Source organism: Malania oleifera, chromosome 3, assembly GCF_029873635.1.
Source record: "Malania oleifera isolate guangnan ecotype guangnan chromosome 3, ASM2987363v1, whole genome shotgun sequence".
Classification (NCBI taxonomy): Eukaryota; Viridiplantae; Streptophyta; class Magnoliopsida; order Santalales; family Ximeniaceae; genus Malania; species Malania oleifera.
The window spans coordinates 108,542,174-108,614,262 of NC_080419.1; the positions used below are offsets into that span (position 1 = coordinate 108,542,174).

The 72,089-nt window shown below is 35.7% G+C and overlaps 2 protein-coding genes across 2 annotated transcripts; both read left to right on the plus strand.

Moving 5' to 3' along the window:
* Positions 1 to 25,942: 25,942 nt before the first annotated feature.
* Positions 25,943 to 40,636, plus strand: LOC131151829 (probable plastid-lipid-associated protein 8, chloroplastic). The gene is made up of 4 exons (XM_058103257.1): positions 25,943 to 26,216; positions 36,600 to 36,723; positions 37,938 to 38,117; positions 40,326 to 40,636. The coding sequence occupies exons 1-4, from the start codon at positions 25,989 to 25,991 to the stop codon at positions 40,520 to 40,522; spliced, it is 729 nt and encodes a 242-aa protein (XP_057959240.1). The 5' UTR covers positions 25,943 to 25,988; the 3' UTR covers positions 40,523 to 40,636.
* Positions 31,890 to 32,474, plus strand: LOC131150290 (glycine-rich RNA-binding protein-like). Its single transcript, XM_058100916.1, has one exon. The coding sequence runs from the start codon at positions 31,890 to 31,892 to the stop codon at positions 32,472 to 32,474; it is 585 nt and encodes a 194-aa protein (XP_057956899.1).
* Positions 40,637 to 72,089: the final 31,453 nt, after the last annotated feature.

The following is a 72,089-nucleotide window of genomic DNA, read 5'->3' on the forward strand; positions in this document are numbered from 1 at the left end:
GGGTTCCAAAAGGAATCACATGAATTCATTGAATTGCTTCCTTAGGACCTATGATTAGGAAATGAGATTTAGGTAGAAACCTAGGAGAAATGGAATAAGTGTTAAGAAAGTAAATTGTCTTTATGATAAAATAAAAACACTTATTTTTGGTTTGAGCTCAAAATGTGAAAATTCTAGTTCTTGCCTTTTAATTTGTTTAAACTATTTTTTCTGGAAATTTTAGGAATCGCCAATATTGATGAGTTCAATTGATTAAAACCAATAAAATGCTTTATTTGTTTTTATCTTGAAAATTGGTTTATTCCTTATTGAAGGTATTGGCTATTGTTTATGGGATGATATAACATGTATTCAAAACTTGTTCTCTAGGAATAAATTTTTGAGTGGCAAATGGAAAGACCTTGTTTTCCCTATAAGAATTACTAAGGTTTTGAATTTTTCAAAAGCATGCTATAATGTGTTTTGAAGATATTTGCTTAGTTTGTAGAATGTCTAAGCATAGCATATCATATCCCATTCTTGAAGTTGAGCTTTAATTAAAGCTAATCATAAAAAAAATTGAAAAATTGACTTGAATGTTTGATCTACATCATATGGTATAATTCTTCGAAATCATCATTCATGTGTTTCCAAGAAAGCCATTCTAGGCCTTCTGATGTTATGGTTTAGCAATTTTTTTGGTATATGTGTCTAGCACACACTCACCTCATCGCCATGGTAGCATATATTTAGTAGGGAGAATTTTTTAGTTAAAGAGTACCTCTCCTTTTGATGATGATCAAAGTGGGAGAAGATATTTGGTTTTCCATTTGTTAGGAACAAGATGTGTGGGGGAGAAATGGAAAATGCATGTGGGGTAGAATGCATGTGGTAAAGATAATATGAAAGTTCTAATTGCTTACTTGTTTTATTTTGAATGAACTTTCTATCTTATGCATTGCATGTTTAAAGCTCTAATGAATATGAAAAATATAGTTAAATATTTTTGTTCCTTATATGCATAAAGTAAGGGGGAGCATATTTTAAGTCTTATCTAAAAATATGCATATATTAAGGGGAAGCTTTAAATTATACCCAATAGGAGAACACCAATGATTTGTCATCATCTGAAAGGGGGAAAATGTTAGCCTTAGAGGCTACGTGAGCTTAATTGTCTTGTTTTGATGATAACAATCCATTAGTGATTCTAGGTTAGCTTATCTTTGCATATCAAGTCATAGCAAGTATAAATACGAATGCAAAGATTAAGTAAATTAGTAATAGGTTAGACATCATAAAAAATGGGGAGAATGTTAGCCTTGGTGGCTACACCACCGTTGTTTTAAGTGTTTTGATGATATTAACCTATATATTGTTTCTAGTGTTTTCTTATCTTTGCAGATCATGTTTAGTACAGGTACTCATACATGAAGTACTGGATCAAAGGCGAAGATCGAACTGAGTCAATGTGCGAATAGGAAGATCAAAAGAACACGTTCTCGGAAGGACCCAAGCACAACCAAAAGATTAATTGTTAATTTATATGTAATAAGGGTTGTGTGAGTTAGGAACGTTTTGTAACTCTTGTGGGTGTGTTTCTTGCATGATTTCTGAGCAAAAGTTGAGCCAATGCATGCATACTAGGACACTTGAGTTTATAGGATTGCACTAAAAGTCACAAACTCAATTCATAGTTTTCAAAGTTAAAATCAAAGAGTTTGTTAAAATAATCATAAACTCAAATATGTTTTTCAAATGGATAAGATCTAACCTGCGTGGTTGACTATATTTTCATTATCAACTTGCTGAATATTGAAACTTGTAGATCGTCTGATCTTGCTGAATATCATATTGTGCTGAAAATCTAAATCTTGCTGATTATTGAATAGTGTTGAATATCGAATCTTGGTAAATATTGAATCTTGTTGAATATTGAATAGTGGTGAATATTGAATCTTACTAAGTATAGAAACTTGTTGAATATCAGAGATTAATTAAATATCAACTTCAGTTGTGATAGAATCTATATCATTTTTTATTTAGTTGTTGGATAGAAAATTTAGAAAAGTATAAAGTTTTTTTGTCTTGTGTGATTAAGCTAAGGATAAAAAGGTTTTCTTAATTAAAGCATATATACAAAGATAAACCTACTTCACTACTAAAATTGGTTTTGAAAACATCATTAATATAGTTCGGTTACTGCATATATATATATTGGTTGTGAATATTTAAGTGTGAAATAATTAAGGGTTAAAGTAAATAATAATTTCGCAAATAATTTTTAAATAACCCAATTCACCCCCTCTTGGGAATACATCCTAAAATCAATCGTATGCAAAATCAGTACCGCCTAGTATACAATTTTAATATTTAAACTTTTTCTAACTTTTTGGTTAGAAATAAAGAAGTGGAATCCTATGATGATATAAGGGCAAAAACGTGAAAACTGGATGAATTTTGCTACATACCTTTAAACTGTCATCTGTCTCTCGGACAAATTCAGAAACTCCTGTACTTTAGCCTCTCTGATGGTGGCGAGAAAATATCTATCGAAGAATATCTCTTTGAACCGGCTCTAGGTCATTACCACCGGTATGGGTCTCTGCTCTTCCAATAATCTTCAAGTTGTCCACCACCTCTCGGTCTAGCTGGTCAATTTATGTGTAGCATATAGGACCCGATGCTTATTGGTGCACTGGAGCACCATCAGTATTTTCTCGATCTCCTGCATCCAGTTCTCAGTAACTGCAGGATCAGTTCCTCCAATAAATGCTAGAAGATTCATCTTCGTAAACTTTTTTATAGTACAACTTGGGCCTGTAGATGGGCCTCCTGCACTCTGGAGCTCCTAATGATCTCAGCCATAACCTCCTGAGCCATGTTGCACAAAACAGCGTCTGACTCATCTTCGTTTGCCCTCGAGGGCCCTGCGCTGTCATTACCACTAGTGTGGGCACAACTATTCTCCTAGTCCATCCTGAAAAGCCAATGAACATAGTTAAGGACCCTATCTCCATATATATATATATATATATATATATATATATATAAAATATTTCATCAATATGAAATCCCATTAACTTATCATCTTTGATCTTAATTCAAGATTCAATCCTGCAACCTAGACACACAACCCGACAGTTGTTTATTATGGTTTTCCTGAAATCGTTACCCCAGGAAAGACACAGAAATCTTGTACCCAGACTATAGAACAAAACGTCAAATCATTTTCTTATACTCTGGTATTATTTCCGATGTACTCTAAAGTTTACAGAACCTAACAACCTAAGCTCTGATACCAAATTTGTAACGACCTAATTTTTCATACAATTTTTTTATATAGATCATAAAATTATACTACTCTGATACCCTGAATAAAATCTATAACGTCATCCCGATCTAAGTGGGGACCAGGAAGCCTGAATGATTACGCGCCGAAACTGCGTAATTGGACGTTTAACTCGGGCTTTATGGTTTATATTTTTAATTAAATGTCTAAAATTGTCCAATATTTTAATAAAGTGCCAAAATCATCATTCTTGAACTTTATTGCACTATTTATGAAGTTTTGGTAATTTTTTGTCGTAGGAAAATTCCCGGAAATCAAAACCGACACCTGTTCGTATTTCATGCATAACTTTTCCTTCTGAGTTCTGATCGAGACGATTCAAATTTTTGAAGAAAGAGGAAAGGATTATCTACAACTTTTGTGTTTTGAGTTTTGTGAGATACAGGCTCCAAAAGAGTCATATTTGCGATGAACCGAGAATAAAAAAAATGAAAAAAAAAATATAACAATCTGGGTCGGGTCTCCCATCCGGGTCAATCCTCTCCATCCGGGTCTAGGGCAGCCCCTCCTATTTAAGCTCCCTTTTTCTCCTGTGTAGGGTGTGCCTTCGGCACCCTTCTCTCTCCCTCCAACTCTCCTCTCTTCTTCTCCTTTTCTTCTTCTTCTTCTCTTCTCTTTACTTTGATTTATTCTCGTCTTCTCGCTTTTTCCCTGTTTCTATTTGTTTTCTTTTTCTTCCCCTAAGCTCTGCAAACCCGAGACTCAGTCCTCCCTTCTCTTTCAGTCCTCTGCTTCTTCCTTTAGTCAACAATTCCAGCCGTGGTAGCCCCTGTTCCAGCACTTACGACTCCATCATAGCAGCCACGGTCGAACACAGCACCAGCAGCTCCTCTGCTCAACCTGCAGCAGACCACCACGACCCCCTACTGCTGCTATCAATAGCAACACCATAGTAGCAGCTTCTCCCCTTCTCCTCCTCGTCCAGCTCTCCACGCACTAGCCCAGCCTTCACTCCAGCTCTCCACCACACAGTAGTCCTAGCAGAGCATAGCAGCTCCAGCAGATCAGCAAATCTCCCACGGCCTAAAACTTTCATGGCTTTTCTTTTTCTCTCTCTCTCATCTTTTCTTTCTTTTTATATAATTTTTGGTTAGTTGAATAAGTGTTAAATGTTATCTTTTGAAGATTATTTAAAGTTTTGAATTTGAATATTGTGTTAGTTGGATAATTGTTAAGTATTAATTTTTTTTGGGTTATTTGAAATTTTGAATTGCGAATGTTATTTACAGTGCTTTTATTATGGTAGTATTCATTTATTTTCTTAGATAAAAATTAGTGGTATATTTAGCTAGCAGTAGTTAATTTTTGGTTCTTTTTGAAGCTCAGCTTAATTAGGGTCAGATTTATCAAAGTTTGCATTTTTATTGTGTTTCGATAGCATTTAAATTTAGGTTTTTGTTTGTGTTTTTTTTTTTTTTTATTTTGGTTCGAGTTCTTGATTTTTGTTAAAGTTTCGATTTTTAATGTGTGTGTGTGTGATTGAGTTTCCATTATGTGCTTTAATTCCATGATCAATGTTACCATTTTTAGTCAATGCGTGTCCCAATGTTTCCTTGCGTAGATTAGAGTTTCTGTTTTTGCTCTCAATTTCAGTGCATGCTAGGTTTAGAGTTTTGTTTGTTTCGTGTTTAAATTGTGATTATGGTTGCGTATTTTTAATTCCATGTTTAAAGTTTCCATTTTTAGTTAGTATGCTCTAGTGTTTCCTTAAGTAGATTAGGGTTTTCATTATTGTTATTTAATTCCGTGCGTGCTAGTTTTAGGACTTTAATTTGTGTTTTCATTTAAGTCTCCACAATCTTAAAAACCCGAATCTGAACTAAGTTCAGTGCAATTTAATTTTGATTGGGAGAACGTTAAATCTGAGATTAAACGCATCTCCAAAGGAGACGATCTAGCCCTTGGGCTTAATATTACATGACAGAACTCCTATACTTGGGATAGCTTCCGAGCTGCTCATTTTTCGAGTGAGTCACTGAACATCCATAAAATTTCCTATGTAGCGGTAAACAAAAAGGAATGCATCCACATTTGCAATACCAGAGTTTCAGTATTCCCAAAATATACATACAACATGAACACTCCAAAAAATCTTCCATCTAATTTCCTAGGGACCATTCAAAAATGCATCTTTCCCAAAAATACTCACCCTACAGACAGGGCAGTATTGTAGTTCCCCCTACATCCGAGCCTAATTTGCTCGTCTATCTAGTTCACCTGAAAAGTGATAAATTACTAGGATGAGACAACTCTAAATAAGACAAAATATGCTATTACCAGTGTGTGGCAGATGACTTTGCATAACTTTAGTATCTAATTTAAAAGAACTGTATGTTGTAAACAACTCAGTCTGCGAAAACACATAAATAAAAAATAGTATAACTCATACCTATGTTGCTTAACATAAACTGCTTTCTTGAATATTCTATTAAAAATACTTTTAATATTTATAGGTATGACTGCGGTTTCTGTAAATCTAGATATATAATAATATATGAGAAAACTTCCCTGAATGGATAACTAAAAGTCATGAATTAACCCCTCACGATAGGGTTGTGCGGTTCGTAGGCGGGACTAAACACTAGTTGGCCGACTAGGATAAGTCAACTGAACTTTGATAGTTAGATCGGCCACCTCAACCCTAACTGACGGGGAGCCTGTCCACAACAAAGGCACGATCGACTACTAAAAATCCACATACTATCTGAGTTATGTGGTTGCACTCTGAATTGAAATAACAATGGTACCATGCTCTGAAAACTAATCTGGTCCATCAGGGTCTAATACTATATATATATAACCGATATATTGCTGATTAACCATGATTCTATTTAACTGAAATAACCATAACGTTGTAGTAAACTGATATGAATAAACTGATATATCTGAATGTTATGGTTCTGTAATATGAATATCATGGTTTACTAATACTGAATTTCATATTTTTGTATAAGCTGTAAAAATCATAATCTGTATAAATCATAATTCTAGCTAATACTGCATATTGTGCTTTCTGTATAAACTGTATAATCATGGTACTGAGAAAACTGAATATTTTAATTATATAAAATTTCATAAATTCTGATAACATTAAAGCTGTATAAATTCTGTATTATACTAATAATTTCTCATACCACACAATTAATTAAACAAAACACATGTATTGAAATCTGTAGAACTGTATAATTTACTTACTTTGAAAACACCCATAATCATATATCATATTTTACTGGTAAGTGTTTCTAAATCAGCTGGCATAGCATATTTCCCTTATCTATCTGACTGGGTGGCTTGCCTCCAATTCAACCCTCACGCCCTCGGCGTACCAGCCTCAAAATCCAGTAATTACATATATACAAATTTCCCACTAAAACACTGAATTTCCCATAAAATCATCACACTCATATTTTTGAACCTGCCTACTCGTAATTTCCTAAACTATAATTTACCTGGGCTCCTAAAAAAATATCTTCTTGGGTCCTCAACCCATGCCTGCGGGGTCCTAAAAACACCATAACTCTAAAATCATAACACCCAAATTTTACTTCACAAAACACCAATATATTCTCATACAACAAAAAATCTAGGCTCAGATAAACTTGGTAATATTGGAAATACCTAAATAATTTACTTACAGTGATTTTGGGATGGTGCCCAGGTTGCCCCAATCAACAATCTGTTCGGCAGACTAGTAGAGAATCTCTCCATGATCAACATGGCGGCTTCTGATCATCGAAACGGGAGAAACGGGTCAAGAATTGTAGAGAGAAGGAGGGAGAATCAAATTGGAGAGAGAGAGAGAGAGCTGATAGATTTTGATTTTCCTCATTGAAATGTCATTTTTGGCTATTTATAGACCTCTGGCCACGTGGCCTCTTCGATGAGTGACGTGTACTCGTCGACGAGCTATAGAAGGTAGTTCATTGATGAAGGTGAGGAGCTCATCAAGGAGCCACGGGCTCTAAAATCACACTTGTTGGTAACTTTTCATCGACGAGACACATGTCCTCACCGACGTGCCCAAGAAGGCGACTCCGCTTTCGTCGACGAGACCCTACTGAGCCCTCTTGAAAAATAAAAGGAAAAAAAATCCTTTTCTCTCTCCTTTCTTTATTATTTAATTTCTATAATTATCTAGGTTACTACAGAATCATTGCTTCTCAAAAAACCAATTAAACCAAAAATCATCTTCATCTACATCTACTCTAGAGAGATTACGAGAGAGCTACCTTCTTCCTCTAGTATTGCTTGTGCTCATGATTGTTCTTTGATGGGGTCTAAATGAGGATGGGGACAGAGAAGAGGGGAAAAAAGGTAAAGAGAAACAATATGAAAGAGACCTAAGGTGGAGGATTGTGTACATAACGAGATTTGTGATTGCAACCTATGGGAATATGTTGTTTATGATGTGACTTTTATACTTTGGATTTCATAAACAAATAAGGAAGAAAAACATAAAAGGCCAGCACAACAAGGACTCATAGATGAGTGTCTTGTCCTCATTGACGAGTAGATCCCGAGAGTAACAAAAACTTAGAGATCCTGAGATACCGAGAGCAAAAAATGGGCTCGTCGACGAATGCCCTGTTCTCGTCGTCGACGAGTGTCATTCTCTAGATCATCGACGAATCTCCTATACTTGTTGACGAGTGCGCCTGGGCTACGAGTAGTTTTTTGAATTTTGAATTTGAACGTTGGGGTGGTTGGGTAATTGGAGGGAAACCTCCGAGGGACTGTTATATATGTCATTCTGGGCATGTATTGACAGTGAGTGTGATCATTTGAGAAGTGTATTATGTACTTTGAGATTTTCTTTGTGAAATTCTTGTTCCATTGCTTCCGTGGATGTAGGGTTTTCCGAACCACATAAATCTTGTTGTTGTTCTTGTTGTTTATCATTTTTTGGTTGTGTTTCATTTACTTGTTGTATTTATTCTGCTGTGCTTCGTATTTATCCAATCCATATCACATCAAATTGGTATCAGAGCGATTGTTGTTATGGCATCGGGATCATCTTTTGGCAAGACTTGACATCATCAAATTTGATGGAATCAGAAACTTTGGTTTATGTCAGAGGAGAGTGAAGGACATTCTTGTGCAACAAGGAATGAGAAAGACATTACTTGGTGTTCAACCGGATGGAATGGATGAGGCAACATAGGGAGAATTGCAAGCAAAGACCGCTTCTACAATATGCTTGTGTTTGGCCGATGAAGTACTCTATCGGGTGATGGAGGAGGATTCTCCAGTGGCTATATGAGGAAAGTTAGAGAGCCAGTACATGTCCAAATCTCTCAATAATAAACTTTTTCTTAAGCAACGTTTGTATTGGATTAAGATGGTTGAAGGATCAAACTTAGATCAATATATTAATGCCTTCAATCAAATTATTAGTGATTTGATGAGAGTTGATGTTAAGTTTGATGCGGATGACAAAGCTTTGATGTTGTTAAACTCTTTGCCCTCGACTCATACCTATGAAAATCTTGTGACCACTCTTACGAGGGGAAAAGAAACTCTTGATCTTGAAGAGGTAACAGGTGCTGTGCTAAATTTTTGTCAAAGATTGAAAATATGTGATGAAGGAGAAGGACTTGTGGTAAAGGGTAATAATGAGCAAGGCAAAGGAAAATCCAAACATGGATTAAGTCAAAAATCTCACAATCAATCCAAGAAGAAGAAAGAAAACCGGTGTTATAAATGTGGTGAAAAAGGGCATGTGAAACCAGAGTGTCCGGATTGGAAAAAGGGAAATTCTGAAACATGAGGGTACTTCAAAATTTATAAATGTTGTTCAAGAAAGAGGTTCAACGTGTAGTGATGGTGATGTTCTATTAGTTTCAGCGGGGTTGGATAATCTAACGGATTTTTGGATACTTGACTCGGTATGTTCTTATCACATGACTCCGAACAAGGAGTGATTTAGCATTTACAAGTTAGTGGATTTTGGATCAGTTCTTATGGGTAATGATGTTTCTTGCAAGATTATTGGCATAGGAAATGTAAAGATAAAAATTTTTGATGGAGTTGTAAGAACATTGTGTAATGTAAGAGATATACCAGAGTTGATGAAGAGTTTGATATCACTCAATACTTTGGATTGTAATGGATTTAATTAAAACTCCAAAGGTGGAGTTCTGATGGTATGGAAAAGTAATCTGATTGTAATGAAAGGGTAGAAACTGGATGAGAATATCTATAGATTGCAGGAAACTACCATTGTAGGTGGAGCTGCAGCCATAGATGCTGAATTAGATAAGACTGTCTTATGGCATATGCGCCTTGGGCATATGTGGGAACACAACATGAAGGGACTACACAATAGGAAACTCTTAAAGGGCTTGAAATCATGTTAGCTGGAATTTTGTAGGATTTCTGTTCTTGGAAAACAGAACAGCGCAAAGTTCAAATTAGCTATACACAAGACAAAGGGTATTCTTGATTATGTCCATTTAGATGATTGGGGCTCAGTTAGAGTTGCATCAAAGGGTGGACATGTGTATTATGTGAGTTTTATTGATGATTACTCATGGAAGGTCTGAGTTTACTTTATGCATCACAAATCAGATACTTTTTCCAGGTTTAAGATTGTTAGCTTTGGTGCAACCCTAAGAGGGGGGGGGGTGAATTGGGTATTTTAAATTTATCGCGGTTAATCGGTTTTATCAATAGTATAATACAATCTAGGGTCAGTTTATGCAATCAAAAAATAAACATACACGTGCAGTAAAGGTAAAGTGCGGAAATGTAAAAAACATGAACGATATGTTATCAAGGTTCGGCCAACTGTGCCTACATCCCCACCTTGGCCATACTAGCACAAGGATTACCACTATAATGCTCACTTAAACGGGTGGAGTGGCACCTATACAAATTAGGTCAATTCAAAGGGCTGACCTCAAACAACACGCCTTAACAGGATGGTGCACCTAACTTTCCTAACCAAGTCTAAGCCAATCCAGGACTATTCCACATTGCTAGTCTCCCTCTTTAGGCTTGCGCTTGGAATACAACCAATGTGTATAAAGTTTGTACACAGAAATATGCTTCTAGAAAAACAAATGTGTGCACCAATACAACACAGTCAATATTACAAGCACGATTGATATGTAAATATGCTCAGTGCTCTTATATGTGCTAAACACTCAATCAAGTACTATAATCAGTCTAGCTCTAGAGTATATATCCAAGCAAGATTTGAAACACAATATTTGAATAACACAAAATCAGATTAGGGTTTCAAATATGTTAAGTAAGTTAAATTAAACAAACTCAATAGGATATTTCAATATATAAAGCACAATGGAGTTATTTGAAAGACTAGCTTTTTGAAAAGGATTTTTGCACACCAAAATCTAGGTTTAGGTATCTCGCAATGGCAATGCAAGAATCACAACCCTCAAAGTCTGTTCACACTAGATTTATCAAATGAAATCGGTGGAAGAACTTTAATTTTAAACTCTCAAAGAAAATCAATCAAATAATAATACAAATGAGAGTTCTAGCTAAAGAGATTGAGCACAATAACCTTAGAGATACTCACAATGCTTAAAGAGATCAAGAATGAGGAGTATGTGAGTGTTTGGAAGTAGTATTGGCTATAAAATGACTTTTGGATTTGAGAGAGTTTTGACCTTAATGATCTTTTTAATCTCTTGCTAATAATTCCAAGTGAGGGGGTATATATAGACTTCCCCAAAAATATAATCGTTAAGGACATAAATGAAATAATTATAAAAGTTTTAATATTATTTAAATAAATTAACCCCGTTTAAAAAATATTAACTGTAGTAAAAATGAGGGGCAACCTGAGAGCACCGGTCGATCAGGACAAGTTCGATCGACCCAAGTTCTTGGGGTTCGGTCGACCGAGACTAAAATGAACTGTGAGCTCGGTTGACTAGACTTGTAAGTCCAAAGTCTTTTTGTGAAGTTTGGTCGATCAGGACTAAAATGAAATGCACATTCGGTCGACTGGACTTGTAAGTCCAAAGGCGGTCGACCTGACCATTGAGTTCCCACACGTGTGAACTTGGTCAACCAGAGCGTTGTAATGCAATTTGGGCTCGTTCGACCAAGTGGTCAAGATGTTGACTCCTAAGAAGTTCGGTCGATCAGGGTCAAATGAACTGTGTGAGTTTGGTCAATCGGGCTGTGGTCAACCTATTGACCCTGTCCTGGTTCGATCGACCGGGGGAATTTCATACTATGGAGTACGGTCGACCGAACATGCATATATTGTGCATATCGGTTCAATCTTATCATGCAAACATTATATTCACTTAGCCATACATATATGAGTGTCCTAAAGTCATTTTGAGGAATTTTTTCATTTCAAGGACACCGAAAAAGTCCGGTGTCGGTTGACCGAACCTAAGGTCTTTCTATGGTCTGTGTAGGTACCTAAAGTCCAAGTAGGGTCGATTTGAGCATACCTACCTACCATGCATGATGCCAAATATTACAGGTCATAGGGTGTATAGTCCATAATAAATATTACATCCCAGAATGAAGAAATGAAATAATAAATATAAATACACAACGCAATTCTTCATTCTTTGGCATGAACAATGCACGCCATTATGATATATCTTTAAACCTGAATACACGTGCACAGTGAACCTGCATGCAAGCCTTCGTACAATCATTAGTACCAAAAGTATTTGTCATAATCAAAACTGGCTGTGACCTATTAGGTCAACAATCTCCTCCTTTTTTATGATGACAAATGCTTTATGCAAAAGTGGGTATAGCCAAGAAAGGCTCCCCCTAACTTTATGCATAAAGATAATTAAAGTAAGGGGTAATAATAGATTAAGCATGATTAAGTTTAGTTTTACTCACTTTTTCCTCTTCTCCCCCTTTTGACAACAACAAAAAAGGTTAAGCAATAAAGCGCGAAGGCAAAAGAAGTCATTTAGTTACAAAATATATATTGGGAGGATTTTTGAAAAATTTGGCAGCATGCTGTTTGAAAATAGACCATTTCCAATTATAACTTTGTACCTAAGTGACCTGTGTTGAGTTTCAATCAATAGTATATAACACATATTCATTAATCAACTCAACTAGTACAATATGATCAAGAATTATAACTTTTAGCATCCAAAAAGATAATATAATCATGCAATGTACAATGAATGACAAAGTATGAAGTATAACAATTTGATCACACAAACTATATAACTGATCATTTAAATAATTTAAATGACATGAAAACAAGGTTAGACCATAAACATACACAAACCATTACAATTGAAACATATCATAAGACCCGTGGAAAATTTGACTTAAGAACACACGACATATGATCCCAAAAAGAAGGTTTGAGCATAAAAACAGTTTAACTAGTTCGTATGCATTTTCATATGAAGTTACTAAACTAGTTATGCAATTTTTGGAAAAAGAGTTTGTTTTGAAATTTAATCTTGCCATAAAGTATTACAATATATATATATATATATATATATATATATATATCCCCCTTTTGATATTTGCAAAAAGTACTAGGGAGTTGCTTACTGAAACAAAAGCTTTAATTTAAAACAAGCAAGCACAAATTTTCTAGTTTGTCAATTAAGCACATACAAGAATATAACTAGAAAACCACAACCATGATGATCCTAAGGATTTAATAATTCACATGCGAGATCATATGGCAAACACAAACAACTTGTGGCAAAACAATAAATATCAACTTGAGATTTTCACAAAGATCATTTCATTTAAGCACATGCCAAAAAACACCTTAAAGCACATCTAAGCTTAAAAGTGGGCGAGCGCAACAAGATTGTGATTTTAGCTTAAGGTCTCCCCTTATGAATTTGAATACTAGCTTCGATAAAATAAACTGCTTGTACTTAATATGAATTAATTTCGTTAAGCCTAATTGTATAAGCCATCATTTTAAAACTTTTAACATAACTACACTGGATATTAACTGATTTATTTCAAACATGGCAACTAATATAGTCTCCCTAGAATCTTCAAAATGCATCGGAGAATATATATTAAGGCATGAAATAAAGCATATAACAGAGAACAATCCATATCTAAATATATAGCTTTAAGAGTTGGATATGATGTTCAAGATCTTAAAAGAGCCTCATATTTAAAATTCAAAGCATGATGCAAATGAGTTCTTTATGCTCCTTTTCCAGGGATGAATCTTAGCCTTTTTAAATATTTGATGATTATGCTAGGATGAAGTTTAATTTGCTTAATTGATTTTCACTCATCCTTTCAAAATATTTTAACATTAATTTTATCATAATCATCTTTATCACATGGTTTTATATGGGAAAATCCTGACGAAAATTTCGACAACATGCTGTTTGTATATAGGACAATTTCCTATAAAAACCAGTACCTGATAGTGGGTTGTTTTCAACATATAAACCATGTAAAGCAAGCAATAGCCTAATATCCACAACTAGCATGCAAATTACATCAACTGCATCTGCCATGCAAGAGGCTTTCAACACAAGCATGCTTTCCAGTAGATCACTCAACAACTCATAAAAGAAATGAACTATCCAATGGATGATATGAGCAATAGCTAACAATGGATAGTTATGAGATTGGTGCAGAGTTGTTCTCACAAAGGCATATAAACATATAAGCATAAATAAAGATTGAGAGCATTTTAATGTATATAATCATGAAAGAATATATGGTCCCCCTGAGTTATGTGCTAATTCATTTTATGTCTTTTCTTATTTTTCAGGTTCTTTAGCCAAGTGTATTAAGATTTTCAATGATATATATATCTTGACTTTAAATGATTTCAGCTTAGAGGACCAAAAGGTCACAATAGATATTTCCTTAAGAGTTCTAAGCCAATTTTTGCCTCTTTTCGTATGATTTACAATACGTGAGAGGCCTAAATTCAAATGCCTTTGAATGTTAAGGTTCGTGCATGGGTTTCTTTGAATTTTGTTCTATCATCTAGATTGAAACCTATATTAATCATTTTAGCCATTTAACTTAATTCACAAAACTGAAGCTCTAAAGGATTTGATTTAATGTTTGAGAGCTTATAAAGGAAATTTTGAATTAATACTCTTGAAAAATTTGAATTTATGTTATGTTCAAAGAGTATTTATTATGAATGGACATGGTTCAAGATATTTGCATGGAAGAGGATATGTCCAAACAATTTAGATAAAGAGCAACTAGAAGAGTATTAATTTTGGAAACATTGCTCTTTGGTGATTGGAATGTATCCTTTAGATATGATCACAATTTTGGAGCAAGGATACGAACCAATGAGAGAGTGGATCTTTACCTGATGTGATCGTGGTATGGTAAAGATATCCTATGGAGGATATAAACCAAAATTAGAGGATTTATAATTTAAGCTCAAAGGAAATATTTTGATTAATCAGTGAAACTAGAATCCCTTAGTGGTTGCCTCTAATTTTGATTATGGAAGGATGTCTTTAAGTAAGCACTAGTTAGAATAGGGACTAATGATCATTAGTGCTTAAGCCTAGAGTGATGACTAAACTAAGGTTAAGGCTTTTGTATTCAAAAAATGAGTTTAGGTTTAATTGATATATATATCGAGATGGATTCCCTAAAACTCAAATATGTGCAACGGACATAATATGCTTAACTTAAGATTTGTATATTCAAGTATGAATTAAGCATTAAGTTCAGATTGGTTATATTACTTGAATTTTCGTATTGACTTGATTTTTCAAAATACTTAGTATGTAAGATTTTAAATAGTGGACATACACTAAGATTTTACATTTTTAGCTCAAACCACTTCCTAAGCCTTTAGTCAACACTACCCCCTATGGCTAAACCTAAATGCTAAGGAAGAATTATGTGATCATGTAATTCTTGTTTGAGCAAATTCTTCCTTGAATTTCAAGGGGTTTTCTTTCTTAACAACCCATATCATTTTTCTACCTTTTATTCTCGATGGGTTAGGAGTCGGTGATTCTTTAATTTTCCATACTAGTTTGGGTTTCACACCTTTTCTTTTAAATGGGCAATCAAATTTTGTGTGCCCCTTATTTTTACATAAGACGCATGTAGTGTGAGTGTATGGACTGGAAAAGATACTAGCATAGTGTTTCAATTCTTTTACAAAGTACCCAATGTATAGGTTCTTCCTTTTCTTGTTTTCAATTCCATTAAAACCTATACCTTCCTTATCTAAGGTCATCTTTTGTGAACCTAACAATTTATTAAAGTTTTCCTTGCCTCTAGTGAACGTGTAGATGATCTTAGAGTGGTCTTCTATTTTCTTCTCTAAATCTTGAATTTTTGAGCTTTTCAATTCTTTGCAAACATTCTGAAGTTTCATAAGTTCTTTAGACATATTGTTTGCTTTATTTTCAAGATCAAAGATATGAAGATCCTTTTCATTATTAACAAGAATTTGTGATTCAAGTTCTTTCAATGATGTCTCATTCTTGTTTTTCAAAACATTGTAGCATTCAAGTGTTTTAACAAGAGACTTATGAGTTCTAATATATTCAACTTGCAGTTCCTCATAAGTAGGCAAGCTTTCACTATCAGTACTATCACATGATTCAGTATTAGTTGCATCATTCAATTCATCACATGAATCATTACCAAATTTATCTACTAAAGCAGAAGAAACAAAGATAACCTTATTATCTGTTAAGGCAACAAGGCACTGGTTACCTCCTTCAGGATTAGTAGGGCTTGAGTCACACATAGTAGGGCTTGAGTCACACAGAGAGATCACATTGTTTTGTATGGGTGCTCCATATCTCCTCTCAAGTTCATCCTAGATCTGCTTAACATTACTACACGCCATAACCTCACATAAAACATTAGAATCTAAAGCATGCAGTAAGGTATTCATGGCATCAAAATTTACCTACACTAAGTTCCTATCATGATCATTCAATTCATACTCAAATTTAGGAACACTAGTACAACCAATGAATTTAACATGCACATTATCACCCTGATCAATGACATTCCAAAATTTCCAATTTAAAGCTTTCACATATACAATTATTCTGAATTTCCATACAACACAGTTATTACCATAGAATACTGGTAGGTGCGTGACCAATCTTCCCTCACATGAAGGGGATGCACTAACACGAGCCATCATTATCTTTTACTAAATGACGTTTAAGTCTAAATTACAAGACTTTGATACCAATTGTTAGCTTTGGTGGAACCCCAAGAGGGGGGGGGGGGGGTGAATTGGATATTTAAAATTTATCGCCTAGATTAACTGGTTTTATCAATAGTGTAATACAGTCTAGGTTCAGTCGACGCAATCAACAAATAAACATACACGTGCAGTAAAGGTAAAATGCGTAAATGTAAAGAATATGCACGATATATTATCCGGATTCGGCCAACTGTGCCTACGTCCCCGCCTTGGTCACACCAACACAAGGATTACCACTATAATGCTCACTTAAAAAGGTGGAGCGACACCTATACAAATCTAGTCAATTCAAGGGGCTGCCCTCAAACAACACGCCTTAACAGGATGGTGCACCTAGCTTTCCTAACCAGGTCTAAGCCAATCTGGGACTATTCCACAGGGTTAGTCTCCTTCTTTAGGCCCTTGCCGAGAATACAACCAATGTGCATAAAGTTTGTACACGAAAATACACTTCTAGACAAGAAAATGTGTGCACCAATACAGTTCGGTCAATATTACAAGCACGAATGATATGTAAATATGCTCAGTGCTCTAATGTGTGCTAAACACTCAATTAAGTATTATAATCAGTCCAGATCTAGAGTGTATATCCAAGTAAGATTTGAAACACAATATGTGAATAACACAAAAACAGATCAGGGTTTCAAATATGCTAAGCAAGTTAAATCAAACAAACTCAATAGGATATTTCAATATACAAAACACAATGGAGTTGTTTGAAAGACTAACTTTTTGAAAATGATTTTTGCACACCAAAATCTAGGTTTAGGTATCTTGCAATGACAATGCATGAACCACAACCCTCAAAGTCTGTCCACACTAGATTTATCAAATGAAATCGGTGGAAGAACTTTAATGCTAAAACTCTCAAATAAAATCAATCAATTAATAATACAAATGAGAGTTCTAGCTAAAGATATTGAGCACAATAGCCTCAGAGATACTTACAATGCTTAAAGAGGTAAAGAATGAGGAGTATGTGAGTGTTTGGAAGTAGTATTGACTATAAAATGATTTTTTGGATTTGAGAGAGTTTTGGCCTTAATGATCTTTTTAATCTCTTGCTAATAATTCCAAGTGAGGGGGTATATGTAAACTTCCCCAAAAATATAACCGTTAAGGACATAAATGGAATAATTATAAAAGTTTAATATTATTTAAATAAATTAAACCCGTTTAAAAAATATTAACTGTAGTAAAAATGAGGGGCAACCCGAGAGCACCGGTCGACTAGGATAAGTTCGGTCGACTCAAGTTTCTAGGGTTCGGTTGACTGGGACTAAAATGAACTTTGAGCTCGGTCGACTGGACTTGTAAGTCCAAAGCCTTTTTGCGAGGTTTGGTCGATCGGGACTAAAATGAACTACACAGTTGGTCGATCAGACTTGTAAGTCCAAAGGCGATTTTTCCTTTTTGCAAGTTTTGGTCGATCGGGAAGATTTTGAACTGATTCGGTCGGTCGACTAGACCGTTGAGTTCCCACACGTGGGAACTTGGTCGACCAGAGCATTGTAATGCAATGTTGGGGCTCGGTCGACCAGGTGGTCAAGATTTTTACTCTTGGGAAGTTTGGTCGACGGGGGGAATTTTGTACTATGGAGTATGGTCGACTGAACATGCACATATTGTGCATTTCGGTCCAATTTGATCATGTAAACACCCTATTCACTTAGTCATACATATGTGAGTGTCCTAGGGTCATTTCGAGGAATTTTTTCATTTTAAGGACACCGAAACAATCCGGTGTCGATCGACCAAACCTAAGGTCTTTCTATGGTTTGTGTAGGTACCTAAAGTCCAACTAGGGTTGATTTGAGCATACCTACTTACCATGCATAATGCAAAATATTACATGCCATAGGGTATACAGTCCATAATAAATATTACATCCCAGAATGAAGAAATGAAATGATGAATACAAATATACAATGCAATTCTTAATTCTTTGGCATGAACACTACACGCCATCATGATATGTCTTTCAGTCCGAATACACGTGCACAGTGAACCTGCATGCAAGTCTTAGTACAATCATCAATACCAAGAGTATTTTTCATAATCAAAACTGGGTGTGACCTATCAGGTCAACAAATATTTGGAAGGCTGAAGTGAAAAACTTGACAAGGAGGAGAATCAAATACTTAAGGTCAGATAATGGGACCAAGTACGTTGATCTCGGTTTATGAAGTTTTGTGTGGAGCAGGGCGTCAAGATACACTTTACAATTCGCTGTACACCTCAGCAAAATGGTGTGACGGAACGGATGAACTAGACTCTTTCTGAAAGGGTTCGGTGTCTCAAGCTTAATGCAAGGTTGTAACGGCCTGATTTTTCATGCCATTTTTTTCTATATATTGTTAAATTACACTGATCTGATACCTTGTAATATAATCCATATCATCATCACGGTCCAAGTGGGAACCGTGGAACCTGTGTATCTATAAACTACCTATGCAGCGGAAAACAAAATGCATATAACCATATTTTATATACAATACCAGAGTATCAATATTTTTCCAAGATATGCATACATAACCATTCCCAAAATACCCCCACCTGTTCACCTAGGGACCACTCAAAAAATGACTCTCCCAATATACTTACCCTTCAGATAAGGCAGTACAAGGTCCCTTCTATCTCTGTGCCTGATCTGCATGCCTACCTGGATCACCTGAAAAGTGATAAATTACTAGGATGAGATAACTCTCAATAAGACAAAATATGCTATTACTAGCGTGTGGTAGATGAGTTACATATATTATATACTGATAAAAATTCCGGAACTGAGTTAACTGATAAAACAATTTATATTGCAACGCACACCTATATAGTTTAAAATATAACTGTGTTAACTGAACTTCATACTTATTCATACTGCTAATACTATAATATGTCTGCTATTTACTGTAAATCTATATACATACAAGTAATTGTGATAATATCCTAGAAAATTATACGTCATGATTTAACCTCTCATGACAGGGTTGTGCGGTCCGTAGACAGGACTTAACACTAGTTGGCTGACCAGGATAAGTCAACTGAACTCCGAAAGTCAGATCGGCCTCCTCAACCCTAACTGACGGAGAGCCTGTCCACAACATAGGCACGATTGATTACTGAAAAATTTACATACTATCTGAGTTATGTAGTTGCACTCTGAACTGAAATAGCAACGGTACCGTGCTTTGCTGACTGAATCTGACTAAATAATTTATCAGGGTATGATACTATATAATACTTATATTTATAATTATCTTACTGTTTTTACGATGATTTTAAAATAACCATAATACTGTAAAACTGATCTGAATAATCTGAATATCTGTATAACTAACTGGATATCTAAATTTATGTATATATGAAAATCATGGTTCTGAACTCATAGTATTCTGAAAATATTATAAATCATATTTTTGAATATTCTGTAAAATATTTATCTGAAGGTATACTGGAATTTCATAATTCTGTTGAACATGTATAATTCATGATATTTTGAAAACTATTTATATCCTGTACTAAATAACACGAATCCATGCCACACACTAAATAGAACTCATATATAAAAAATCTATATAAATCTATATTTTGATATATTCAAAATCACACCTTGTACTCATATACAGATATTATAATTGATACTGATAAAAATTCTTGAATTTGTTAGCATAACATATTTCCCTTACCTAATTGGCCAGGAGGCTCGCCTCCAACTCTATTCTCACGCTCACGGTGTACTATCCCCAAAATCCTGCAATAATACAATTATACAAATTTCTCAATAGATCACTGAATTTTCCTAGAAAATTATCTCACTTATACTTCCTAAACTTGCCTATTCACAATTTCTTAAATTATAATATCCCTGAACTCCTGTAAAAATATTTTCTGGGGGTCCTCAACCCATGCTTGCAAGGTCCTAAAACACCCTAACCTTGAAAATATATAACACCTTAATTTTATTCCACAAAACACCAGTATCTACCTTTATAACACACAATCCAAGCTCAGATAAAATTGGTAATACTGGAAATACCTAAAAATCCACTTACCCTGATTTTGGGATGATTCCAAAACTTCCCAAATTGAATTTCTACTCTGCCTATGATGTGGAAAAATCTCCCTAGGATCACCGTGGTAGCTTCTGATCATCGAACCAAGGAGAATCGAAGCCGAAAATCTAGAGAGAATTGAGAGAAACTGTGTAGAGAGAGAGAAAGAGAGAAAGCGAGAGAGAGAGAGAGAGAGAGAGAGAGAGAGAGAGAGAGAGAGAGAGATAAAATGAATTTTTCTTCACTGAAATTGGTTTTGAGCTATAAATAGAGTGCTGTCCACGTGGCCTCGTCAACAAGTCATGACACCTCGTTGACGAGTCCAATAAGGGAGTTCGTCAACGAATTCCTAACCCTCGTCGATGAGTTTCAGACCTCAAAAATAGCCCCTCAGCAAATTCTCGTCGTCAAAACATGAGCCCACGTTGACGAGCCCAAGAAGGATGCTCGTCGATGAGCGCCCTGCGTTCGTCGACGAGACCCTGTAAGTCCCCTTTTAAAATTTTCCCGTTCCTCCCTCTTATTTTATTATTTAATTACTATAATTTTGTGGATCTTTACAAGGGCTACCAAAGAAATTTTGGGCCGAGACAGTGAGTATGACTTGTTTTCAGATAAACTGATCACTAAGGGCGTCATTAGAGGGTAGAGTGGTAGAAGATGTTTGGACGGGAAATGCAGTAGACTACTCTAGATTGAAGGTATTCGGGTGTCCAACCTATGTTCATGTATCTAGTGAAGAGAGGTTTAAGCTTGATCCAAAGCTTGCTATTGCATCTTTTTGGGATATCAAGAAGGTGTAAGGGTACAAGCTGTGGGACCCAGTGGCAAACGAGATGATGATCAGTAGGGATGTAGTCTTTGATAAGAAGGCCATGGTGAAACGTACTCAAGAGTGAGATGAACAAAAATAGGAGCCAGAAAGTAGGGCAGTGATGAACATGTTGTGCATATGGAGTTGGAAGCTCAAGGCAACGATAATGATCATGGTCCTATGGTTGCAGGGAGTTCTAGCTCAGGGAACCAGCAAGTTGATGATATTCCTATATGGAGATCCAGACGCACTATTAGATCTCCACCAAGGTATGGATTTGAAAAGTTAGTATCTTATGCTTTCTTTACTAGTTGCAATGATCCAACTACATTTCAAGAGGCAGTGCACAACTAGGAGAAAGATAAATGGATGGGTGCGATGATTGAGGAGATGAAATCTTTATATAAGAACCAATATTAGGATTTGGTGGAGCTTCTAGATGGTAAGGGACCGATAGGTTGCAAATGAGTATATAGGAAGAAGGAGGCAATTTTAGAAAAGGGATGAGAGAAATTCAAGGTACGGTTAGTGGCAAAATGATACTCACAAAAGAAGGGGATAGATTATGATGAGATCTTTTCTCTAGTGGTCTGACATACTTCTATCAGAATTGTGTTAGGGTTGGTAGCCCATTATGATTTTCATTTGGAACAAATGGATGTGAAGACAACGTTTCTTCATGGTGACTTGGAGGAAGAAATCTACATGGTAAAGTTGGAGGGATTCATTGAAGCGGGAAAATAAAATTTAGTTTGCAGGTTGAAGAAATCTCCTTATGAGCTGAAACATTCTCCAAGGAAATGGTATAAACGGTTTGATTCTTACATGATCAAGATTGGCTACAAAAGGTGTGAGTATGACTACTGCGTATATGTGAACAAGCTTAAGGGTAGCTCTCTTATTTTCTTGTTCTTTTACGTCGATGACATGTTGATAACTGCAAAAGATTTAACTACGGTGAATCAGTTAAAGAACCTGTTGTATAAGGAATTTGACATGAAGGATCTTGACTCGGCCAAGAAAATACTTGGGATGGAGATTTGTCGAGACAGAACTGCAGGGAGATTATGGCTATCTTAGGGCAGTTATGTGCATAAGGTGTTGGAGAGGTTTAACATGGTTGATGCAAAACCAGTGTGTACAACTTTAGCAAATCATTTTAAGTTGTCTGCTGCAGGTTGCCTAAGTACGGATGAGGAAATCCGAGACATGTCAAAGGTCCTCTATGCTAGTGCTGTGGGGAGTTTAATGTATGCTATGGTGTGCACGAGACCAAATTTGGCTCATGCTGTGAGTGTGGTAAGTAAGTTTCTCTCTAATTTAGGAAGGCAGCATTGGGAAGTTGGCAAATTGATACTTAGATACTTACGGGATATAACGGGATATGGCATCACGTTCGGTAAGCAACAAGGTTATTCTTCAGTTATGAGGGTATGTAGATGCTGATTATGTAGGAGATATGGATGACAGATGGTCTATAATGGGTTATGTCATTACCCTTGGAGGAGGATCTATATGTTGGAGATCCATGGTACAATTTCTAGTAGCATTGTCCACGACTGAGGTAGAGTATATGGCAGTTGCCAAAGCTGCAAAGGAAGCTTTATGGCTTACTGGTTTAGTTAGAGAGTTGGGATTACAACAAGATAGAGTGGTGTTACATTATGATATTTAGAGTGCCATTTACTTGGCAAAGAATCAGATATACCATGCTTGAACCAAGCACATTGATGTGAGGTTCCACATGGTTAGGGAATTGATTGCTTGGGTGAGCTTGTGTTGGAAAAAGTTCACACGCCTGAAAATGCAGCGGATATTATGACAAAATCGATTACTTCTGAAAAGTTCAAGAATTTCTTGGACTTACTCCATGTCTCCAATTGATAGAAAGGAGACAAACCCAACTGAGCGGTTCAAGTTCAAGGTGGAGCAGTTAGATATGTTTTTCGGGATTCTCCTAAGGGGCATATAATCGCCAAGGTGGAGATTGTTGTTTATGGTGTGGCTATTATACTTTGGATTTCATAAACGAAAAAGGAAGAAAAACATAAGGGGGGCAGCACAGCAGGGACTCATTGACGAGTGCCTTGTCCTCATCGACGAGTAGATCCTGAGTGCAACAAAAACTCAGAGATTTGAAGATACCAAAAACAGAAAATGGGCTTGTCTACAAATGCCCTGTTTTCGTTGACGAGTGTCCTTCTTTCGATCGTCGATGAATCCCTTGTACTCGTCGATGAGTGTGCCTGGGCTGCAATCAGTTTTTTGAATTTTGAATTTAAACGTTGGGGTGGTTGGGTAATTGGAGGGAAACCTCCAAGGGGCTGTTATATATGTTATTTTGGGCATGTATTGACAGTGAGTGTGATCATTTGAGAAGTGTATTGTGTACTTTGAGATTTCCTTAGTGAAATTCTTGTGCCATTTCTTCCGTGGATGTAGGCTTTGTCGAACCATGTAAATCTTGTTGGTGTTCTTGTTGTTTATCATTTTCTAATTTTGTTTCATTTACTTGTTGTATTTATTCCGCTTTTCTTCGTATTTATCTAATCCATATCACAACACAGTAGTTTGTCATCAACATTGGCTAGTTGTAGATGCGAGAGGAGAAGGAAAGAAATAAAGGAGAAGGATAGGATGTTACATTGTAGAGTTTACTCCATTACAACATTTTACACAAGTAGGAATGAATTGTCAACAATGCGTTAACAACAAATACTACTCACACTTCCTATAGTTTCCTTTTGTCCATGGTGCTACTTGTGGATCCTATCCTATGACATGGCGAGTTTCCATTAGCTAGTCCTGAATTTGGTGTGGAATAACAACTCCGTACAAGTTCTTCCCCATATATCACTTGCTCCCAAAGTCATGTGACAAATTCTATGGTTGATAATTAAAATGTGCTCCTTTGAAAGGGTCAAGATTGTACAAAGATTGATATTTTTTATGGATTTGTTATGGATTCCATCTCCTATCCTCTCCTCCCGTGCCTAAAAATTCCTCCAAATTGCTAGAAATGCTTTCCATGGTTTCCCTCCCATTCCTCTTTCCCCCCCCTCTCTCTCTCTCTCTCTCTCTCTCTCTCTCTATATATATATATATATATATATATATATATATATATGCAAGCCTAAGATGCCTTTATGTGACTGTAGTGGTGGCTTTATGTACTCCCTGACTCGGCTCCTTTTGTTTAAGTAGAGAAATCATGGTCGAGAGGATTCTAAAGTTGCACATAGGTTAATATCTTTTGTTTCTCTCTACCGTGTTTCTTTATTTAAAGAAATGAAATGGGTCATAATAAAACGATGCTTTGTGCAAAACTATTTTGCAATTGTGATTAAGTCTAGAAAGTAAAGTATTTTGCACCACATTTTTTTCCCTCACCATCTCATTGTTAAGATCTTATTTTGCCCTCTTATTTTTTATCATTCCAATACTATTTTCCTTCACATTTTCTATTGCAATGTAAAAGCACATGATAGTCACTTAATTGTTGTCCAAATGACTCCAATAAAAGTCATAATTTAGTTTTGAGACATGTTTATGCCATTTTAAGTTAGAGCATCTTCATGTTGTAACAATTGCCAATTTTAAGTGGCCCATGTTGACCACTCAAATTGGGTAAAGCCCCTTTTTATTTACTCATGAAAAAAATAAGTATTGGACACTCCACAACACGTACTTGTGTTAGATCCAATCAAACATCACTTATTGTTTATGAGTACTTATTATAATTGATTAACCGTATTTATTAATTTTAAGTGACTAAAAAAATTAAAATGTGGGCGTTCGTTCAGTATATTACAAAAAAAATTACTGAAATAGAAATACGAGTAAAAAAAAAAAAAAAAAAAACTAAAAAAAAAAATGAAAGCTAGCAACTTATTTGGTTAATATTTCTTAAACTAAACAAATTTAAAGCTAATTGAACATGTTTCATTTTTGTTGGAATAATGAAAAATATGATTAAAATAAGTGAAAATGGGAAAAAATACAAATAAAAAATGGTATAATAAAAATAAAAATAAATGGTAATTATAGTACTTAATTATTCTATTTTTAAATTCACTTTTCAGTTCCCCACAACAATACACATAAACAGTTTTATTTAATGCAGTTGAATTTTTTTTTTTTTTAAATTTAGAATGTTGAAACTTTTAGAAATTTATGATTATTTTCTGTTTTAATTTTTGGATTCAAAAAATCATTTTATTTTAATTTTTACTAAAAAATTATGCAGAGAGTGACTTCTTTCTTAAAATTTGCACTGTCATTTTATTTAAATTTTTTAACTAAAATTATGTGTAAAATAATTTAGGTCACTGGAGTAAATTTAAAATATTAAAATAAAAAATTTATTTTTTAGCCAAAGCACTTACATAAACAGAAAATCAATAATATCATCAGCAGCTGCCAGGTGGAGATTAGAGGCCAAAGATTAAAGGATGATCCTGCTTGACGTGGCAAACTATACACCAATAGCATATCGGCATGTGAGCCCCAAGCTGGATTCCACGCCTACGTGTCACTATCGAACCAACCGTATATAATATCGCGGAACGTGCCACAGAAGCGATAATTGTAACAGTCAGATATTTCTAATTATTAGCGAGGGGGCTCATGGCGACTGCTGCGTCTCCTTCTTCTTCTGCTCTGTTCTCTGTTTTCGAAGCCACTCGATTCTCCAAACTTCAAACCCTAACTTCTCGCCCAAACCCGCAGGTTTTCCGCACTGTTCTGCTTCGTAGCAATCGGCACCTGAAGTCTCAGAGAATCTGCGCTTCCGTTTCTGCAACGCCGGCGGTTCGAACCCGGCCGGATGATCTCGTCGCTTCCATTCTTTCCAAGGTTCGGTTCCTTCGACTTTTCGTCTCCCCTGTTTGGTTTCCGAGAAAATCTGGGAAAGGAAATGAACTCAAAACATTTTTTAAGAACTTTTTGGGACTTGACTGAGCTTAATTAGGAATAGAGGCCACAATCCTCGATGCCTGCATGACTGAATATTTCATTTCCTCAGTTTTCTCGGCGATCATGGCCCGTATGTGTATGTTGTTGAAAGCTATTAATTTTCTGTTTGATATTCTTTTCGTCGACTTACTTGTATTTGATTTCTTGAATTTGGAATTGTGTGGAGCTCAAACGCAACTTTGTATTCAATTTTGTCGAATTCTGGAAAATTCTTAAATTTATGGTCTGAGTTCCATGTTTTCGAACGCAATGTTGGAGTATATTTTATTTTTTGAATGCATTATAAAGTCCAAATTAACTGTTGAAGGTTAAAACTTAATAGTATGATTTTAAGATAGATAATCTAACTAATCCTATGTCTGTTGTGCCGAGGATCTTTAAATCTGTTAGTAAAGGTCTGCATATATAAGATTTGATATCATATCAATGATGAGTAGATGGCTAATGCTTCGCAGTAAATTCATTGTGCTGGTCCGCATAATTATGTAAATAAATAAAATTGAGAATTCGAAAATTTTCCCTAATTTTAAAGTGATCATCTATGATTTTGCTTTTTTACAAAGAAGCCAAATTTAAAATTTTTTATGCAAGGTTTTTCTATAAGCAATTTAAGGATATTTTATATTGTGTCTGGGAAGGTGAGAAAGAAGATCCCAACAGGATTGTTTGGGCATCCACTGGGTTGTGAAAAGGCCAATTCAAAGAGTCTCACTGCCACATGAGCAACCAAGTAACAGGTGATTGTGGCAGTACTGTTCCATTGGTAGTAACTTTGACATGGTGCTGCAACATTATTCTGCATCAATTGGTCAAAGTATGTCAGCCTTTTGTATTTTCATTTTCATTGTCGGCTTATGCTAAGTTTACATATGAGTAACAGGCCTAGGATTTTGTTCCAGGAGTGGCAAGATCAGAACATAAGTATACTTTCTTTGGTGAACAATAAAAATGAGTAAACAAAGAAATAATTCAATTTGAAATTTAATGGTCATAAAAGGCATAACATACTGTAATTTTATTTTTTAATTTATTTTTTGTGCCTAAATACTTTTGCACCAATAATCACATTGTGTAGCCAAAAAAAAAAAAAATACAATATATTATCAAAATAAATAACAAGGACTTTCAAGTTTCAGAAATGTAAGGTGGTAGTAGCAGTCTTGGTTGTCCAATCAAACAACCCATGTCGTGTGTGTGTGCATATGCTCCATTATGATTTACTGCATGCTATATGCGGGCTTAGATTTGAATTGTTCCAACTGCCCTTGACATTTGCCTCCCTTTCTCCCTGTTGGCCCTGCCTCAGTCTGCCTATGGAGCCAAGAATAAAGTTTAGTGGGGTCGAGTTTTATCTTCCTATAAATATATGCCACAAAATCATTTTAGGAACTTTTGAATTGTAAAAAATTACAGTTTGGCTCGGTTCTTTTTATTATAATTTGTTTGCCTGGTTCAACACTGATGAAGAGGCTTTTCCTCCAGTTCTAGTTGTGAAACTTTGGGACATTCGGTATCATCATAAAAAATTATGGAAATAAAAAGTAGAACAGAAATTAACTAAAATTGTGAAACTAGCCATCTTTTTGGTTAATATTTCCAAGACAAACAAATTAAAAACCTAATTGAATTTATCTTCATTTTTGTCCTTGAATTCAATAACAATTAAAAAATATGATTAAAATAATAAGAATGCAAAAGAATATAAATTTATAATATTATAATAGAAAATAATAATTTAATTTTAATTTTTATTTAATTATTATATTTTTAAACTCACTTTTTAGTGCTCCGAGGACAATCCTATTGTACATGACAATTTTAAAAGAAGGTAAAAATAAATTTTTTGAGCACTATTTTTCAATTTTATAATTAATTATTTTTATTGACATGTTCATTTTGTTTTAATTTTAATTAAAAATATTATATAAAATAAATCATTTAATCTATAGTTGTACTGTAACATCACAACTAAAAACCATGACATTTGATCCTTAGTTATTGCAAAAACTGACAATAGAAATAGAAAATGAACAAAAGAAATGAACAAAAGAAACAAATGCTTTGGCTTCACTTGTTTTATTGTATAAATAAGAAAATGGAAAACAGAAAACACATAAATAATACCAAACAGCCCCTTAGAGCATGCTTCATTTAGGTCCATTTATTATTAAGTACTAAATGTGAAGAAAAAAATGAAGTTTAGAAAAGTAAGATGCTATATCTTTAAAAGAAAGATATAAGGTATCACTGTATCATACGTTCTCTGGTATAACAAACTTCCTAAGGACAAAAAAAATCCACCCTAATATTTGTGAACAGTGATTGGCTTGTGGAAAAGATTGGATGGGATTGTATTAGCCACATGGTTAAGGCTTGCTCCCAGCTAGGGCAGTTGAAACTAGAATTTTGCAAAATGAAACTCTTTATCATTTTATTTGTTCATTGTACAATATATATATATTTTACGGATTTATAGAATAGTTGAAATTCATTATGCATAAGAAGTATAGAGAGGGCAGGAGAGTGAAGATAAGAAAATTATCTTCATCTCCACCCATCAAGTGAAAGGGGATGAGGAAGAAGCCTGAGATCGTCCCTGAAGAAGCAAGAACCAAGCTGTTGAGAGGGGCTTGGTGAGGATATCGTCTAGCTAGTTCTATACATAGATAAACTGAACATCCAGTCTTCACAACCTGGTCACGAACTATTTGTAAATAACTTTGACATGCTTGGTGTGAGACCTAAGGACGTGATTAGTTGATAAATAGTTAGCACCAAAATTATCACATTATAAAACCTAGGAAGAGGAAACACCAAAAGATAGAACCTAAGTTTATGCAATAAAGAGCACAGTCAAATGAGCTCTGTAGCTGTTTTGACTAAGGCTCAATCTCAGCTTTAGTGGAGGAGTGAGCAATAGTCATGTTGCTTGCGAGCATAACAGGAAATGGGATTGGAGCCAAGAAAGTGGATATAGTTAATGATGGAGCAATGATCATCCAGGTTACCAGCCTAGTCAATGATAAAGAAGGCTGACATGAAGAGGAGGATTGCTGATGAAGGAGACCGTTGGAGAGAATGTGCTGGATGCAATTGAGACAAGCTTGACTGAGCTTATTAACAGGGAACAATACATTTGGATGAGTGAGAGGCCTGCTACATTGCACCATCAATACTCTGATATAATTGCTAATCTGAGAAGGGAGAACCTTTGGTCTTGGATAAATTAAACATGAAGAAGAGGCCATAGGACTCTTGATCAGTTTGGCACCTTCCATATGAGACAGTGAAGAAGATCTAGTAGATATTTGTGCTGAGAAAGAATAATCTCATGAAATCAAGGAATCATTTCAACACCGATGAAAAATGAAGAGGACTAAGATCACTAGCAACAAACTCCATGCCAAAGATGCGAATGAGATGATCAAGAGTTGAGGAATCATTGCTAGTAATAATGATGTCATTTAGTTAAATTAAAACATATATGATGATAGGTAAAGCTAAACAAAGAAGAATTGATGTGAGAACCACGAAAACTCAAATGCTATAAATAAGGGTGTCATTGAGGAAATCTGGTGCAACGAGCTTGCTTGAGACCATATAAGGAGTGGTGGAGTTTGCAAACAGAATGAAGATACCTGGAATCAACAAAGCCTAGAGGTTGGGCCATATAAACATCCTTGGTAAGAAAGCCATGAAGAAATTCATTGTTGATACCTTGATAAAGGGACAAACCTTTAATGACAGTAATAACCAACATAGTGCGAACTGTGGTCTCCTTAATAACAGGAGGAAAGATAGCATGATAATAACACTAGTGTATAACCATTAGCAATAAGATGAGCCATTCGGTGGTTGCTTAATGAGATAAACCCATTTGTTACCATCAATATTGATATGTCAGGGTGGTGGTACAATAGTCCATGTACTATTTTTAGTGGGAGTAGAAATCTATGAGCCATAGCATGACACCAGAGTTATGATTTCTTGTAGGGAAACAAGTGGGCTCGAACTCTCTATCAACTTTAGCAAAGAATGCCTTAGTAAGGGATTCTTGGTAGAGAGGAAGTGGCATTGCATGGTGGAAGAATGCAAGACCATGTGATGTTGGCACGGGGGAGGAGCAGGAGGGTATGAGGAATGATCTGACGAAAAGGGCAAGTTAGAATTGATGTTGGAGATGAGGACTGATGAGAGAGGTTGAAGGTGAATGAATAACTAAAGGAGAGGATGAAGGAAAGAGGAGTATAAGAGTTTGAATTGGAGAGGGAATTAGCATAGTTTATATTTAATTGAGAAACAATAGGAAAAGGAGAAGGTAAGGGTAGAGGGGGATGGCTATGAGAGTGAGGTGGCAAGAGAGTGGGAAGCTAGAAAGTTTAAATTTAAAATAGAGACTAAAAGATAGGGGAGAGTAAAGGTGGATAGCTCGGGTTGGTGGGAATTCAGAGAGGCAAGTATAATATGTGGAACCATGAGCCATGGGGGCACTATGATTGTAGTGCCATGCTAGTTTAGCCATGCAAATTGGAAGATGACTAACATAGAAAAAGGAAAAAGAGCCTCATCAAATTGAACATGTTTGGTCTAGAGGATTTATCCACACACCAATAACCATGATGATGAGGGGAACAACAGAGAAAAATGAAAAGCGAGGTGTGAAGAGCAGACTGTTGATATGGATGAAGTGTTGGCGTGAGTTGTTTTAGAAAGATGGAGAGAGCCTTGATTGTAAATCCCTTGATACAAGGGATATCCTTAATTTTAGGCTTAAAAGTAGTGTAGTCCCAAATTAGAATTAATCTTGTATATAATTACCTACTTTTCCATGTAATTGGCATTGTGAAATAAACATATATATTTTTTCCTTGATTTTAACTTGGTATCAGAGCAAGGTTCTAATTCTGGACCTAGCTTTTTTCCCTAACCCTACCAGCTGTCGTCGTTGGCCGTCGTCTGTTGAGGGTCACAAATCCGAAACCCCTCTGTAGACTCCAACAACCTACCCTCTTCGGCGATGATGACACTCCTTCTTTGGCGACGACGACCTTTCTTCTTCTCCGACGACAACTTCAGGTTCCCGTTCCTTCTCATCATCCGAATCAATCAACGTGAGAAGTGGTGTTCTTTCTGATTTCCCGTATGATTTACTTGGATCCTTCGTTTTTTTTTGCTTCGGCAATTTCACCGTCGGCTCTTGTTTTCTGTCTTGCCTGGTATAGCTGTCATCTTTGGCTTCTTTTTCTGATTCCCCACTATAACAGGAAATCCTCACCCCTGGCCGGCTCACGACAATCGCGCAATACCCCGATCTTGGACCTCAACTGTAGATCATGGATGCTTATCACCACATCTTTAGACGTGGAATCACAAACCTCTTTTTGAATTGTTGAAGAAAGAAAGAGGTCGCAATACCCAACGGAAAATAAAACTCCGATCGACGAATTGATCTCCGTTAGGTGCTTAGTGTTGGTGTCGAATTAGGTTCATATTTTTCGTGGCTTTCAGGAATTCCGTTTTAATCAAATCACAGACTTCTATTCAGTCATTTGTATGGCGATGGTAGACGTAGAGTACAGATGCTTCGTTGGAGGGCTCGCATGGGCTACCGATGAGCAATCCCTGCATTTGGCGTTCAGTCCTTACGGGGAGATTATCGAATCGAAGATCATTAACGATTGGGACACTGGGAGGTTGAGGGGATTTGGATTTGTGACCTTCGGCAACGAGAAGGCAATGATAGACGCCATTGAAGCAATGAACGGCCAAGATCTTGTTGGCCGTAGAATTATTGTTAACGAGGCTCAGACCCGAGGCAGAGGTGGCGACAACAATTGTCGCGAGGGTAGTTATAACCTTGGTGTTGGTTATGGTGACAGCGGATACGGTGGCGAACGTGATTGCGGTTATGGTGATGGTGGATCCCGCTATTCTAGAAGTGATGGTGATAGAAGTCTGTATAGTTTGTCTCGGGATGGTGATAGAAGTCTTTGGATACTTGACTCGGGAGCCACCGATCACATGACATTCGATGAAAATGATTTTTCCAAAATATCTCAACCCCGGCGCACTTGCGTTTCTAATGCCAATGGGGTCCTTCCCCAATTTCTACAATATCTGGTTTCCGCTGGCTTGTGATATTTGTAGATGACTGTACTCGCATGACTTGGCTCTATTTACTGAAACATAAACATGAAGTACTGACTATATTTCAGTCCTTCCACACAATGGTTCAAACCCAATTTTCATCTACGATTCGGATTCTTCGATCAGATAATAGTGGTGAGTATGCGAATGACCAGTTTAAGGCTTATTTTTAGCATCATGGCCTTATCCATGAAACCTCCTCTCCACAAACTCCTCAGTAGAATGGTGTCACTGAGCGAAAGAACCGTCATATTCTTGAAACTGCTCGGGCCCTATTAATTGGGGCTCATTTGCCTAGTCACCATTGGACTGATGCTGTTGCTATGACTGTGCATCTCCTCAATCGGATGCCTTCCAAAGTCTTGAATTTCTAGTCTCCGTTGTAGAACCTATCTACATATGGTCCTTTACCTACGATCTTGATGCTTCCTCCTCGGATTTTCGAATGTCTCGCATTTGTCTACCTTCATAAAAATCAGCGCATGAAACTGGATCCGTGTGCCATTCGATGCCTCTTCTTGGGATATGCAGTACACCAAAAAGGGTATCGATGCTATGATCAGGCCACCAAACGCACCTATGTGACCATGGATGTCACCTTTTTGGAGTTCGAGACATTTTTCTCTTCCTCATTATCCAATTCTCCTCGTCAAGGGGAGATCAGTAATGACGAGCCAAATTGGTTGTAGTTTGATTGGCTGAACGAACACAACACTGAAATTTATGTCAATGAGGAGCCCAATACGAAAAAGGTGCGACTTTAGAAGCGGATATAGGTTCCAGAGATATGTCTGCATCACCTGAAGCTGAAGTTGAAATAGAAAATCCCCCTTACACCGTAGTACCTGAAGACCCATCTCCTGAGAATATTCCTGAGGTAAACACTCCTAGACCTTCAAACTCTAATGATATAGATATCCATGTTGGTTACACTTTACCTTTGAGGAATAATCGTGGAAAACCATCAAATAGATATTCTCCGGACATTGAAGGATGAAACTCAAAATATCCAATTGCCAACTATGTGTCTACAAAAGGGCTTTCCGAACCACTCAAGACATTCGCACACGAACTATCCTCTGGGATTGTTTCCACCAATATTCATGAAGCCCTGACAAATCCTAAATGGATCCATGCCGTGAAGGAAGAAATGGAGGCATTGCAGAAAAATAAAACTTGGACTCTTGTTCCCTTGCCCAAAGGAAGAAGACGGTGGGGTGTGAATGGGTGTTCTCCATTAAGCACAAAGCAGATGGTTCGATTTATCGATACAAAGCAAGTCTAGTAGCAAAAGGTTACACCCAGACATATGGTGTAGAGTCTGTAGACTATCAAGAGACCGTCTCACCGGTAGCAAAATTGAACTCAGTTAGAGTATTGTTATCCCTTGCCGCAAACTTTGATTGGCCATTGCTCCAGTTTGATGTAAAAAATGCCTTTCTCCATGGAGATCTGGAGGAGGAGGAGGTCTACGTGGATGTTCCACCAGGCTATACAGCAACTTTCGAAGTTGAGGTGGTGTGCAAATTACAACGAGCATTGTATGGCCTGAAACAATCACCTAGAGCATGGTTCGGGCGATTCATCTTGGCAATGAAGAAATATGGCTATCAATAGAGCAACTTAGATCATACACTATTCTTAAAGCATCAACATGGTAAGGTCACAGCTGAAGCCTGGGTTGCCTGGTGAAGCCCCTAATAAAGCTAAAAAATCTGAGCCTCACACCTTGTGTGGGCGAACATTTTGGTCAAGGCAGACCAAAGGCTATGAACAGTATCGTGAAACATGAACATCCTGTAGAGGCGGTCTTCCATAGAAGCAAATATCCAACCTAGGATGACATAGTTGTCAATGGACCTTTGTTGGTGAGCTGGATCAGTATTAGCAGTGCGAAACTCTAATCCTAACAACCACCCAGCCTTGCCACGACCCCCAAGATATAAGCAAAGGGACCGTGACTGGGCATGAAAGTTGCCGCCATTCAAAAGAATGCTGGTGATCTTCTGAACAGGAGTAGTCTGAGCCAGAGATAAGTCAAGGCGTGGAAGGTTTAGAGAAGAAGAGGTGGATTTATTGTCCTTGGTAGGCATATCACTATCCTTGGTAGCCATTGTAAAGAAGAGGAATAGGCTGCAAAAGTATCAACGCAACAAAGCACAGAAAGTCGTCAGAAGCCGACAAAGTCACCGAAAAAGACCTTGGAAGGCACCGGGAAACTGGTTGGAAAAAGGATGGCGGAAGCCGCCGGAATCACCGGGAAAGTCGCCGGAAAAGTTGACAAAATCACCAGAAAGTCTCCAGAAAGTTCTCGGAAAAAGGTCACTAGAAAGTGACAGTAAGAATTGATGCACCGGGAAAATAGTAGATTGAGTTTTATGATGTACAAGATCCACTAAAAGTGGCAAGTACAGAGCATACGGCTCAACCTACTATCAATAAAGCTTTCTGATGCACAAGCTCTACATACGTGGCGAGTGCAAAGCATATGGCTTAATTGAGAACCCGGACCTTAAACAAGGAACCCAACCTTGCTTTGATACCAAGAAGAAAGTAAAAGAGAGAGAACTATATAAGAGGAAGTGAATATCACTTGGTGTACTTAGTTTACAACTTTGAGATGTATATATAGCTATACAAGAGATTGAGGTTATCCTAACATTCCGATGTGGGACTAAAAACTATACACTATGTTCAATAGTCTGCTTTGTGATTCTTAATTCCACAAATATGACATAGTATTTTGGAATTAGACCACCTAGAGTTGTGAATAGCATTGCCATGGTTAGTAGTATGGCGACCATAGTTGTTGGATCACCAAGGCTTTGACTGATTTTGGGTGCCTTTAGTGAGATTAGCCATAGGAGAGGTTTGTGTTGGAACCTGAAGTAGAATTTCATGAGCGATAAGTTGCCCATGTAGCTCATGGAATAAAACTGGTCAGAGACAAACAGTAAGGGTGGCAGTAATGTTGTAAAAGTCTTCTCCTGATAGCAGTAAATAATGGCCTTAAATTCATTTGGAGAGAGGGCTTGCGGGCCTCTTCCAATTCATGTGCCAATGTTTTGGCACATTGAGGATTTGTCATCTTCACTTCACAATTTGATATGCAGTTGTAGCTGTTGAGCCTGAGAAACAGCTCTCAATGTCTTCAGAAGAGCCTGGTACACCTCATAAGAAGTTTGTAATTTGACAGCGTAAGGGAAAACTTCCTTTGTCAGGGAAGATAATAACCAAATCACAAGCCTTTGGTCTTTATGAAACCAAATGGCATATTGGAAGTGAGTTTGGTGGAGAATAATGGCGTGCTCATGTGAGGTAAGGTTGTAGTGTTGGAAAAGTTGGGTGCCAGAATGACACCTGCAGCCGGGAGGACAAAGTGAGAGAGTGGGAGGATGAGCCATGGTCGGTCACTCTCTTGAGGCTATAATATTGAGTTGAAACTAAGTATGGAGTGGGCTCCCTTATACTAGAGGCCTAAAATGACTACTAGCATCACGATACAATGATGCATGCAATCTCTAACTGGTATAGGTAACTCTTTAGTAAAAAAGATATCATTGTTAACATGGATTGTGATTATTAGGTATAAAACTGCACTGTATTGTGGAAATATGGAGGATAGAGGCCACAAGAACTACTATAAAATTATGTGGATTGACATGTTAATGTGTACTTAACTATATAATGTTGAAAATTTTGCATGTCAGATACTATGAAGTTTTACTTAATATTTCTCACTCTTTTTTCCATGAGGAAAGACTTACGAACTTCGGTTGAGCTATTCACTGAATTGTGCTTATTTTTGGCTAGAGATTTGATTTTAATGCAGGGTTTTGCCCTTAAAATCCTCCCAAGGAAGCCACTATGTTTGGCTATTTGAACTGGTTAAGCCTAACTTGCCTACCTGCGATTGCCAATATTATTAATTTATTACCAGCGCTATTAACCACTGCCTTTTGTACTGGTACCACTGCTGCAACCATTCCTATTAATGTTGACTTCTCTAATATGGTTGTTGCTTGTACAGTTTTACTGCTTTGTGTCTCATCCTGTGGTTCTTATGCTTTAGTTTTCAAATTATGTGCAAGGAACTTATTTGCTACTTCTAATTAGGTGACACAAACAGATCGTGGGGTTTTGCTATCTAGTGAAGAGCACAAAGAGGTAGCTGAACTAGCTCAAGAATTGCAGAAATATTGTGTTGAGAAACCAGTTCAATGTCCTCTTATATTTGGAGGTAAAATGTAGATAGTGTTGCTCAGATGTGTGGTTGAATCCTAGAATTTTCATGCTTGTTGAGTTAGTTCAATTTTCTTCCCAGCTGTTACGTTTTTTTTTTTCCTTTTCCATTCAGTTTTTTTTTTTTCCTTTTTTTTTTTTTTTTTTTTAATATCATAAGAAAATATAAATAACTGATCACACTCCAGATATTTCTCAACTGGCTTTTTTCATATCCAAAAGGTTGATTTTTCGTTGTGCTTAAAATAAATGCACAGTTCTAAGATAGCTTGTTCTTAGTCTTGAGATTTTATTAACATGGCTGTTGGAGAAATGCTCAAAATTTCAGTTCTAAATCTTTGATTTTGTGGCATATGGGATATGGATGGGAATGCACAAATGCAAAAATTATTGAAATTGAGATATGATATGGGAGAGATATATTTATAGTTAAATATATTTCAGATGATGAATATTTTGCTATACCCTATCTAAAATATACACAAAGTAAACAAAATGAAACAGGACAAAGATAGAAGTACAAGCATTTAAAGAATTTCAAACCTCTGTTACACATTCATTGATTTCTTTAGTTATTTAGCAATTAAAAAATAACATATTTCACATAAAAAGGATGTCATGTGGATATTTGTGGATTTCCAGATACAGGTTAAAAAAATGTGATGTATTTGCAACAACAAAATATTTATATAAAAGTAGAAGATATGTGTTGCATGTGGAGATACCTTTTTCAAGTGTTTGACACACATCTAATGAATATATAAGGAGTATCATTATCTGATACAGACACGTTTTGGATACAGGCACTCTGTAGAAATATTTGTGCTTCCGAGAGCCATACCTACTTTTTGAGATGCCTTTTCTTTTCAAACTTAATTGGGTGATAGGGATCTGTTTGAGTTTGTTCATTGTTCTAATTAAATTGGCGTAACTAAGAATAAAAGGGTGAAAACCCTTAGCATTATCATCTTATCATTTTAATATATCTCTCTCTCACATGGACACGAACAAATGCTACAAAGAATCGTATCATTTCTTAATAACATGGACACTGATCATTTGCTTGCCTTCATTTTGTCTAATGTAGGCTAATTACAAGTAAATTTGGAAATGCTTTTTGCTACTAAAATGTGTGTGTTTTTCTTTTCCCCCTTTCTTTTTGGGAGTTAAAAGTATTAACTTCAGTTTTTGTGACTTGCAAATTCCATTCAGAGTGGGATGTGGTTTACTGCTCCGTGCCAACATCACCAGGGGGTGGCTACAGGAGTGCAATTGGACGCCTTGTTTTCAAAACAAAGGAAATGATTCAGGTGGTTGATGCTCCCGACACTGTGAGAAATAAGGTGTCCTTTTCTGCTTTGGGATTCATTGATGGAGAGGTCTCTTTGAAAGGTTAGTATATTTGCAATTCAATTCTACAAATTGGAAAAGCACACATTAGAAATGTTTGAGAAGTGCAATTGAAAGTCAAACCAATCAAAGATCATGTGGTCACTGTACAAGCTTGGCTTGCCAAGTGGCAGTTTGGCTGGACTTTTTGGCTTGTGATCCAATCCTGTCTCTTAAAGCAAGCTCAATTAGCATAAGAAACCTAAGAGGCACATAAATCTCTATTTAAAGTATTTTCCAATGCTATCTAGAACGTGGAACATTTTGGTTCGTGGAATGGGAACAGGCGGTACAATACATGCTGTAAAATGTGGAACATTAGGAGGATACTTAAATAGATATATTGATGAAAAAAGTGTAGTGGCACTTAAATATTTTGGAGAGGACATTGAAGTGTTTCTAAATGCAGAAGAGATTTTCTATTGTTAAATAGATTAATGACAGAAATAGACTAAGGTAGTGTTTGGAAGCATGAATTTGAGGCCTTAAATTTGGATTTGTGTGGATTTGAATAACATTCAATACAATTTTGTACTGTGTTTTGTCAAAATCGACACAAATTCAAATCCAAGTCCTCAAATCCGAACTCCCGAATGCAGGCTAATATATGATGATTCCCCAATTTTAACTAATGAAAAGTTGTGTTATGTGAAAAGCACTGAATTAAAACCTTGGATCGATAGATTTAGCATTCTAGAACAAAAATGTACCATGTTTTGCAATGTTGGTATATGTGGTTTGCTATGATGTTAGCATTCTGGTAACTATAGCGTTTTCTATTTTTTGAAAAAAATTTAATTAGTGATTAGAATATAAATTAAACGTCAATCTAGTCAAGTGACAGATAAATAAAAACAAAGATCTGGATTTAACCATCAATCATGCATGTTCATTTAGTTTTGAAATCATCCTTATCTTTAAAATTCTTGTATCACTCAATCGAGGTTGAAGAATTTAGACTGGACTTTGTTTATCAGGTGAAAAAATGAAGACTCTAGTGGACGAAAGAAATTCTAAGATCATGGATAATTTTGTCAACCACTAGCCCCCTATTTGATTTGCAAAATAAGACCTGAAATTGAACCAAATTTCAAGAATAGAATCATATTTCTGCGTTTAATTTCGGAATTAAGGGCGGAATCATATTACAGTTAGAATACAATTTTTGTGAACTGCGATCCATCTTCATTCTATAGAATCAAACTCATTTATAGTAAAAAATATCATAAAACAACAACAAACGGTATTAATACTAATTATTATAATAATAATAAAAATTATAATAATTGTAATAACAATTCATTCATTATTATAAAAATAATAATATGACAAGAACAATATTAATAATAAAAAAATTCCAAAATAATAATAATTACTATTTTAAAGATAATAATCATATAAAAATAATAAAAATAATAATATGTAGAATAATTATAAGAAAAAATTATTAATTATTATAAAATAATAATAACAATAAGAAAAATAATAATAGAAAATAAAAAATAATAATTATTATTTAAGGATAATAATTATTATAAAATAATAAAAAATATATAATAACAAAAATAATGTTACACTATTAATAGTCACTATTATAAAAAATAATAAAAAATAATAATCAAAGAACATTGACAAATAATAATACTAATTATTATTATTATAGAAATAATAACAACTAATAATAATTACAGTAGCAATAATATTTATTACTATATAAATACAACAAAAACTAATAATACCAATTATTACTATTATAAAAATAATGACAACTAATAATAATTACAGTAGCAATAATATTTATTACTATAAAAATAATAATAAAAAGGGGAACAATAATAATAAAAGGAAAAAAACAGTAATTATTATTTTAAGGATAATAATTATTTAAAAATAATAATAACTAATAATAATTAAAATAGTAATAAATAATAAACACAAAAATAATAATAATAATTATTTTAAGGATAATAATTATTATAAAATAATAAAAAATAATAACACTATTATAAAATAAAAAAAATAAAAATAAAAATTATGATTATGTATAGGGTAATTTACAAAAAATGGCTTATTTTTCATTCCATTATAACAGCCATTGAAAAATACCAAGTAGCTTAGTGTTGTATGATTGGGTAGGTGTGTGGTGATGAGTTTCTTCTGAATGGATTTTATTATCTTCTGAATGAAGTATCATATGAATTAAAAATGCAGGAAAACTGAAGGCTTTGGATCATAAATGGATCCAAGTTGTATTTGAGCCACCTGAACTCAAAGTAGGACCATGGAACTTTAGGTATGGTGGGGAGAGTGAGGTGAAGCTGGAGATTACTTACATAGATGAGAAGATCAGGTTGGGCAAGGGCTCTAAAGGTTCTCTGTTCGTTTTTGAAAGATGCAAACAGGCATAGACCTCATGAAAGGTTCACCATTCATACAGTTTTTTTCCCATCCTAAATTTCTCATTTCTAGTTTCAATGTTAATATGACATCATTGCCTCTCAATCTAATGAGCTATTACCCTATATGGAACTTTTCTTTCCTTCTAAAATCAATTCCACCAATAGTGGGAGGAATATCTGGTCAAAGGTGACATGCTAATTTAATTGTGTAATGATCATTTTTCCCGTTCATTTTCTTCTTTCAACCAAAGAAGTGGAGAAAATGAAAAGAAGACTTTCTTTTCTTTTTCCTATCATAAATATTTTTTTCTTTCTTTTTCTTTCTTACCTATTGAACATAGCATGATTCAATTGATAAGCTGTAAGGAGGTCAAATCTGACACTTAAGGTTGTCCTACCTAGGTGACAATGCAGAAGTAATTTGGGTTTCAGCAAATTTCCTCATTTCAACAATGCCTTAAGTGCTAAAAGACTGGTTGCAAAACTTAAATTGATAATAATAATCTTTGAGTGCAGGTAGTGCAGAAAATTAGAATAAATATTTCAGTAATGGGAATTTTTTTAATAGTTAGCCCTAAAAATCACAAATCTGTTGCTTAAAAAGGGATTTTGTTGAACAACAATATTATTAGAAGGGCATGTGGTTTCTAGTAGGAGGAAGGAACTCTATAATTGGAATGCTAAGATTGATGAATTTATTATGTTGGCTGACGTTCTGCCAAGTGACATTGTTAAGCTTTTTGAATTGATTCTAATTCTCTCTAGGCAACCAAGATGTACTTGATCGGAATTTTTTTTTCCGTTTGCTGTTTGGATTCCAAATGGAACAGCTATAAATAAGTTATTAGATCTTTTTAATTTTGTTTAAGAGCATCATATCTTTTTAACTATGTTTATTTCTAATCTTAGTTCAATCCTGACTATGAAACAACAACTCAACTTTAGGTTTCATTAGGTGGTGTTAATTATATAATCCTCTTTTTTTTTTTATATCAAACAATTTAGGGTAATTGAGAAACTTGAAGAGTTGTCAAATTTGTACTATCTTGGTTCAACTTATTCTAGGTCTATTCTTCTCCCTCCTACTGCCTTGGATAACAACTAAATCATCCCTCATTAGAGTGTTATTTAGTTTATGTTTTGCTTATCTTTACAGTGCTATGCTGGATGTGTTTATTTCCTTCGTCTTTCACTGTTACACCACTTAATCCACTTTGGCATTCTTATTTCTACAACCTTAGTGCTTTATTGATGTCTAATATATTAGTCATATTTTCTTAACATGCCCTTTTAATAGGAGTATTTGGCTTCATGTTTGAAAGGTTTGTCTTGTTCTGGGGAATTAGGTAAATGATATTGTATCGCAAATTAAGAATACTACTCCAAGGAAAAAATCCTTAAGATGTTTTTTATGTCAAACCTCTTGAAAAAATTGGGGTGACATTAATGATATTAAGTGAAGAAAAAATTCTTTAGTTTGTCATTAAGTCAAGCCTCTTGGGAAAATTTCGGTAATCTTATGAACTATGTGCATTTAGAGGAATAAGGTAATCATTCACCCTCCGTTTGGACCTCGGAAAATATCGAGCAAAGGAAAATATCAAGGAATCCACATTTTCATGTTTGGTTATTAAGGAAAAAAAAAAAAAAGGAGGTTTTTGCCAAAATTATGAGCCTGGCTATCAGGATCAGCCGCCAACCCTAGCCGCACAGCAGTGAGGCAGTCTCATCCTTGCTGCCAGTTCCCTCATCTCCCACCGAGAGCCTCTGCTGCAACCATCCTCGAAGCCCACCGACATGACCTCTAGGATCTTGTGAGGGTTTGTGGCGAAGACACCGACTGCATTTGGAGAAACAGGAAAAAGAGCCGCTTTCTCACTGCTCACTCGCCGCTGCCAACCCTAGCCACACAGCAGTGAGGCAGTCTCATCCTTGCTGCCAGTTCCCTCATCTCCCACCGAGAGCCTCTGCTGCAACCATCCTCGAAGCCCACTGACCCGAGACCAGCTCCGGTCATGCACTCCAGCCGCCACTGCAACTATCCTGCACGCCCCACAACAGCCCCAGCAAGCCACCAGCTCCAACAGCACCCCACGGCAGCCCCCTGCATCTGCAACCACTTTTAAGCTCCCCTCCACGCCTGCAGCAGCCGTGATTTCTCACTGCAACCACCGCCGAGCAGACCAGCCGGTTGTCCTCCAGCCACAACACATAAGGGGTAGCACAGAACAACGATTTGTGCCAAAAACTGCGAGCCGTCGCCGTCGAGGACAGATCACGGAAACTGCAAGCCGTCGCTGCTCAGGGAGTCGCCAAACAATGCAGGTTAGTCTTTTTTCCATTTAGAAAAGTTTGGCTTTAATCTCAATATATTGCAATACAGTGTCGTCCCCCGCCAATGACCGCACCGTCGACGGGGAATGCTGTCCAGGCTAGTCCCGGGGTGCAGTCATATGCGCAAATTGTGAGTAAAAAAGTGGAGATGCATGTGTTCAAAATTCCTATGAGATTGCCCGTTAATATCAATGGGGAATTGAGATTTATTTTCTCAGAAGCAGATATGGTTAAGGCTGAGGAAGAATTTCGTTTTGCATTAGTAATAAAATTTTTGAGGAATCGGCCATCTATTGATAAAATTTGGCTTTTGATTGTGAAAACGTGGGGTTTGACAGAAATTCCAACGATCAGTGTTGTGGATGGTTATCATGTGTTAATTCACATGAAAAACGAACGTGACTTTCTGCATGGTTGGGCAAGGGAAGGTAGAACTATGGAAGACAATTCTTTTTGGATGTTCAAGTGGACGAAGGATTTTGATACCAAAAAAGAATCTCCATTGGCTCTTTAATGGATTTTCTTACCAGGGTTACCAATGCAGCTTTACCGAACGTATTTTCTCCAAATAATAGCGACTCGTTTTGGTCGTTATCTTGGAACTGATAATGCAACAATCAATCGTACGAGAGCATCGGGGGCACGTATTTGCATGGAAGTTGACCTAACAATGGAGCCGGTAAAGGGGTTTCCTCTTGTTTTATCTTCGAAACAATGTATTTGGCAAGAAACCAATATGAAAAGATGAGTTTTTTCTGCTCTAAATGTTGCAGGCAATGACATACCTCGATTGTTTGTAGGGTGGGAGAGAAGCGAAGGGAGGATGAAAAATATAAAGAAAAAAAGATATGGAAACCAAAGATTAATGACGGTGTAATAGAAACCAATACCGACGAAGATAAAGGGGCAAAGAAGGTAGTGCAAGAAGCAGGCCCAGTAATGTGCATATGACAAAGAAGATTAATGATAGGGGCCCTGAAAAAGCGGTAATTCCTGTAGTTCAAGAAAAAGGGGATCATGCAAGGTAAAACTTTGATGTACCGTAGAGAGCATGAGAAAATAATGGGAATAAAGATTCAATAGAGAGGAATGAAAGGGAGTGTGAAGAAGTCGGATGTGATGATGATCCTCGAGTTTCAAATGATGAACCTCTATCTCAAGAGGAAGTGGATCACGTGGATAGTTCTAAACTGACTGAAGGTGGGGACCAAGGTTTGCAACAGGAGGATTGGCTCGGGGTTATTCGTTTGAGAGGGAGGAAGGTGAAATATCAGTTTTAAAGGGCAAAGAAAAAATGTATGAGTCTAATACAGGGCAGTGATGGATTTTCGTAAAAAATTCGGTGAGGAAATCTTAGAGGGTTCTTATTCGACCGCATAAATTAAATTTATGACGTATACAATTCTTTTCTGGAATATTAGGAGGTTGGGCAGGTCTAGAGGCAGGTTAAAGAAGCTAATTAAAAAGTTTAATGTTGGGTTGTTTGCTATTTCAGAACCGTTCGCGGTTGAGGAGCGGATGGTAATGTAGGGTAATTTTTTGAATTATCACCATTTTATATCTAATGAAAATCAGGGCGGTAAATTGTGGCTATTTTGGAAGGATATAAATGTCTTTGAGGTGATTTCAATCACGACTCAGAAGATTTCTGGGTGGTTTTTTAAGGATGGACAAAGAATTTTGGTGAGTTTTGTCTATGCCAAATGTTCTTATGTTGAAAGAAGAGAGTTATGGTGGCAACTGGAGGAGTGCCAATCAGATTTTCCTTGGTTGGTCATGGGTGATTTTAATGTGATTCGAACGGATACTGAAAGAATTGGTAGAAATCCAAAACCACTGTTACCTATGATGGAGTTTAATGACTACTTACATCATTGTGGTCTCTTTGATTTATCAAACACAGGCTCACGAATGTCGTGGTGCAATGGCCATGAAGGGGTGACTCGTAGTTGGGCTAAGTTTGATCGTGTTTTTATTAATAATGGTTTTTCCAACTTATATGGTTCGACTCAATTCAAATATCTGAGTCAGAAATCATCAGATCATAGCCCTTTGGTGGTGTATACAAATACATCTATCTCCCGGTATGGCCCTACCCTATTTCGGTTCTTGAATATGTGGAGCTCGCATCATATGTTTTTGTCGTACGTTAAAGATGTCTGGATCAGGAATGACTCGGCCTCGAGTCTTCTGAAACTTGCTATTCGCCTTAAGAGAACTAAAGTTGCATTACGTGCATGAAATAAAAATGTCTTTGGGAGAGTGGAACAAAAATTTAAAAGTTTTTGAGGAAATGATGGAATATCTAGAAAATCAACTACAAGCAGGTTTTTTTGAGGACGTTGAAGCTGATTACTTGACTACTAAGGTGAAGATTCAGGTGTGGGAGAAGAGGGAAGCATCTTGCCTAAGACAAATTGCGAAAAAAAAATGGTTGATTGATGGGGATCAAAACTCTAAATTCTTTCATTCAGTTATCAATCAAAAGCGGAATAAGAGTTGTATAGACCGTATGGTTCTGAACGATGGGAGGATATTAGAGGGTGCGGAAGCAATTCATAATGAGGCAGCTGTTTTTTTCCAGAATTTTCTTTCAGAGTCTTCAGCGGTTGAACCATGCGATCTCTCCGAGTTAATTCAAAGACAAATTTCAAATGTTGATAGTAATTTCCTCTGCGCCGAACCGAAAGAAGAAGAAGTTAAAAGAGCGGTGTTCTCTATTCCCAAAGAAAGCAGTTCGGGACTAGATGGATTTGGATCTGAATTTTATAAATTTTGCTGGGACATTGTAAAAAAAGATCTCTTGGATGCGGGAATGGATTTTTTTCAGGGCACTACTCTTTCCAAGTTTTTTTCCTTTTCATTTATTGTTTTAATTCCGAAGGTGGATAATCCTTCTAGTTTTGATAAATTCTGGCCTATTAGTTTATGCTCTATGGCTTATAAAATTTTTTCCAAGATTATTGTTTTTAGACTAACCGAGGTTGTTGATAAGTTTGTCTCGCATGAACAAGGCGCTTTTATTCTTGGGCGAAGTATTTTTGAAAATATTACATTGGCTCAAGAAATGGTTCCGTCCTTGCACAAAAAAATAGTTGGCGGCAATGTTTTGATAAAACTCGATATGGCTAAGGCTTATGACAGAGTGAATTGGAATTTTCTTTTGGAGGTTCTTAAGACTTTTGGTTTCTCTGAGAGGTTTCGCAAGCTCATAAAAAATTGTGTGGAATCGCCATGGTTTTTTGTTTTGATGAATGGAACCTTTAAAGAGTTTTTTCAATCTATGAGAGGCTTGCGGCAAGGGGATCCACTATCTCCTTATTTATTCATCATAATGGAGGAGGTTTTGACAAGGTTGCTTAGGAAACACTATAAGACTGGTCGGATTGGTAAATTTAATCGTCCAATTGGGACCCCATTGGTTTCGCATTTGTTATGTAGATGATATTCTTATTTTTGCGAATGGTGGGAAGAGGTCTATTAGAAATTTAGTTTATGCTTTGGAAAGGTATGAGAAGTGGTTGGGTCAAAAAATCAGTAAGACTAAATCAGTGTTATTACTTTCAAAATACATCACTCTCGCTCGGAAGCGTGGTTTATTGAGAATCATGGGTTTCATGGAAGGTAAATTCCCTGTTACATATTTGGGTGCGCCTTTGGTGTATGGAAAATTGTCTTCTAGGACATTAGAGTCTCTTGTGAAGAAGATAAGAAAGAAAATTGCAGGGTGGAAATCTAAGTTGCTATCGCAAGGTGGAAGATTGATTTTATTAAGACATGTGTTGTCTAGTATGCCTATTCATTTGATGTCTGTTATTAAGGTTTCGCAGGTCACATATTCTCGCATTAACTCTCTTCTTTCTAATTTTTTATGGGGAGAGGCGAAAGATAAAATGAAGATTCATTGGCGCTCTTGGGGGAAAATTTGTAACCTACCCCGGAAGGGGGTCTAGGCCTGAGAGATCTTAAGGAAGTTCAGAAATCTCTTCTCATGAAATTTGCCTTCAGATTGCTCACTTCTAACAATCTGTGTGCCGGTTTTTTCAGAGCTAAATATTGCAGAAATGATCATTTATTAATAAGGAAGGGGAGACCAAATGACTCGGTTTTGGAAATCAATTATGGCCACAATTCCAGAAGTTATGGATAATGTTAAAATTTTGGTGAGAGGTGGGAACTCTTTTTTTTGGTTCAACAGGTGGCTGTCGTTAGGCCCGTTATCTGTGAGCACTGAGGATATTTTGAACAAGAAACTGTGTATTAAGGATTGCTGGTTAAATAATAATTAGAACTCTGATTTAGTACGAGAATTGGTTGGTGCTGATAAAACAAGGAAGATATAGCAGACTTGTTGTCACAAAACAATAAAGAAGAGTCTGTCACAGGAAAGCCAATCTCAGATAGGAGAGAGTGTAGCCACAGGATCTCACAGTTACCTTGTGCCATAGCCTGATACTTAGCCTCACCAGAAGAACGTGAAACCACTTCTTGCTTTTTACTCTTCCAAGAAAGAAGATGATCACCCTTGAAAGTACAAATACCTGAGGTAGATCGTCTGTCAGTCTTGGACCCAGCATAGTCAGCATCAGTAAACATGGAAAGACCTGGTTGTATTCCAGATGAATGGAACAATCCCAGTCTAGGTGAGGTCTTCACATACCATAAGATGTGATAGACAGCATCATCAAGATGTGAAGTTCGGGGAGAATGCATGAATTGACTTACTAGGCTCACTGCATAGGCCAAATTAGGCCGAGTGTTGGTCAAATAGATGAGGCGACCAACAAGTCTTTGATACACCAAAGGGTCAGTCAATAGATCACTAGACTCTGCAGAAAGGGAGATATTCGAATCTAGGGGCGTAGAAGCAGGCTGATATCCCAACATGCAAGTGTCCATAAGGAGATCTAGGGCATATTTCCACTGAGAGAGGGAAATGGCCTTGCGGGAGCGTGCTATCTCAATCCCCAAGTAATACTTGAGGGGTCCTAGATCCTTGATGTCAAAGGTGTCTCTCAAGTCCTTTCTAATCTGAGCAATTCTAGACAAGTCATTACCTATAACAATAATATCATCCACATAGACAGAGATAATCGTGCAAGGACCATGGGAGAGACGCCTAATAAAGCAAGTGTGGTCTGATTGGCACTGAATAAATCTCATAGAGAACCACATCACTGAATCTTTTAAACCATGCACAAGGTGATTGCCTAAGCCTATATAAGGACTTGCGCAGTTTACACACCTTGCTAGAATACTCCCCCTGAGTAAAAAAAACGGGAGGGGGATCCATGTAAATAGGATCAGTAAGATCACCATTCAAGAAGGCATTCTTGACATCAAACTGATATAAAGGCCAAGTGAAAGAAGCCATCAAAGATATCAGGAGGCGAACAGTAGTGAGCTTTGCCACAGAAGCAAATGTAGCATGAAAATCTTGATCTGGAATCTGTGTAAAACCCTTAGCCATCAAGCGGGCTTTATACCTGTCAACAGTACCATCTGCAAGGTGCTTAACTGTGAACACCCATTTACAGCCCACTGTGCATGCACTAGAAGGAAGGGGAACAAGATCCCAAGTACATTGCTGATGTAGAGCTTCCATCTCAGTACGTATGGTAGCAACCCATTTGCGGTTTTGGAGGGTCTCATGAATTGAGCAAGGTATGATAATAGCATTAACCTGTCCCAAAAAGGCTTGATAATTCGAGGAAATATCCTGATAAGAAAGATACTGGGAGATAGGGTGGTCAGTAGAACAAGCTAAAGAAAGTCTATTAGGAGCTCGATGGGTTTGAGAAGGATACTGTGAGGAGGGAGCAGGGGGGTCACGGACTATAGGAGACATTCTTGAGCTCGGTGAAGATGTTGGCAGAGGCTCCGAAGGGCGCAGTGGGCTAGTGTAAACTTGTGGAATGAGAGAGATGTGGTCCTGCCCAATGGGGACAGAGGTAGGAGGCTCAGAAGATGAAGACGACACCGGAGAAAGCACTGGTATAGATGGGAGAAAGATAGGCTCAGGTCGAGGAAGTGGAGATGGCATTGGTGGAGATATGGAAGGAGATGAGTCAATGTAGAATGGGGTAGACTTATGAACGTGACATCGAGAGAGTGATAAGTGTGCCGACCAACAGGATCATAACGGCGATATCCCCATAGACATAGAGGAATACCCTAGAAAAATGCACTGGATGGCTTTATCATCAAGCATGGTCCGAGAAGGACTCCGGTCATGAACAAAGTAGGTGCATCCAAACACTCTAGGAAAAAGGGAGAAAAGGGACCTGTCAGGATGCAAAAGATGAAGTGGAGCAGAATTCTGCAATGCACGACTCGGGGTATGATTGAGAAGATAGGCTGCAGTGAGAACGGCGTGAGGCCAATAAGACTCGGGGACGTGCATTCTCCGAAGAATACAACAGATAATAGACATGATGTGGCGATTTTTGCGTTCAGCCACACCATTCTGTTCAGGAGTGTAGGGACATGTTAGTTGTTGGAGCTGTTGACAAACTCAACACGAAACTCATTACTGAAGTACTTACGACCATTGTCAGACCTCAAGATACGAACCACAATATTGTATTGAGTCTTAATCATTCATAGGAAAGCCTGAAAATGAGTGAAAACTTCGGATTTATTTTTCATGAGGTAGACCCAGGTACAACGGGAGTAATCATCAATAAAGGTGACATAATATCGATGCTGAGTGAGTGAGGACACAGGGGAGGTACCCCAGACATCACTATGAACAATATCAAAAGCTGCAAGAGAACGGTGCATACGATACGGATGAGATGAACAAACATGCTTAGATAATTCGCAAGTAGCACACTGAAAATTAAAATTCTTGCAAGCTTTATTAAATTCTGGAAACAACCAACACAAATATTTAAAATTTGCGTGTCCCAAATGGGCATGCCACAAGTCCAAGGTTTTTAAAGAGAAAATAGCGAAAACATCAGAAGGCAAAACTGATGCCTGAAAGCCAGAAGAGGATGCAGGACAAGAAGGTAGATCACCAAAGTAGTAGAGCCCGTCCCTTTCAAAGCCCCTGCCAAAAATCTTCCTCCAACTCAGGTTCTGCAAGTGACAAGAGTTGGGTAAGAAAACCACAACACAGTTATATTGTTTGGCAGTCCGCTTAACAGATAACAAGTTATATGAAAATTGTGGAACATAATAAACGGGGAATAAAGATAGAGTCGAGGATAAACAGGTAGTGCCTTGGGTAGGAATGGAACGAGAGGTACCATCGGTAATGCGGACATTACGAACCAACGAAGGCACCAAGGATGTGTTCAAAATCTGAGTCCGGAGTGATTTGAACTTAGGTTTTAAACTCATCAAGAACTGATAAGTATGCCGACGATCTTGGTGCTTTGCCTCAATAGCTACTGCCTCCGTAGGAAACTCAGAAAGAGGTTCATACTAGGCTAGCTCCTCCCATCGAGACTGGAGATAGCCGAAGAAGTTTGTCACATAAAAACCCAAAGAAGCCTGGGTCACCTGGTGGAGACCCTGATAAAGCTCAAAAATCTGAGCCTCACACCTTGTGTGGGCAAACATTTTAGTCAAGGCAGACCATAATCTATGAACAGTATCATGAAACATGAACATCCTGGAGAGGTGGTCTTCCATAGAAGCAAATATCCAACCCAGGATGACACAGTTGTCAATGGACCACTGTCGGTAAGCCGAATTTGTGTTAGTAGGGCGAAACTCCATTCCCAACAACCAATCAGTCTTGCCATGGCCCCCAAGATATAAGCGAAGGGATTGTGACCAGGCATGAAAGTTGCTGCCATTCAGAAGAATGCTGGTGCCCTTCTGAATAGGATTAGTTTGAGCTAGAGATAAGTCAGGGCGTGAAAGGTTTAGAGATGAAGAGGTTGATGTATTGTCCTTGGTAAGGCATATCATTATCCTTAGTAGCAATTGTAAAGAAGAGAAATAGGCTGCAAAAGTATCAATGCAGCAAAGCAAAGCAAGTCGTTGGAAAAGTTGTCGGAAAGTTACCGAAAAAGTCGCTGAAAAGCTGCCGGTCGCCGGAAAAGGTAGGAAAAGTAGCTGAAAAGCGGACGTAAAAGTCATCGGAAAATCGACAGAAGCTGCTGAAAAGGTCACAGGTCGACGGAAAGGCATTGAAAAAATGCCGGAAAAGCCGCCGGTCGATGGGAAAGTTTTTGGAAAGTCGCCGAAAAAGCCGCCAGAAGGTACCGGGAAAATAGTAGACTGAGTTTTCTAATGTACAAGATCCACTAAAAGTGGCAAGTATAGAGCATACGACTCAAACCTACTATCAATAAAGCTTTCTGATGCACAAGTTCCACATATGTGGCAAGTGCAAAGCATACTGCTCAATTGAGAACCCAAACCTTAAACAAGGAATCCAACCTTGCTCTGATACCAAGAAGAAAGTAAAAGAGAGAGAACTATATAAGAGAAAGTGAATATCACTTTGTGTATTTTGCTTATAACTTTGAGATGTATATATATAGCTATACAAGAGAGTGAGGTTATCCTAATATTCCGATGTGGGACTAAAACTATACACTATGTTCAATAATTATTGCAGGTTTATTTTATTTCTGTTACTTCTTCAGTCAAAATGTTTTTCGACATTCCATTGTTTGGGATTGTTTCTGAAATTTTCTAAACATTTGGAACGTAAGAATGGAATAAACAATCGAGTGGAATGAATCAAATTTATGTCTTGATTTTGTCATTCTCTCCTTTCAAATTTTTATTCCATTCATTCTGTTGGGCTTTTGTGGAGCCTAGTTGTGTTTTAATTTGGATGACGACCCGACCTCTATTTAATTAGAGATTTCTATCCTAAGGCTTAGTCCATTCGGAACGGAACCCTAGGCGCAACATATAAAAAGGATTGCTTTCGGGTGATTAGGGTTAGCGTGGTTGTACCTGCGAGAGAGCGAGAGGGAGAGCATTGTATCGCCGCATTCTCTGTGTTTTCTTCCTGATAATATTGAAATCCCTGCAACTCCGTGGACGTAGGCAAAATTGCTGAACCACGTAAATATTGTCTTGTGCGTGAGATTGATTTTTCTTTGGCGTTATTTTTCCTCTATTTTGTTTCTCACAGGTTTCGGAAATTTGTTCTTTATTCCCAACACGTTCTGCACTCCATTTTGTAAACTAAACATGACTCTAGTTCTGCCAACTCCAATCAGTGGATTGTTTTGGTATTGATGATCATTCCACAACAACAAAGACGAAAACAACACAAGACAAAACAGAAGAAAACTAATTCCTTACCTAGAACAAAACCAAATGGCCCAGATTCATGCGACCTTCATCCCACTTTTGACCACTTTTTAACTTTCTTTGGATTACAAATCTGAGAAAGACTTGTAACAGAAGGCGTCTCCCCATAAGATTTGGAGTTTACAGCAGAATATTAATCTCTTGAGTTTGGCCTTGGGGCATTCCCATTCCTTGAATGAGACCATCCTCACCCTTGGGAGCGCTGAGTGTGGCCATTGCGGTCATTGCTTTCATTGCATTGAATATTGAAAAACAAATTGCCTTGCAAGAAATGCTCTAATAAAGTCTTCAACCAAAAGTTCTGATTAAGGTTTGATTATACTATATTGAATCTCTTAAATTCTAAAATTTGACAAGGGATGGGAAGAACTTTGGTATGGGAGATGGCCTATCACCCTTCCTCCTCTAGTGTGTAGCGTTGGCCCAATGGGCCTTCTATCGAAACACAATGCTAAAAATGTTAGTTTTATTTATTTATTTATTTTTTTTATGAAAAAAAAGGCGATTTATTGAGAACAATAAGAGAGAAGATGTTTCAAAGAGAATATCATGCTGTAGAATGACCAAACTATGAGAGATGGGCAAAGTGCGAATAGCCTTACAATCCATGATGAATATATGTTGCTCCCTTTCCATCTATTCTTCCCTCAACAAAGCCGTCAATAGCCCGAATCAACAAACAAGTGGACCTATTTCTTGACCATCCCTCGTAGCGAGGTTCCTTCCTCGGATTCGTATGTGTAGATTTGTATAAAATGTAGTACAAAATTGTATTGAATTTTGTTTAAATCCATTCAAAATCAAATTCAAGGTTTGAAATTCATATTTTTAAACACAAAATAAAAGTCATTTGGACTGATATGACAAATTAAGTCACGGCGAAATCAGTGATGCCATAATAATAATAATAATAATTCAAAGATGTCAATTTAAATTATAATCACCTATTAACCAATTTGACCAGAAAATACCACTAACATCACCATCATCATCATTATAATAATAATAATAAGAATTATTATTATTATTATTATTATTAAGGCAGATAGAAAATATGGTATGATGTTAGTTTCAATAAAGTTCATTTGAAGTTAATTAAACACAAATACTCATATATTAGGTCTTATGCATAGGGTACAAATGAACTAAGTTGCTCATGAGTAGTTTGAGAACTTAGTTTGGTAAGAACTCGCTGTTTAAACTTGTTCATTATATACATGATCGATTCTCAAGCCCAATTTTTTGGGCTTGATTAATAAACTAGTTGAGCTTGAACATGACGAACTCAGTTTGTTTTGGCTTGTGAGCGGGTCGGTTATAGGCTTGGTTGGGTTGTTGTACAAGCTTGGATTAGGCTTGTTTATGGTTTCATTTAATGATGTTTAATTAAACTTGATAAACTGTGGTGGAATTAAAAGTAGGAAGTCTAGACATAGGTTTATTTAGCCTAAAGTGCATAATCGAAATTTAGTGATAGGGTTGGTGTCCAATGGCAATAGGTTGAATTGTTGGAGCAAAGAAATCCTATGATTGTACTAGTAAAAGCCCTTTGAACCATTTGTTTAACAAAAACCTAGTAGTTTCTTACCTTCCACAGTGAGAAGGTCTAAAAGAATGAAACTGTTCATAAGCATCCTTGCTAGAAGTTCAGTTTAGTAAGGGCTTGTGATTCTTTCATTTATATATTAGATAAGTTTGAGCAAGTATATTCAAGCATGCTTTGAGTTTGGCTTGAGTTGGGTTAAATTTAATGAAACAAGGTTGAGCATTGTAATTCTTGGCTTGATTCGGCTCGTTCGCAATCTAGTTATTCATATATTGTGATGTTCAATTGTAGTATTTTTTTTTTTTAAATTTTATTTTGTGCATGTGTATGTGATCCAACCTTGAACTTGGTCCTGATCTGATCTAGAGTTTGACTTTTAGAACCATGATTGTAAGGGTTATTGGGCAATGCTTGTTTCATACACATGAGAATTCACTTGTGTGACCTACTTACTACCCCTAGTAGTAACCATCTTTATCTATTAGACCTCATGGTTTCGCCATAGAGATGACACTTCAAAAGACAAACAACTAAACTTCTCGTTAGTCAAGGTAGTGCATGCAAGTGTGATTGTGGCAGTCTCCACACTCTGGTAGTTGACGTTGTCATCAGAACAACTCACAGTTCTATGTGGGACCTACATATGTCACTCACATTATAGTATTTTTAAGGTATCTCTTATACCAACTGGCATAGTTTTGATCTGACTCTAGTGTGCGATATCCATTAGGTTTCACGATTTTGTTTTGAAGTCTAAATCCCTCTATATGACCAAGATTTCTTTAGTAAATGTTTGATATAAGGTTGTGACACCTAGTCTTATTTCACTTATTATTAGGAAAATAATGACACGAGAGAGAGAGAGAGAGAGAGAGAGAGAGAGAGAGAGAGAGAGAGAGAGAGAGAGAGAGAACTAAAGATTAAATTTGCAAAAAAGATTTATTGTAATCTACAATTTGTTGCCAACTGCCAAACTTGTGCTACAGAACTATTCCTTCAAGTGATGTTACAATTTGTTGCCAACTGCCAAACTTGTGCTACAGAACCATTCCTTCAAGTGATGTTTTCGTTTCCATATTCAACTTTCCAGGTGATCTTCATCTGCACGTTGTCATGGGCTAAACAATGCTACACGACTGTCTCAAGTCATTATTTTTTCACCGTTCTAAAATAAATTCTTATGCATCTGATTAGTACTTCTATTCTCTATATGGTTGTGCCATTGGAAAATGTGGGGATCTTCACTCTAGCCAAATAACTAGAAGATACTTTTATAGATCACGCGCACCGTAAAAGCATAGCATCCACTTGGGGTTTATCAAAATAAGTAATCAAAGAAAGGGTTTAACCCTCCATGCAAATGTTTTGCATATATTGGCAAATATATGTCTCCTGCATTGCATAATAAAGTTTAGACATATATAATTTAGAAATCAATAATATTGGCAATTAAGTTTACAGATAATAAAGTATGGATATTCATTTTTTTAAATAAAATATTATATATTATTTAAGATTATAAAAAATACAAACATAGAGATGAGATGCCATTATGGTATCACGTAAGTAAGATATGATGAATAGATCTAAAAGTATAAGATCTGAACTGACATGAATATTCTAATTAAAATTATGTGAAATATTAAATTTTACAGTTTATGTAGTATTTGTTCACTTAATGATCAAGCAATGAGTTTTATTTTATTTTATTTTTAAGCATTTTAAATAATTTAAATCTTGTTATTTGAAGTATTCTTTTAGGTCTATAATTTATTTATAATATTTATTTTCTAGAAGCTAGGTATGTTAAAAACTTTACAATAACTTTAGACGGCGTTAGAAAATTTTACTTATTTTTTGTTCTGAGATATATTTTTTTATTTAGAAATTATAATTGCCTCACGTTTATTTTATTTTTTCTTGATAAAAATAGTTATTTTGGGTTCAAAATTTAACCTACTTTAAATAAAATTTCTAAGTGTACTTTTATTTAAATTTTATTGAATTTAATTTCTTTAAAAATTATTTATCTTACTTTTAAAAAATAATAATATTTTCATCTATAAAATAATTTACACTATTCTTATTTTTGTACATAATATAAAGTACTCTTGATTCTTTCTTATCTAGAACAAAACGTGAAACTTGCACTTATAGGCTACCCTTAATATTAGGAAACAAGACGAGAGCTTATGAACTAGTTGAAACCTTAACTTGCAATTTTCTTTTAGGGTCTAGAATCGAGAGAAAAGGAAAGAAAAGAAAAATGGGTAGGAAATTTTTTTCTATTATATATTTTTATACCAAATAATACTAAAAATTAAATGTTATTGATGTCTAAAATTAAAATTTTATTCATTGATTTGATATCTTTCTTATTTTCTTTCTTACTTTCCTTATTTCTCCATATTTTCCTTTTCTTTCCCCCACATTTTCCGTGCTTCAAACAAAACCTTAAGAAAAATAGAAATAAAAAAAGAAATAACAAAAGCAATCATCATATAACCAAGGCTAGCAATCCTTCTAATAATTAAATTGAATAAACATCATTTCTCAAGCACATATTTAGGGGAAACTAAAAAAAAAAAAAAGTTCATGCCATATTATGGTTTGAAGAAAAAAAATTGTCATTTTCCTTCATCACTTACAAGGCATAATCTTTGGCCTTTATGACAAAATAAACAACAATCTCTCCTCATTTCAAGTCTCTTTACATAGTTTGTAAGATTTGACTTAATTGATGCCTCCAACTTGGACACATTCAGTAGTCCAACTTCTGGATTATCTCTTAGGAATATTATTATGATTTTTGTGGAGGCATAATATACGTATTCAAGTACTACATATGGAACATATAAATCTCCTACTTAGGATTTTGAATAATAGAAAATTTTATTGTTAAAGGAGGGAGGGGGGAGGGTGGGGGAGGGTGGAAACTTACACAATAGCAATTTTAATAAGAGATTAAACCAAGTACATAACTAACAATTATGAGAACAAGAAGGGGTAAATAAATTGTATAGCAGTGTAAATATAATGCTATGCTAGCAATCTAATAATTAGTTAGTGGATATGTACAACAAGTCATTGTAGAAGTTACTCAAAAAGTTCCATGATGGGTGCCGTGAGAGGAGAGCCAAATGTAGCCAAGGGCAACTTGCCGGCAAAGAAAATATTAAACTTAGAAGATAAAAGTACAAATGCTTACAGCCGGCAAGTCATCCTTGGCTGCACTCAACTCTCCACCTCCATTTATGAATAATATGTCTTGATGAGTTACTATGCCATCTAAGGCCTTACATGAGAAGAAGAGAGCCTAACGTAGCCAAGAACAACTTGCCGAATCCCACCCAAGAAATATCTTGGATGAAAAATATTGCATAGATGGTTCCGGCAAGTCATCCTTGGCTGCATTACACACTCTACCTCTTCATGCAAGGCTCCTTCAGCCATCAATTCCCTAGCTACCCACTACACCTCCTGGCTACTAGCTGCCCTTTTCATTTTCTCTGCGTTTGGGGTTGGGGATAAGATGTGCAGCGTGGTTGTATATATAGGCACCTAGAGGGCTGGATATCTCATCATAAAGATGAGGAGTGGGGTGGGATCAGCGGTGTGTGGCTCACATTATTTCTTTTCAATATGCCCATCATCTATGAATGTGCACCAAGGCTTGTATTGGGCATCTTCCAAAAAGGGCAAGTGACCCAAAAATATGCTAGCCGAAGGGTACCCCCCTGCACCATAAATCCCCATAAAGTCCATAGAAGACACACCTCACTAGGACGCCACATGTCCCCCCCCAATATATGATACTAAGGTCCCACTTTACCATTTAAAGGACGCCGGCCAAACATACTCTTGATATAGATGCCCTATTTTTTTGACCAGAAAATTGCAAGCCACAATATTCTCTCTCTCTCTCTCTCTCTCTGTTTAAAAATAATATATTATGGCTGTGGGTGATTGAGCTCAATGAAAGGGTGTTGACTCCATGCAAGTGTGAGACCCACTCACATAGGTGAAACACTATGCTACATATCTTTTTGAAATTTGAAAATCTTTGAGGAAGGAAAGAAAATATGAATTTTTTTTTTTATATTTAGTTTTCAAGAAAAGTAAGAAATAAAATAAAAAATATATCAAATTAATAAAAAATATGATTTTACACATCATTTATATTCTGATTTTTCTTAACTTCGACCATATTAAAATATAATTTTGTTTTTAGTAGTATTTGGTATTGAGGAAAAATATTTCCTCTTATTTTTCTTTCCTTTTCTTTTTCCAACTAAAATCCTTGATTCAAACGGACCCTTGATATATTTGGCATGATGTTGAATACATTATTTTTATTTTCTCCGTTTATTGAAAAGCTTACTATCCTATCCTATGCAAGAGAGATGGAAATATTATACTAGAAAAAAGAATTAGTTATCGATATTATAATAGTTAAAATTTGAAACTTTTATGTTAAGAGGAAATATTGTACTAGATAAAGAACTAGTTATCTCTTAGGAGACAACATAATAGTTAAAATTTGAAACTTTTCTATTAGAGGAAATATTGTTCTAAAAAAAAAAAAAAATTAGTTATTCCTTAGGGGACATTGTGAAAAGAGATATTGAATGGAAGATGAGTTAATTACCTACCATTGTATAGCCTATTCGATTTTGAATATATTTTTTTGGGTTCATTTAGAAGGCCATTATTGGATTTCGTCTATGGCTGTTATCCATTGATTCTATATCTAGCTTTAGCATAAGAAGCCTAATTTAAATATCCTATTCTATAGCAATTGGAATGTCCTTTCAAAGAACAGAATTAAGTTGCTATTGTTGATACAAAATAGAAGTATTTACTCTTACCTTGGGTTGGGGGCATGAATTTTAAGTCTTAAATTTCAATTTATATGATTTTTTTTTAAAAAAAAAGAAAACACATTACAATTTTATATTACGTTTAGTTCAAATTTACATAAATCTAAATTCAATATCTGAGTTTCATGCTACCAAACATAAAGTTAAGTTCTCTTTTATTTTTCTACCCCCAAAGACTTATAAGTGGGGAGAGATTGAAGTAATCAGGAAGAACATTGTTGTAAAACAACATAAGAATACTCTTCTTCATTAGAAAAATAAAATATTTCTCCGTTAGTGCCAAAGCTCAGAAGGATCTAAATCTTAAACCTTAAATTTAGTCTAAGATTTAGCCAAGTTCACGAGGAAACTGAAGTATCACAGATAGATTTAAGTTGTGTTTGATAGCACATATTTTGATTTTTTGAATTTAAATTTGCAGACAAAATATAATACAATTTCATATAATATTTTGTTTAAATTTATAATAAACTAAAAGAAATATTAAACTCAAGATCCAAATCCCAAGACAAGAGCTTAGGGTGGTGGTTGAAATGGAGGTGGAGAGTAGGCTAGGTGTGGTGAGGTTCAATGGATGGACCCATGAAGGTGGGCTTGAACTTTAGGTGAGGGCGTCCATGATGGGAGAGGCGTGGAGGTGATGCCCTCTTGTTGCACTTTCTCCTGGCATCCCTTTATTTGCCTTTTATTGTGTCCATGTGTTTTGGTGATGGTCAATTTTTTTTGCCACAAAGGCTTTTTATAATTGATGTTGAAAATTTCTATGGCTTTTGGGACACTTGTGGGATTTTACTTCTTGTGTAACATCAGTAAACAGGCCCTTAGATTTTTTTCACATTACATTTGTTTCATTTGTGGTGAGATGACCTAACTTCAATTCTATTCAATCTTAAATATTTTGGGAAGGATTATAATTGCTACATAATTTATGAATTTTCTTTGGGATAAATTTGGGTGAATTTCTTTTATGGAAATTCAAAAAACTTGAATTCATGTTTTCGGATGTGGTCAAGGATTTTGTTCTTGGTAGGATTGCAGTGGACCATCCTCTACGTATGTGTTTGTGCGCTGTCTTGAGTATTAGAAGCGCACATTAAACTGAGTCGTAGACCAAGAGTAGGCCGTCTCTAATTCTTAACCATAAAGTTACCAATTTTCATATTACTTATTTAAAATTCAAATTTTCTAATTATTTTCTTTATTTTTAAGTCTTGGGAAACTTTAGTTCAGTTATTAAAGCAAGAATTCCATTAAGCTAATGGCCAATACTTTAATTATCTACATTTTTATAGTAAACATCCAAAGACTTGAAAAGATGTAGACTACAATTTCATTAACTCAACTAAAAAAGGTGCTTTCTTTAAGATTTCTTGTCGTACAAATTAGAGGAAAGAAAGAAGAGAGAAGAAAAGAAAATTTTCCTTCATAGGAGGGAAAAGAAAAGACAAAGAAAGAAAGGAGGAAGATAAAGAAAATGGTAATAAAAGATGAGAGAAGAAGAGAAAAGAAAGCCCCATTGACCTTGAATGGGATTTTTTTTTTTTTTAACATATATATAATGTTTAGGTTATATTTGTGCATTCTTATAAATAGAACAAAATAACTAAGATGGGTTTAGAAAAAATTGCATAAGAATATAATAATTTAGGAAAAAGTAATCATGTAAAAGTTTGTTAGTCTAATTGCACATGCATGTAATGTGATAGGAATAGACATTTTTTTTTTTAAACGATAAAGTTGAATGAATTTTATTCAAACTAAAGCAAGCTGATTCAAGCCACTACCTTGAGAATACACTAAAATCAGTTCTTCGGCACAACAGAGGAAACAGATAAAACAAGAAAGATGGGAATAGACATTTATACAATGAAAATAAAGAAAACTATTCCTTGTCTATTCTATGTTATGGTTTGATAAAAAAAAAATTTCATCTTTCATTTGTTATATAACAACAATAAATTTTTTTTCTTGTAAGCTGTTAAATTTTAATATTATGATTATTTTATTTTTAAGAATAAAGATATTGTAAACTAAATATAATCTTAGGGGCTACTTTTTGAAGAGAAACTTAAGTTCTATCTCCCTTTTTCCTTCTCCTGCTCCAATTTTCTTCACTTTTTGGATTAAAGATTTTACTTGTGGAAAGAAAAGGAAAGCAAAATAAAGTGAAAATTCATTTTTCTTTATATTTTCTTTCTCTATTAAATACTATCAAAAATAAAAAATTATTTTAACATGATTAAAAATTAAGAAAAATTAATATTGATGATGTGTAAAATCTAAATTTTGTTTATAGATTTAATATATATATATATATATTATTTTTTATTTCTATTTTTATTTATAACTAAACATAAAAATGTAAATTCTTTGATATTTTTTTTTTCTTTTTTCTAATATTTTCTACGTTACAAGTCTCTGTGAAAATAGGAAAATAAGAAAAGCAAATTACTTTGATTTTGTCCTCTTTAATAAAGCAAAATTTGCACATGCCATTATGCCAAGACAAGTGCTACATTATTTAGGCACTAAAGTAGGTCTATGTGCAAGCCACATGGCTATTAAACCAAATGCATGCTGACACTAGGCACATTATTTTGAACTTCTTTTCTAAAGATTAATTTGAGGAATTCTAAGCCCTAACTAAAACCTATTATCTTTGAATCCCAATGCAATTCCATTAATTAGAATGAAATAAACATATAGTCAAAACCTATTTGGTTTCTCAAAATCAATAGATAACCAAAATCCCATGTGATTTTAGCCTCAAAAGTAACAAAGAGTCCAAAACTTATCTAATATCAGTTTAAAAATAATACCTAACCAGAAGTTTGCTCAAGTTGATACAAATTCATAGACTCTTTGTATCTTCGAAAGGTTTAGATTAAGAATCCCATGTGAGGTTCTTTTTAATTATTATTATTTTTTTAAGGGTGGCTCAAATGGTAAACATAAGATTGTTAATTAATTAAATTATTAGGATTGGAATCTCTAAGAACTTCAACTTTCTATTTAAGATAATACCTTATCACTATTTAAGTGGAGAAAGGTAGAAGAGTGGACTCATTAGTCAAACATTCAAAACGGCATCAAACACCATTGTTTCTTTTATTATTATTATTATTATGATAAAAGATACTCATCTCTCCTGATGAGGTTTGACAAAAAGACAAAGACTTTCCTTGAGATTTCAAAAATATCATATACCTCACTTGAGGTTTGTCAAAAAGACTCAAACTTTTCCTAAAAAACTTAATTTTTTTTGTAAAATACAAGGAATACAAGGGGAGATTTGTGTTTTTTTTTGGCAAACCTTAAGGTGAAAATTTTGAAATCTCAGGGCCTAGTGCACAAAACTCCCGCATATGCGAGTCCAAGAAAGGGGCGGACTATGATGAGTCTATAATACACAACCTTACCTTATATTTTGCATTAGACTCTTTTCACACCTTGAACCTTGCGCCTAACTGCCCTTCATAAATTATAAGTAGTTAATCCTACATTAATATATTAAAGTAGATGATAATTTAATCATTCATGACACACTCGTGTCACAAGAATCTTTGCGTTCCAGCAAAGGAGAGAATCCTTAATCTATGTAATGTTTTTTCAACCGTAATATACTAAAACATAATTGAATTTATTCATTTTCAATTTATAAAACAAATTATCTTATATTTGATTAGTGGAATATTTGTTTCTACAATAGAAGAATTCAGTAGTTTACACCAGAAAATGTGTTACTAATGTCATAGAACAAATAACAATGCAAAAATTTTTAAGACACCATAATAAATTAAGAATATATTAAGATGAACTATTATTAAATTTCTTTATAAGAATGTGTATTCCTTTCTTATTTTATATCGACGGAATAACACAAACTTTTACTTAAAATAATTTTTAATTTTTAAATTATTACATCCCTTCACAAATTTCACTATATTTTATGGTATTCTTAGAAATAGATATATTTTGTAAATTAAAAGTTGTATTACTCTTTTCATTCTCTTGAATTCTCTATAAGTTGCTTTTATATTTTTCACTACACCTTCACATGGACTAGATAATTGAAGATGATCGAAAGCAAACTTTTAGATGCTCACAAGATCAAAATGAATCGTCTATTGTTTATCTTCAAGGAGATAGCTAGAAATATAAACCCCAACTAGGAGAAATGTAGAGAGAGAGAGAGAGAGAGAGAGAGAGAGAGAGAGAGAGAGAGAGAGAGAGAGAGAGAGGATATCATATATAATTGAAGGTGAATGAATATATTTTATGGTATTCTTAGAAATAGATATATTTTGTAAATTAAAAGTTGTATTAGTCTTTTCATTCTCTTGAATTCTCTATAAGTTGCTTTTATATTTTTTACTACACCTTCACATAGACTAGATAATTGAAGATGATCGAAAGCAAACTTTTAGATGCTCACAAGATCAAAATGAATCGTCTATTGTTTATCTTCAAGGAGATAGCTAGAAATCTAAACCCCAACTAGGAGAAATGTAGAGAGAGCGCGGAGAGAGAGAGAGAGAGAGCGAGAGAGAGAGGAGAGAGAGAGAGAGAGAGAGAGAGAGAGGGAGAGGATATCATATATAATTGAAGGTGAATGAATATATTTTATGGTATTCTTAGAAATAGATATATTTTGTAAATTAAAAATTGTATGAGTCTTTTCATTCTCTTGAATTCTCCATAAGTTGCTTTTATATTTTTTACTACACCTTCACATGGACTAGATAATTGAAGATGATCGAAAGCAAACTTTTAGATGCTCACAAGATCAAAGTGAATCTTCTATTGTTTATCTTCAAGGAGATAGCTAGAAATCTAAACCCCAACTAGGAGAAATGTAGAGAGAGAGAGAGAGAGAGAGAGAGAGAGAGAGAGAGAGAGAGAGAGAGAGAGAGGATAACATATATAATTGAAGGTGAATGAATATATTTTATGGTATTCTTAAAAATAGATATATTTTGTAAATTAAAAGTTGTATTAGTCTTTTTATTCTTTTGGATTCTCCAAATGTTGCTTTTATATTTTTAAGTACACCTTCACATGGACTATATAATTGAAAATGATCGAAAGCAAACTTTTAGATGCTCACAAGATGAAAATGAATCGTCTATTGTTTATCTTCAAGGAGATAACTAGAAATCTAAACCCCAACTAGGAGAAATGTAGAGAGAGAGAGAGAGGATAGCATATATAATTGAAGGTGAATGAATATAGGTAGGTGCAAAGGGACTTCATGCTTTAGCCAACAATGGGAAGTGGAAGACAGTATCGGTCTGACAATTTTTTTTTTTGGTCTTTTTCTGCCCATACGGGAATGTTGGTGCCATCTTCATCCATTTGCTCAAAATTGATTTGAGCTTTCAACTGAAACAATGCCCTAATTTTTTCTTACCAACTTTTCTGATATTATCAAAATACCCTTAACAGACAATAGGCCTTTCCTTGAACAAAGAAAATAAATAATACCCAGATCGAAAAGTATTAGTTTTTTCCAGGACAGTACTATGAAAACCTCACATCTAGCCTTTTTTTCTTGATCCAAACATCTCTCTTAAAATGGTTTTACTTTATTAATTAATAATACATTTTTAAATACTAAAATCGAGGTTCATTAAACTTGAAATACAAAATCGAAACAATGGATTTTCATTCAATGCCACCTCCTTTCATTTTCTTTTAAAATTAAAGAAACAAGGAAAAGATCACTCATTCCAAAACAGAATTGAACTGGTGGCTACTAGTAGTTCCATCATTATAAACTTTTTGAGATGGCTTTTGTCAAAAATTAAAGGAAATGATAAGAGTAATCTGCGGCAATTTGCAAAATATCACATGCATCTATACCCACTTTTTATTTTTCCTTCCTCTTGTTTCGCTCGTCAGTTTTACTTTAAACCACATGAATTATTCCATGCACCTAGTAAAGCTCAACACTTTCGACTTTATTAAGTCAATTATGTTGACATTACATACAATCTAGCATCAGATGGAAAGCACTCCTAGCCCTAGCTCGTCTGTAGGCTTGTCCTTTTAAGACTATAGCTTATGTATTTTTCTGGTAAGAAATGATCCTGTGCTTAATTATGCTACTCGTGTCCCTTCATAGCCCATTTTGCCTCTGTCCAATCAGAAATAAAAAAGTAAATGAATTTTTATATATATATATATATATATATATGCATATATATTAATTTGATTTAGGATTTTGAAAGGCTTTCAAAAATTATAATTATAATTATTGTAATAGTTTAAGTATTTGATAATTCTTAACTATATTAGAAGCTATTAAATTGTAGTTTTTATAATGGTACATTTGAGAGCACCAATTTCAAGTTTTAAATTTACATTTGCATGACTTTGGATAAAATTTAATATATTTTTATATTACATTTTATCAAATTTCACACATAATCAAGTTTAAAACTTGTTCTAAACATAAAGTGTATTGTTATACTCTAAGAAATTGAGCCAACAACTATCAAAGCCAATGAAGTAAGAACATATAGCTAATATAAGCTTTCACAATATGTTTAAAGCCACCCGTAAACAAAGGTTTCTACTAGCAAAAGATTGTTGCTTAAAGCCCCTAGCTCCTTGTAGTCATAGTATAACTTTTGTGGTTGCTAACCTCAAAAGCTAATGATATGCAAAAAAAGAAAAGTATATATATATTTTTTTTCTCTAATAGCCTCCAACAACGACATACAAGAAATCACTAATTTTTTTATATGAGCGATATGATATATATTAGTATTGCACATAATAGCTAGTGCATGGGTTTTTTTTTTTTTTGACATTTTAGGACAGTATATAAACCCCTATCCTAACTCAAGAATGTAGAATTAATTTGCTCCAAGTTTCAAATTGTAGAATTTATATTTATATTTTAATTTTTGTAAAAAAATAAAATTGTATTGAGTTTCTTTTAAATCTATAGAGATCCAATTTAAAGCTTAAATTCATGCTCTCAAATACAATTTTAGTCTTTTAGGGACATTCCAATTATTATAGTTTGGGGCATTCAAATTAACACAATTTTTGGTACACTAAAATGAAATAGAATGAAAGCGGAATGTAATGAAAAAATTACGTGGTATAAATAAGTAAAATTATAAAGGTCAATTCCGTTTCATTTTATTTTCGTATACTAAATAAATCATTAGGGTCTTATGTTAAAATCTTGGGGAAGAAATCAGGGAGAAATGGTGATAGGTATAGAAAAGAAAGCTAATTAGCTCTCTGTCATAGTCTTCTAAGCAAATTTAAAATCTCTCGCTCAATTCTCTGGTAAAAATTGGAGAGGGACAGTATTATTGCAAGGTTATACTTAATTGGCATGCATCCATCTAATGGTAAAGTGGGACCCTAATATCTATCATGTATTAGGGCACATTTGGCGTCCCAAGGAAGGTGGGTCTTCTGGCGCAGATAGGGTTTAGGGACATGGGGTGCCATATCGCGTCATGGCGCAGGGATGTGGGTGCCCTTTGGCTGGCATATAATCTTTTAGATCACTTGCCCTTTCAGTAAGATGCCCAATACAACAACAAGCCTTTGTACATATTTATGTTGAAAGAGATAATGTGAGCCACACACACCACTAGTCCCACGTCGGTTCTGATCTTTATAATGAGATATCCAGCACGCAGCTGCGCGCCTATATGCGCAACCACACTACACGCATCTTATCTCCAAACCCAAACACAGAAAATGAATAGCGTAGCAAGCATTAGCAGCTGCAGGCTGGATAGCTAGGAGGTGTAGTTTGCAAGGAATTTGGTTGCTGAAGGAGCCTTGCATGAAGAGGTAGAGAGTGTAATGCAGCCAAGGATGACTTGCCGGAAATATCTTGAGGGATTCATCAAATATCAAATATCTTTGAGTAATGGCTGGGTGGGTTTCCGGCAAGTTGTTCTTGGCTACCTTGGGTTCTCTTCTTCTCATGTAAGGCCTTAAATGGCATATATATATATATAACTCCTAGACGATGAGAATGATTGAATGAAGACATGTTGTTAGTACATATACGGAGGTGGAGAGTTGAGTGCAGCCAAGGATGACTTGCCGGCTGCAGGCATTTGCACTTGGCCTTTTCTTTTTCTGCCTGAGTTCAATATTTCCTTTGCCGGCAAGTTGCCCTTGGCTACATTTGTCTCTCTTCTCATGCAACGCTCACCTCGGGGCTTCGCTGCTAATTTCTTCAGTCATCTATGCATGCCCACTAACTAGCTAATTACTAAATATATGTATAATGTCATGCTAACTTCTTTTGTTTGTTTAATCTTCTTTTTTAATGCTTACATTGCATGGGAAAAAATAGAAGAAGAAAGCATATATGCCCCCAGGCGTATGCATATAAAGAAAAAAGTGAATATATTTAGTTTTGCCATTTTAATTCAAGGCTAGTATCATATTTGCAATGCTTTTCTAATGATTTTATTTTTACTTTTTCAATTGTACTCTCTGTTGGGTGTCCCTCCTTGTGGGGCCCATATCTTGAAAAAGCTTTTTTGTTAATGCTTTGTTGGCTTCTAAAAAAAAAGGCATGTCTGAAGCATGTCCTTTGGTATTCTCAAAAGGCCATGCGCAGCAAGTAGCTGCCCCAGTTTTTCTCTCCATTTAGAATTTGGGTACATAGTAGCAGCAACTCTTGGATAGCAATCTATTAGGAATTGCTGGTGTGGAGCCGTCAGCAGCCGCACCAGCCCAGCTGCCGACAGCCGCACCAACCCAGCCACCACCTTTGACTCTGAAGTCCGGCGGCCACCTACGCTGCAGATTTTGTTGAAATCTGCAGCCACCATCTTTGAATCTCCATTCCCTCTTGTATATATAGTTGTGTGTGTGGAGAGCTAAATTGTGGGCTATGTGTGAAGTATGGGCTATATGTGCTGTGTGTTGTGTACAGAGAGCTGTGAGTGAGGAGAACTTTGTGAGCTGTGTGAGTAGTGTATTGCAGTGTGCTGAGAGTGTAGAGAGAAGTGCAAAGTGCAGAGAGTTGTGTGCAGCAGAGAGTTGTGAGAGTGTGTGTATTGCAGAGTGCAAAGAGCAGAGAGCAGAGAGGTGTGATAGTGAGAGAGAGTTGAGCAGTGGCTCCTCCGCGTATTATTTCTCCCAGATTATAGTGCAGTGGTGTGTGCTCCGGTGGACGTAGGTCAGTTTGGACCGAACCACGTAAATCCGGTGTTCCATTGTGTGTGCTTGTATTTTTCTTCGTGTGTGATTGTTGCTCCAGGTTTATAATCCCCCAACACAGTCTCTCTCTATTCCATCTTTTTAACACACAGCCAGTGTAACGACCTGCTCCTTTTTCACATATTTTTTTTTTATATATAAATAAATTATCATCACATCATACATCCCAACTCAGCAGGTCACAATCCACCTGGGCCCGTGGGCACCAGGGATATAACAAAACATACAGCAGAAGCCTACGCAGCAGAAAGTATAAAATCATATACATCTCATCATAATGTGCATAACACATACCAGAGTCACTACAATTACTATCTCACACTATATACATCTCAAAAATGAAATCTAGGGACAATCCCCCACAAAACCTAACTGTCCCTACCAAAAACTTACCCTTCCAAAGAGGGCAAACAACTGATCTAGATCAGCGAGGCTTTTCCCGCTCTCCTTTTAGGGGCTCCTGAAAAATGTATAAGATTTAGGGGTGAGACACCTCTCAGTAAGGGAAATAAACTAATACCAGTGTGTGGCAACATGAGTATTCTGTGTTCTACATATACCATACATAACATATTCAATACTGTTTATCAAATATGGGAAAACATATGCATATCAACACATAGCAGAATATACTGCATTTTCATAAACATATCTCATCTTATACACTAATAATAACATAAAACAATCCTGGTAGGTTAGCTGGCTGTTGTCATGTATTACCCCCACATGACTGGGTTGTGTGGCCCGAAGGCGGGACTTGACAATGGTTGGCCGACCACTGCCAAGTCAAACAGTAGTCTGTAGGTCCGATGGGTCTACCCAGACTGGTCCGTACACCAGGGGCGATAACAGCACACTTCTTGAAAATAACCACATCGACCATCCAATCTCACACCACTCCGTACAGCGGCGTTAACACAGATATCATGATCACGAGGACCATAGACACATAGCAACGGTACCGTGCAAGTGCTAGCCTAGACCAAGCCAACCAGGTTCTGATATCATATACATATACTAAAACCGTGATACATAAATATCTCATATTATTTATTTTCACATCAATCATATCATTTCACATATATATATGTGTATCATGAAAATCATCGGCCCGTACGCCGGTATTACACATTTTAACATAGCACGGCCCGTACGCCGGCAAATCACATAGCACAGCCCGTACGCTGGCAAACCACATAGCACGGCTCGTACGCCGGCAAATCACATAGCACAGCCCGTATGCTGGCAAATCACATAGCACGGCCCATACGCCGGCAAATCACATATACATATAAAAATATCTCGGCCCGTACGCCGGTTTTCCATCATAGAAATCCATATCGTCCTCATTCAAAAAAAAAAACAATATTTCACAACATTTTTATACTCATGCCACACTAAACAAATTTTCTACGTATTCAACATATCATCATTTAAACAGTATTTTCCAAATATAAATCATATATATAAATATATTTATTTTTCCTAAAACCAGATACTATATATATATACATACATACATTTTCTCAAAACAAAACTAACTTAGTTTATCCCCTTACCTGATTCCTGAAAAGCCCCTAAGAAAATCTTTCCCGTACCCACAAGGTTCTCAACTCAATACCCTGAAAATGAAAACTCGCAGAATTAAAGTTTAGTATTTTCGTACGTACAATATTTTCTATAACTACCACTAAGTCAAATTCGACTTAAAAAGTCTTACCTCAACTTAGGGATGATTCCCAACGTTCCTAATCAATACCCTGGAACTGAAAATTTTCAGTATTAAAGTTCAGTATTTTTACGCGTATATTACTTTCTTCAACTGTCAAAAATCCAAATATTGAATATAAAGCCTTACCTTGGATTTGGGATGAAATCCAACTTTGTTTTCCTGACGATCCGTTCCGGCAGACTTGTAGAGAACTTCGCCAGGAGCGTCGTGGTGGTTTCGGTTTGTCGATCCGGTGTAAAACTAGCCTGGAATCAAAGAGAGAGAGTCGTAGGAGAGAGAGAGAGAGAGAGAGAGAGAGAGAGAGAGAGAGAGAGAGAGAGAGAGAGGAGAGGAGAGAGAGAGAGAGAGAGAGAACTCACATCCACCAAAAATCCAATTAAATTTGGATTTTACCTTCAAAGCTTCTTAAAGAAGCTTGTGTTAATTTAATAATATATATATATATAATAAACCTTAAGTAAAGTAAAGTAAAGTAAAGCTTCTTTAAGAAGCTTTCATACCTTTTATACACACACACACACACACACACACACACACACACACATATATATATATATATATATATATACATGCTTTAATATTTATATATATATATATATATATATTTGTTCCTTATCATACTGTTCATTTTACTTATTAATTTAATTAATTAATTTTATTTTATTATTTTATTATTATTATTATTATTATTATTATTATTATATTTTTTTTTCCGGTTACTACAGCCAGCGCCTGCAGCACCCTTCCGGCCTGCAGTAGCTCGTCCTCACGCCAGCAGAGCAGCCGATTATTTTTGTTGCAGCAACCACCTGCTGCTTTCTTCTTCTTGCGACTTTGGCTGCGTTTTATTATCAGTATTTTTGGGAGTTCTTGATTGTGCTATTTTGGTTGGTTGAGAGCTTTTCATCTTACTACATTTATTTATACATTCTTGTGTATTTGTAAGGCTTATGCCTTTTGTATCCACTTTGTACAACATATTTGGTGATAGTGGATTTGGACCACCGTACCTCGTGGACGTACCTCAACATTTAAGGGAACCACGTTAAATTTTGTGTGTCTCATTTTATTTATTCATTTTTGCATTACTCCATTGATTTACTTGTGGGAATTTGTTCGTATACATTATATTTTTTTCCCAACAAGTGGTATCAGAGCTGTGTTATTTGTACGTATTAAATTTGTGTAAATCATGGATGGTAATATTGGCCGTATGATTAGCTTCAATGGAAGCAATTTGATAACTTGGAAAACAAAAATGTAAGATCTTTTATTTTGCAAAGATTTGGATGAGCCTATTGAGGGTGATAGCCGAAAGCCATGAGTGATAATGAGTGAATTATACTTAATAGGAAAACCGTTGGTGTTATCCGGTAATGGATTAATGATAGTGTTTTTCATCATGTTTCTACCGAAACTTCGGCACATAAATTGTGGAAAAAACTGAAGGGTCTTTATGATAGAAAGTCGGCTACAAATAAAATTTTTCTTTTCCGAAAATTGATGAATTTGAAATATAAAGATGATGATTTTATTACTAAGCATTTGAATGAGATGAAAAATATTATCAATTAGCTTGCTACTATGAAAATAGTTTTTGATGATGAATTACAGGCTTTAATGCTTCTAACTCTTTACCGGAAAGTTGGGAGACTTTGGTTGTGACTGTTAGTAATTCGGCTACCGATAGAATTGTTACTATGAACCAAGTAACCAAGTAACTAGCAGCTTGTCGAATGAAGAAATTAGAAGAAAATCAGTTGGCTCTTCTCATTTAGAGGCACTTGTGACAGAAAACCGGGGGAGAGGCAGAAGTAAAAGTAGATATTCTCACCGTAATGATAAATCAAGAGGTCGGTCCAACTCAATTTCGAAAAAAGATATTGAGTGCCACTATTGTCATAAAAAAGGGTATATGAAGCTGGAGTGTAGAAACTTGAAATTTAAGGAGCAAAACAAAGAGAAAAATTTTGAGAAAAAGCATGAAGACACAACTTCAGTTGCATCTGATCGTGATCTCATGGTTGTTTGTGATAAAAGTTGCATTAATTTGACAAGTCAAGAGACTGATTGGGTTATTGATTCCGGTGCGTCATTCTATGTCACTTCTCGAGGAGATTTCTTCACTTCTTATTCCAAAGGAAATTATGGAGTTGTTCGGATGGAAATGAAGGTTTGTCAAAAATTGTTGGCATGGGAAATATTTGTTTGGAAACAAATTTGGGATGCAAGTTGGTGCTCAAAGATGTGAGACATGTACCCGATATTCGACTAAATTTGATATCTACCGGAAAGCTTGATGATGAAGGGTTTGACAACCGTTTTGGTGATGGAAAATGGAAGCTTACAAAGGGTAATTTGGTGGTGGCTAAAGGCAAGAAAACCGGTACACTTTATATGATGCAAGGTAAAATTGGTAATGGTGTTGTGAATGCAATTGAGAGTCACTCTTCCATCGATTTGTGGCATAAGCGGCTTGGGCACATGAGTGAAAAAGGAATGCAATTTTTGTTCAAAAAGAAGCTCCTACCCGGGATGAAAGGTATCTCTCTTAAAGTTTGTGTTCATTGTTTGGCCGGTAAG

What these genes read in the sequence shown, in the direction of transcription:
- LOC131151829 (XM_058103257.1), top strand. Translation starts at nt 25,989, where the DNA reads ATGGCGACTGCTGCGTCTCCTTCTTCTTCTGCTCTGTTCTCTGTTTTC. An exon ending in TCGCTTCCATTCTTTCCAAG is followed by an intron (nt 26,217 to 36,599) that starts GTTCGGTTCCTT and finishes ACTTCTAATTAG; the next exon opens with GTGACACAAACAGATCGTGG. An exon ending in TGGAGAGGTCTCTTTGAAAG is followed by an intron (nt 38,118 to 40,325) that starts GTTAGTATATTT and finishes TTAAAAATGCAG; the next exon opens with GAAAACTGAAGGCTTTGGAT.
- LOC131150290 (XM_058100916.1), top strand. Translation starts at nt 31,890, where the DNA reads ATGGCGATGGTAGACGTAGAGTACAGATGCTTCGTTGGAGGGCTCGCA.